The 72089-nt window shown below is 46.0% G+C and overlaps 2 protein-coding genes and 2 long non-coding RNA genes across 7 annotated transcripts; 2 read left to right on the top strand and 2 right to left on the bottom strand.

Moving 5' to 3' along the window:
• The first annotated feature begins 31184 nt into the window (after positions 1-31184).
• On the top strand, positions 31185-35614 carry LOC109735220 (phosphatidylinositol 4-kinase gamma 5). Of its 2 annotated transcripts, XM_020294426.4 has the most exons (3): positions 31198-31480; positions 33021-34825; positions 34901-35614. In XM_020294426.4, the coding sequence occupies exons 2-3, from the start codon at positions 33229-33231 to the stop codon at positions 35182-35184; spliced, it is 1881 nt and encodes a 626-aa protein (XP_020150015.1). In that variant the 5' UTR covers positions 31198-31480; positions 33021-33228; the 3' UTR covers positions 35185-35614. The 2 variants fall into 2 exon arrangements, with proteins under 2 accessions (XP_020150014.1, XP_020150015.1); XM_020294425.4 differs by having other exon boundaries at positions 31185-31480; positions 33021-35614.
• A 1067-nt stretch (positions 35615-36681) lies between these two features.
• On the bottom strand, positions 36682-38321 carry LOC109735207 (uncharacterized). 2 transcript variants are annotated; one of them, XR_012183691.1, is made up of 4 exons: positions 38096-38321; positions 37641-37960; positions 37268-37321; positions 36682-37125 (listed from the first exon to the last, which is right to left on the bottom strand). XR_012183691.1 is itself a non-coding variant. In XM_073498634.1 (4 exons), exons 1-4 carry the CDS (start codon positions 38171-38173, stop codon positions 36974-36976), a joined length of 411 nt encoding a protein of 136 aa, XP_073354735.1. In that variant the 5' UTR covers positions 38174-38311; the 3' UTR covers positions 36682-36973. The 2 variants fall into 2 exon arrangements, 1 of the variants encoding a protein (XP_073354735.1); XM_073498634.1 differs by having other exon boundaries at positions 37834-37960; positions 38096-38311.
• A 10510-nt stretch (positions 38322-48831) lies between these two features.
• On the bottom strand, positions 48832-51573 carry LOC109735206 (uncharacterized). Of its 2 annotated transcripts, XR_002226080.4 has the most exons (3): positions 50711-51573; positions 50429-50612; positions 48832-49600 (listed from the first exon to the last, which is right to left on the bottom strand). It is a non-coding gene; the product is annotated as an uncharacterized lncRNA (long non-coding RNA). The 2 variants fall into 2 exon arrangements; XR_005757544.3 differs by having other exon boundaries at positions 50429-51573.
• On the top strand, positions 49596-52175 carry LOC120965179 (uncharacterized). The gene is made up of 2 exons (XR_012184909.1): positions 49596-49892; positions 51580-52175. It is a non-coding gene; the product is annotated as an uncharacterized lncRNA (long non-coding RNA).
• Positions 52176-72089: the final 19914 nt, after the last annotated feature.

Genomic DNA, 72089 nt, shown 5'->3' with positions numbered 1-72089 from the left:
AAGATAGTCTCACATCAACTAGGCGTATCAACGGGCTATGGAGATGCCCATCAATAGATATCAATGTGAGTGAGTAGGGATTCCCATGCAACGGATGCACTAGAGCTATAAGTGTACGAAAGCTCAACAAAAGAAACTAAGTGGGTGTATGGAAGTTTCTGTCTTTTTCAGGAAGATCAAATAATTATCACCCAAGAAGATCCTATAGATTTTACTTGGCACAAACACTAATTAAAACATAAAACCACATATAACCAGAGGCTAGATCAATTATTTATTACTAAACAGAAACAAAAAGCAAGAAACAAAAATAAAATTGGGTTGCCTCCCAACAAGCGCTATCGTTTAACGCCCCTAGCTAGGCATAAAAACAAGAATAGATCTAGGTATCATCATCTTCGGTGTGCAATCCATAAGTGGCTCTCATAATAGATTCATAAGGTAATTTAATTTTCTTTCTAGGAAAGTGTTCCATGCCTTTCCTTAATGGAAATTGGAATCTAATATTCCCTTCCTTCATATCAATAATTGCACCAATCGTTCTAAGGAAAGGTCTACCAAGAATAATAGGACATGTAGGATTGCAATCTATATCAAGAACAATAAAATCTACGGGCACATAATTCCTATTTGCAACAATAAGAACATCATTAATCCTTCCCATAGGTTTCTTAATGGTGGAATCCGCAAGATGCAAGTTTAAAGAACAATCATCAAATTCACGAAAACCTAACACATCACATAAAGTTTTTGGAATCGTGGAAACACTAGCACCCAAATCACACAAAGCATAGCATTCATGATCTTTAATCTTTAGTAGGTTCCCACTCATCATAAAGTTTTCTAGGGATAGAAACTTCTAATTCAAGTTTTTCTTCATAAGATTGCATTAAAGCATCAACGATATGTTTGGTAAAAGCTTTATTTTGACTATAAGCATGAGGAGAATTTAACACGGATTGCAACAAGGAAATACAATCTATCAAAGAGCAATTATCATAATTAAATTCCTTGAAATCCAAAATAGTGGGTTCATTGCTATGTAAAGTTTTGACCTCTTCAATCCCACTTTTACCAATTTTTGCATCGAAATCTAAAAACTCCGAATTATTGGGACGCCTTTTAACTAAAGTTGACTCATCTCCAGTCCCATCATTATCAAGATTCATATTGCAAAACAAAGATTTAATAGGAGACACATCAATCACTTTTAGATCTTCATCCTTATTATCATGAAAACTAGAAGAACACGCTTTCATAAAGCAATCCTTTTTTGCACGCATCCTAGCGGTTCTTTCTTTGCACTCATCAATGGAAATTCTCATAGCTTTGAGAGACTCATTGATATCATGCTTAGGTGAAATAGATCTAAGTTTCAAAGCATCAACATCAAGAGAAATTCTATCCACGTTCATAGCCAACTCATCAATCTTAGGCAATTTTTCTTCAAGCAAAGCATTGAAATTCTTTTGCGAAATCATAAATTCTTTAACACTAGTCTCAAAATAAGAGGGTATCTTATTAAAAATTTCCATAAGAGTTGTTGTAGGAATTACCATAATTATTAGAGGAACTACTAGGAAATGGCCTAGGATTAAAGTTTCCTCTATACGCGTTGTTACCAAAATTATTCCTACCAACAAAATTCACATCCATAGATTCATTATTATTCTCAATTAAAGTAGACAAAGGCATATCATTACGATCATAAGAAACACTCTTATTAGCAAACAACTTCATAAGTTCATCCATCTTTCCACTCAAGACATTAATCTCTTCTATCGCGTGAACCTTTTTACTAGTAGATTTTTCGGTGTGCCATTGAGAATAATTAACCATAATATTATCTAGGAGTTTAGTAGCTTATCCTAAATTGATTTCCATAAAAGTGCTTCCCGCGGCCGAATCTAAAAGATTTCTAGAAGCAAAATTCAATCCGGCATAATTTTTTTGTATAATCATCCATAAATTCAAACCATGTGTAGGGCAATTACGTATCATTAATTTCATCCTCTCCCAAGCTTGTGCAACATGCTCATGATCAAGTTGCTTAAAATTCGTAATATCGTTTCTAAGAGAGATGATCTTAGTGGGAGGAAAGTACTTAGAGATAAAAGCATCTTTGCACTTATTCCATGAATCAATACTATTTTTAGACAAAGACGAAAACCAAGTTTTAGCACGATCTCTAAGCGAAAACGAAAATAGCTTCAATTTAACAATATCATTATCCACATCTTTCTTCTTTTGCATATAGCACAAATCAACAAAGTTGTTTATATGAGTAGCGGCATCTTCACTAGGAAGGCCAGAGAATTGATCTTTCATGACAAGATTCAACAAAGCAGCATTAATTTCACAACATTCAGCATCGGTAATAGGAGCAATCGGAGTGCAAAGAAAATCATTGTTGTTGCTTTGGAAAAGTCACACAATTTAGTATTGTCTTGAGCCATCGTAACAAACAATCCAACACACAAGCATACAAGAAGCAAGCGAAAAGAGACGAACGGAAAAAGAGGGTGAATAAAACGGCAAAGGTGAAATGGGGGAGAGGAAAACGAGAGGCAAATGAAAAATAATGTAATGTGAGGGACAAGAGTTTGTGATGGGTACTTGGTATGTCTTGACTTGTGCGTAGATCTGCCCGGCAACGGCGCCAGAAATGGCTAGTTGCTGGGAGATCAAATCTTGACTTGACTTGGCGTAAGCCTCCCCGGCAACGGCGCTAGAAATCCTTCTTGCTACCTCTTGAGCATGTGTTGGTTTTCCCTTGAAGAGGAAAGGGTGATGGAGCAAAGTAGCGTAAGTATTTCCTTCAGTTTTTGAGAACCAAGGTATCAATCCAGTAGGAGGTTACACGCAAGTCGCCTTGTACCTGCACAAACAAATAAGAACCTTGCAACCAACGCGATAAAGGGGTTGTCAATCCCTACACGGCCACTTGCAAAAGTGAGATCTGATAGAGATAATAAGATAAATATTTTTGGTATTTTTATGATATAGATTGGAAAGTAAAGATTGCAAAATAAAATAGATCGGAAACTTATATAATGGAAAATAGACCCGGGGGCCATAGATTTCACTAGTGGCTTCTCTCAAGATAGCATAATCCATGGTGGGTGAACAAATTACTGTCGAGCAATTGATAGAAAAGCGCATAGTTATGAGAATATCTAGGCATGATCATGTATATAGGCATCACGTCCGCGACAAGTAGACCGAAACGATTCTGCATCTACTACTATTACTCCACACATCGACCGCTATCCAGCATGCATCTAGAGTATGAAGTTCATAAGAACAGAGTAACGCATTAGGCAAGATGACATGATGTAGAGGGATAAACTCAAGCAATATGATATAAACCCCATCTTCTTATCCTCGATGGCAACAATACAATACGTGCCTTGCTGCCCCTGTTGTCACTGGGAAAGGACCCTGCAAGATTGAACCCAAAGCTAAGCACTTCTCCCATTGCAAGAAAGATCAATCTAGTAGGCCAAACCAAACTGATAATTCGAAGAGACTTGCAAAGATATCAAATCATACATATAAGAATTCAGAGAAGAACCAAATATTGTTCATAGATAATCTTGATCATAAACCCACAATTCATCGGATCTCGACAAACACACCGCAAAAAGAATTACATCGAATAGATCTCCAAGAGAATCGAGGAGAACTTTGTGTTGAGATTCCAAGAGAGAGAAGAAGCCATCTAGCTAATAACTATGGACCCGAAGGTCTGTGGTAAACTACTCACACATCATCGGAGAGGCTATGGTGTTGATGTAGAAGCCCTCCGTGATCGATTCCCCCTCCGGCGGAGCGCCGGAAAAGGCCCCAAGATGGGATCTCACGGGTACAGAAGGTTGCGGCGGTGGAAACAGGGTTTCGTGGTGCTCTCGGATGTTTTCAGGGTATATGAGTATATATAGGCGAAGGAAGTAGGTCGATGGAGCCATGATGGGGCCCACGAGGGTGGGGGGCGCGCCTACCCCCCTGGGCGCGCCTCCCTGCCTCGTGGCCGCCTCGTTGCTTCCTTGACATCCACTCCAAGTCTCCTGGATTGCGTTTGTTCCAAAAATAACTCTCCCGAAGGTTTCATTCCGTTTGATATTCCTTTTCTGCGAAACACTAAAATAGGCAAAAAAAAACAATAATTTGCACTAGGCCTTTGGTTAGTAGGTTTGTCCCAAAAATAATATAAAAGTGCATAATAAAGCCCATTAAACATCCAAAACAGATAATATAATAGCATGCAATCAAGAATTATAGATACGTTGGAGACATATCATATGTCCACCCTAAACTCCTCCTACCGGTCAAGGCGGAACGACTTGACAGAGAAAACCAGTTTTGTGGGTGATGAGGAGAGGAACTGTGAAGTAATTTTTGAGTGGTTAGTTTTTTTAGCCCGGTGCTAAGTGTGAACACATATTAGTTTGATTGGTGTGAACAGATTTGCAATTATACTTATTGCGTTGTAATCAGCAATGTGACGAGAAACAAGGTCAAAATTTATTGATGGCAGAAGGTTGACCACATGGTTGCTCGCCGTTGAGGCGGCCGCGGCGCAATCTGCTCTGGCGTCCCTGCGCGCGCTCTGCTCGCCGTTCAGGCAAAGTTACAATGGCAAATGTTAATAATTCTTAATAATTGTCCTACATATTCAGGATAATTGAAAATGCCAAATGCGGCAAGGCCCAGAACACTCATGACCTACATATGCATACAATTATAATAAAATATAAGCTAAAAGGCTGAGCTGGCGGCCTTACGACGATGGTCTTCTCGGACTCCATGATCAGCATAGCACCCTTGCGGCCGTTCACTCCGAGTGTCCGGACCCGCCTCCGCCTACGGAGCTGCTAGCGCTGGGAGGCTCTTAGGGTCGCTTGGCCTCTTCCAGAAGAGCTTGACAGCAGGCAATCGCGCGCATGACAACTCCGCAGAACCGCTCCATTTCCATGTCTTTGGCCTGGTAGCAAATTCCGTCGATCACCTGCATCCTCAAGATATCACGTTGGCGATGTTCTACTTCGTCGGGGACTCAACTCCGCCAAGGATGCGCTCGAGCCTGGCCACCACATCACCGGGATCGAGGTTTACATGGCCGCCGCGGCCAATGATGAAGCCGTAGGCTACCTTTATCTTGACTGAATCGCAGAGGTCCTCTGCCCATTCCTTGCGAGGCATCAGGCTCTCAATGAGCACTGGTGACGGCGGCTCTTCGGGTGGGTCGTCGATCATGCCGCCGAGCAGCTCTGGATCTTTTGCACAGTGGATCGCAAACTGCTCATCACACCTCCTCTGCAATATGTCGATTGTGCTCCCAAGGACCGTGACACCGATATCGCTGCCGATGGGCCATGGTGCCTGCACCGGCCGATGAAGCTCTTGCTCCCCGACCTGCTCCGGCTCGTTCTCCTCGCCGAAGATGTAATGCAGGTAGGCGTCGACGTCGAAGCTTTGGTTGTTGCCTGGCATGCTTGGAATAACTAATGGTAGATGGGTGAGGACTAGATCTTCGCAGAGTGTCGCGGCGGTGCGTTGCCGCCTGGGTTATATGCAGCAAGCCGTTAGCTGGTGGCGGGAAACCGGTGAGGGAATAGGCGTGGATTTTACAATTCATCCATGTGGAGCGCGGGAAGCATTCGGTGGAGCGCGGGAATCATTCGCTGGAGCGCGGGAAGACTAAGTGGAGCACACACACAACCCGAATACCGTATCCGGTGCCACGAGTTATTTATCACACAAGTGTTAACATAACGAAACGTATGTGTAACTTACTAATCATCGCACACGAGTACTCGCAGACGCATCGTGTGCGATATTCCTAGCCACCGCAAGCAACTAGTTTGCATATTTCAAAAAAATTTGTACACACAGAATCACACACGAACTAACTGTTTTAACCGTCTATGTTGTAATTTCTCATCACAAACAGTTCATCCGATTCGGCTGTTTGCCACGTATCACACACATCTTGTTAAGTTAAACTGTTTCTGTTGCGTTCGCTAATCGAAAATAGTTCGTCCAAGTGAACCGTATGCCCTATATCACACACACCTTGATCTGGCTAATCGTTTATGTTGCACTCCCTAATAGCAAACGGTTCATCGAAGCGAACTGTATGCCGTATATCGCACACACATTGATATGGTTGCCTATTTCTGTTGTTCTGCCTTATCGCAAACAGTTCGAACGGGTTAATTGTGTGGCCTGAATCGCACACACAACTAAAATCTGAACCGTGTTTGATGCATCCTCCATCGCAAACGTTTTGCATCATTTCTGACGGTTTTCATACAGCACGGTTTGCGACTATTGCATCACACACAGTTTCTCGAAGGGTCTCTGATCATAGTGTCGCGTTAGCAGCATCCTGCAGTACTGTAATAAGATTATTATCAAATTATAAATATTGCCAATTTCTCTCCATTAGCAACTACCGACACAAGAATAAAAAAGTGCACGCCACCCCGACTGACTCTACTATTTATTTTTTGGATCTTTACAATTAGTTGATGTTGATTAGTTTGCATTAATAATAACTAGAAAAATAGTGAATGGAATCAAAACTGGAGCAAGTGTAATATAAGAAGCAAAATTAACATAGTATACCTAGGATATTAAGTACTAGATCATGATGGCACGTGTTGCTGCGCCCGTTCATTTAAAAAAATTAAAATAATATATAAATATTTAAAAACATAAACTATCCTATATTAGACAATTATATGAATATAATATTTTACATAGACTATAGTAGTAAATAATTCTCTTCTAAATATACCTGATGTTGCTGCTAAGGGGCAAAACTTTTAGGCTTGTCCCGTTGCACGACATCGCATTGACGGGTCAAATGGCACATACACTAATAATGCTTGTATAAAATATAATTACCGACCCAAGCTTTAAAGGATCACCAACATAATTATTTTAGAAAAAAAAATCATAGACTGGAAACAAACACGTGGCTATTTTTACAAAAATATCATTTTCGTTCTTTCATAGGCAGACACAACAAGTGACAATTTTCATAGAGGGTAACATTCTTCTGGTGACATAACACATAAAATGTTTAAGCTTTGAAAAGAATTCTAAACAATAATTTTTTAGACATAATAATGAGTGACAATTTTCACAAAAAATATGGTTGTTCGAGATCCCTCTTTACACCTCATATCTGTTAGTTAATATGGTTATGGTATGGTTTACATAATGGGTGCTAGAGAATCTCTTAAGCCGTGTACTTTTCTTGACATCCACCTTTTCAGGGCTCAAAACCTTGGAGGTTTTCTAAATATCTAATACTTGAATAGCAAAATGTTCATCTATACCCTTTCGAAACATGTGTTTTCACTTTCGGAGAATATATATGAAAAGGATAGTTTTGCACATACCTGACTTAACCCCAAAAGGCGATGGGCAACTCCGCATGTGCAGCACACACGAGGCTAGAAAAAAGCACTTGACTCCAAAAATTACCACAATAATCAAGCATCTCACAGTTTAGCTCAATAGGTGGATATAAAATTGTTTCCCGGGACATATAAGTAAGAGCAATTCTGCCCAGCCTTTTTTTTACGGGAGCAATTATCTCCAGAATTCTTTTGAGAAATTATGTCCAGACTTAACAGCAGGATAATTGACTCAGTGTTGATGTTCAAATAAAAGTGGTTTGATTGGCCATGGCCGCTGGGATGATGAACGCACCCACCTACTCAGAGTACTTTTTCGTGCTATGACCACGTTTTACACTTCATCGGCCGAAGCGAGCCCAGCAGCCCGATCAATCACAGCTGGCCCAGATAACTCCACGGAGCAGCGGCCCTAGAGAAACATCAGGACATCCAGACAGCATGCGATCGACGTAATCGGACGGCCAGCGGAGGCAAAACGCTGTGGAGGCTCCTAGGTCGCTTAGTTATACGGTTTCTCAATGAGCACTCTAAAATATTTTTTCTGGAATTACCACATTTAATGTTCGCAGCACCATTAACATAAACATAAATACAACATCCATTACTATTTTTCTGTAATTATGACATAAATCATTGTTGGGCACTACAAAGAGGGGCGATTTTCAAAGCAATACTATATTTGTACATGATGCAAGATCGTTGGTTGCTTGGTTTTTTGTTTCTGAAAATACATGTACTATGGTCATCTCTTTTTCCTTTGAAGCAATAATTGTTTCTTATTCATTGGAAAGGGCATAAAATTCCAAGAAAGAACAATTTTCCAATTGAGTGGAAGAAAAATACCATTCTACACCGCAATCATGTTCTTTTGAATAATAGTTATGTTATACATAATAAGAAATGAACTCACTGAAATACAACGATCCCACAGGTTAATTCTGCCCAATAGTGTGGATACAAGGATGCAAGTAACAACCCGGAACATGTCATTTAGTGCGAAATTTGCACTAGATGGTACAAGGATGTGTGCTTTGCAGCGGAGTGTAATTTTGTAGCTAATTAGTTAGTGATGAAAACATAATAGGGTATCAGAAGTATGTGTCGAAGTTGTGAAATAAAGCAAATAATGACAAATTGGCCAACCACTAGTAGATTTAATAATGATTGCATGTTCCAACTTGTGTTTCATTTCTCTTGTCTCTCATTAGGTTACCATGTTAGGGTTAAACTTAAACTGGAAAAAGTCCAAAACAAACCTTGAATTTGTGGATGAAAACTAAATAGAAACCTGAACTTCTAATCTTTGAAATCAGCACAACAAATTTTCTGATCCCGGTCTATTTTGAACCTTGAGAGTGTTTAGCTAGGATTTGTTAACGTAACAAGTCAAATCGGATCGGCCAATTAGCGCAGTCACTCGCGCGCTCGCTCTGCTCTTTTTTTTCTATTTCGTTTTCTTTTATTTTCCCTTTGGTTTTTCTTTGTTTCTCATCGGATTTTTTGGCTTTCTTTTTTCCTTCATTATACGTTGTTTTTCATTGGTTTTCTTTGGTTTTTCCTTCTTTGTTACACTTTTGGTTTTATCTGGTTTCTTTCTTGATTTCCCACATTTTTTGTTTTTTTATTTTCCTTTTTTTGCTTTGCCATTTTAAACCATTTCTTTATTACACATGTCTAATTTTTCTCAGCACACAATGTACATTGGTAACGCACACATGTAACAATTTTTGATACACTTTGGATATTTTGTCAAATACAGGAAGTACATTTTTTATAGCTCACGAGGCTTGCGGCCTGATACGTACATTTTAAAGAAAAATACATGTTTTCTACACTTTTTTGAATACACAATAACATTTTTCCAAATACACATTTTACCTTTTCTAAAAGAAAATAAACATTGCATAAAGCTATATAAACATTTGTTTACATTGCTCTTACACATTTGTTCAGGTTTTTTTAGATGTCACATTTTTTTTTACAAAACTACTCCCTCCGTTCCTAAATATAAGTCTTTGAAGAGATTTCACTATGGACCACATACGGAGCAAAATGAGTGAATCTACACTCTAAAATGCACCTATATACATCCATATGTGGTCCATAGTGAAATCTGTACAAAGACTTATATTTAAGAACGGATGGAGTATATGACATTTTTTAGATGCCACAAAAAAATTTCTTACACATTTGTTCAGGTTAAAAAAATTCCCATTTTTAAAATTTTCAGAAAGTTTTCGCACTTTAAAATTTTATTCAGGTCTCAAAATTTGTTCCCATTTAAAAAAAATCAAAAAGTGTTCACACTTTAAAATTTTGTTCATTTTCAAAATTTATTCCCATTCTCTCAAAAAAATATGTTCAAAAAGTGTTTGCTTTTTCAAAATTGATATTGTTTTAAAATAATTGTTTGTTTTTCCAAAATGTATTCAGAAGTTTCAAAAAGTATTCGCACTTTAATTTTTTAGGAGGTTTCAAAAATGTTTTATGTTTTCAATATTGTTTGCCCTTAAAAAATGATATTTCTTCGCACTTTAACTCCTCATGTTTAAGTAGTTTGTCCAATTGAGCCTCTGACATCGTTTTGCCCTCTCTTTGGGATTCTTTAATTCCATATTCCTCAATGGGCAGATCCAGCTCTTTGTCACAAATATCATCTTGTTTTTCTTGTAGGCGACAATCACAATTTCATTTCACCCTTTCAATGTCCTGCTTAATTGTCTAAGCATCCACGACCACTTGTCCAAATTAGAAAAATGTCTTGGAGCAGAAGACCAGACACTAGAAATACTGTCCCTAACATGATCTATCCAAACCAGGCAAACTCAAATTTAAAAATATGATCTATTCTTGATTGAACCCTAAAGTCAATAAAGAGGCGAGCATGATGGATGAGATTCTATACAAAGCACTAACCAATGCATGATGGTAGAAATCTTTCGAATCAGGGCCTACCAAAATTCTGTCAAGCTTCCCAAAAGTAAAGCCCACATGCCATCAAGTGTCAACCCAATATGGGCCGACCCAAATACTGTAGTGGTGCACGACCTGTTTTCTATGATTTGTTTTTAACAGTTTTGCCTCGGTTTCTTTCGGGTTTCTTGCTTTTTCTTTTGCCTTTTCTTTTTGTTATTCGGTTTTCTTCAGTTTTCTTCGGATTTTTTCCTTTTTCTAACAATTGTCTACTTTTTCATGTGCATGGTACACTTTTTGTATACATCTGAAACATTTTTGTAGTTTAACATTTTTCAAATATATGTTTTATGTCTATTTTCACATACTACATTTTTGGTACACATATAAAAAACTTTTTATACAGGCTAAACATTTATAAAATACATACATTTGGATATTTTTTCGAGTGCATGTTAATTTTTTTTAAACTATGGAAAAAACTTATACATTGTATAATCATTTCATAAAATGTCAAATAAATAAATTTTTAAATGTGTGAACATGTTTTAAAATGAAACATACATTTTTTATTGGTCCAACACATTTTTTTCAAATTGCGCTTACATTTTTTTACATTGTACAACATTTTATGGAATTTTACTTGCTTTAGTTTGAAACAAGGGAACAGCTTATAAATGTCACGTGACTTTTTTTTTAATTCTATCAACATTTTTAAAAAATTACATCAACTCAAATTCTACATCATGTTTATATTTTTCAAATTTGCGATTTTTAGGCAATATTAAGTAAATATATTTTGTGGAATATATGTATTTACATTTTTTTCAAAAATATGGCGAATAGTGTAAAAGAATAAAAGACCCAGAAAATGGAACCAACCTGCATAGAGCTAGTTGGGCCGTACATAAGCCTAAAAGAACTTGTGTAGCAATCATAATTTTTTGCCATGGGCTGCAAGGCCTTACGTTTGTTCTTTTTCCCCTCTTACGTTAAGCACTGTATTTCCCAAGTAAACTCAACATGATTCTCAAAAGAAAAAAAAATCACAGTATTCTCTCTCTATAATACGTACTGCGTGTGATATCTGATACGTACATGGGCATATGCATCGCAGCATCGGGGGCACGGATTAGGAATTAGGCATTAGGAGTGCCACGATAATGCAGCTTATCGTTTGCATCATAAGATCACACTGCGTCGGCAAAAACCTAGCTGCAGGAGCACACAAAGTATTCGTGTCTCAAAAGTTCTATTTGCATTTCCATCCAAAGCGTTGCGAAACGAACGCTCACACGAGTTACCCTCGCCTTGATGCCTAACTGTACGTTCACAACACCGAAAATGCATGCCACCATTTTAGGCAGCAGGTCGTCCTCCAAGGGTGGCGACCCGACATTTTTCCCTTTGAGAAAAATAGCCAGGTCCCAAACGACCACTTTAATGCATGGCTTAATTATCGTCGCCGGCAACTGCCAGTCTTCATGATGGCAGGTCCACGGCCCCCATGTGAGCATGTCGCGTGCTACGTGCTCCGGCCCTCGCAACGGGGCACCTAACGCCCATATGCCACGCACACGCACGAACCCCTCCGGCGGGCCGGCTAGGTAGATCTTATCCCCAGCCACCCGCCGTCCGGGTATGGACCATGAGCTGTTGATGCGATTCATTAGCGTATCTCTTACATGCACTCGATCTCTCCTGTGAACCAAATAGACTTGTGGAATGGGAGTAGGATGTACCAGCCCATGTGGCTGATTGTGTTCTGGGTGATTTACCAGAGCACCGTTAAGTTATAAAGCATTTGCTTTGCCCTAAAAAACACTTTGTTGAGCACTATAGCATGTCGATCTCTCTGAGAAGCTAATTGAGCTTTGAGCTGTCGGAGAAGGACCGACCAGCGCATCAGGGCACGTCGGCAGCCATTCAGAACCTAGCCGGACCAGGAACACTATTGCATCACACGCAACATTTTTAGAGCGTTTTATTTCGTCTTAGTTTTTTTTTCAAGGGTAAAGGGAGTTTTATTGCAAATTCATAAATTTACAGTCGAGAGGCCATACATCCTCAATACAAGGAGGAACTGAGCGTAGCCAGACAGCGGTAGCTCGCTCCGTACGGCTATAGTTTGCCAGACGATCGGCGACTCTATTCTGAGAACGATTAAGTTTCTGAGGAACAAACTCCCTATTACCAGATAAGTACTTGATCTCCAATACTAAGTGTTCATAGGCAGAGCGCTGAAGAGCATCCGTAGACAGGCATGACAACGCTTCAGAAGAGTCCGATTGAAGTATCACCGGAGCATCGGAATGCTCAATAGCCAGCGCCATCCCTTGCATCATCGCATGTAGTTCCGCCTCCAGAGAATCATTGCAGTGAAAGACATATCTGTACGCTGCAAAAAAGAATCACCCCTTCGTGGTTCCTTAGGACCATCCCAGCCGCCGCAGTGCCGTCCTCCGGATGGAAAGAACCATCGACGGACAGGGCCACGGAACCTTGCGGTGGTGCCGGCCACGGCGTGGTAATCGCTGAAGCTTTTTGGCGCGGCGACACAAGGGCCACCGAGGGCATTTTGCCCTTAACAATCTCCTCCACTGTGAACTTGCCCGACAGGTTGATAGATTTATAGTAGCTATCCAAGAACTCCACCGAGGCCAGCACATGTGGGGCTTCCTTACCATGGTATATGTCATTACGGATCTGCCATATCCTCCAAATCAGCAAAATCACCATATCTGCGACCGCCTCAGAGCAAGAGTTGAGAAGGAACATGAGCCATTCCTTCCCGTTATCGATAAGAACATCATCATTAGGCAGCGGCCATCTTCTACGCATGTTAATCCACAAGAACCTCGCCTGCGTGCATGCAATTAGAGCATGAAAAGTAGTCTCCACCTCTACACCACAGAGAGGGCATAGAGAACGTGTAGCCAAGTGCCTCTGATTTTTGCACTGTTGAGTTGCCAATATGCCGGTTGCCACTCTCCAGGCATTGATTTTCATCTTCTGAGGCACATTGGCCAACCAAATACGGTTCCAAACTAAGCGGTCACCCTCCGGGTTTGTACTAGATGATCCATTAGCGAAGGTGACGTTATGATCGCATGTGGCCAACTTGTACGCGCTCCTTACCGTGAAAACTCGAGTCTTCTCTGGGAACCAGGATACAAAATCATCACGGTTGCGGGGAGAAGTTTTGATTTTTAGTGTGTAATCCACGTCCATAGGCCAAAAGAATTCCCGTACGCGATCCACACGCGAAGCACCGTTGTCATCGATAAAATCCGCCACCCGGTTCAGCCGACAATTGCCCTTAGGTGTGATAGGGCAAAACGTCGACAGCCGAGGGATCCAAGGATCTCTCCACGTGCGAATATCAGCTCCATTGCCAACCCTCCAAATAACACCTCTCTTCAGCAAATCGAGACCATGTAAAATGCCCTTCCAAGCTGAAGAACCGTTGCCTGAGAACGACGTGTCCAACAGTTTGTTGGGGAACGTAGTAATTTCAAAAAAATTCCTACGCACACATAGGATCATGGTGATGCATATCAACGAGAGAGGAGAGTGTGTCCACGTACCCTCGTAGACCGAAAGCGGAAGCGTTAGCACAACGCGGTTGATGTAGTCGTACGTCTTCACGATCGACCGATCCAAGTACCGAACGCACGGCACCTCCGAGTTCAGCACACGTTCAACTCGATGACGTCCCGCGAGCTCCGATCCAGCAAAGCTTCGCTGGAGAGTTTCATCAGCACGACGGCGTGATGACGGTGATGATGATGCTACCGACGCAGGGCTTCGCCTAAGCACCACTATGATATGATCGAGGTGGATTATGGTGGAAGGGGGCACCGCACACGGCTGGGAGAGATCAATAGATCAACTTGTGTGTCTAGAGGTGCCCCCCTTCCCCCGTATATAAAGGAGCAAGGGGGGAGGCCGGCCGGCCCCTGTAGGCGCGTCAGGAGGAGGAGTCCTCCTCCTAGTAGGAGTAGGACTCCCCTCTTTCCTACTCCTACTAGGAGGGGGGAAGGAAGGGGGAGAGGGAGAAGGAAAGGGGGGCGCCCCCCCCTCTCCTAGTCCAATTCGGACCAGAGGGGGTGGGGCGCGTGGCCTGCCCTAGGCCAGCCCTCTCTCTCTCTCCACTAAGGCCCATAAGGCCCACTATTTCTCCCGGGGGGTTCCGGTAACCCTCCGGCACTCCGGTTTTCTCCGAAACCACCCGAACACTTCCCGGTGTCTGAATATAGTCGTCCAATATATCGATCTTTACGTCTCGAACATTTCGAGACTCCTCGTCATGTCCGTGATCATATCCGGGACTCCGAACTACCTTCGGTACATCAAAACACAAAAACTCATAATACAGATCATCACCGAACTTTAAGCGTGCGGACCCTACGGGTTCGAGAACTATGTAGACATGACCGAGACACGTCTCCGGTCAATAACCAATAGCGGAACCTGGATGCTCATATTGGCTCCCACATATTCTACGAAGATCTTTATCGGTCAAACCGCATAACAACATACGTTGTTCCCTTTGTCATCGGTATGTTACTTGCCCGAGATTCGATCGTCGGTATCTCAATACCTAGCTCAATCTCATTACCGGCAAGTCTCTATACTCGTTACATAATGCATCATCCCGCAACTAACTCATTAGTCACATTGCTTGCAAGGCTTATTGTGATGTGCATTACCGAGAGGGCCCAGAGATACCTCTCCGACAGTCGGAGTGACAAATCCTAATCTCGATCTATGTCAACTCAACAAATATCATCGGAGACACCTGTAGAGCACCTTTATAATCACCCAGTTACGTTGTGACGTTTGGTAGCACACAAAGTGTTCCTCCGGTAATCGGGAGTTGCATAATCTCATAGTCATAGGAACATGTATAAGTCATGAAGAAAGCAATAGGAGTAAACTAAAATGATCAAGTGCTAAGCTAATGGAATGGGTCAAGTCAATCACATCATTCTTCTAATGATGTGATCCCGTTAATCAAATGACAACTCATGTCTATGGCTAGGAAACTCAACCATCTTTGATCAACGAGCTAGTCAAGTAGAGGCAAACTAGTGACACTATGTTTGTCTATGTATTCACACATGTATTATGTTTCCGGTTAATACAATTCTAGCATGAATAATAAAGATTTATCATTATATGAGGAAATAAATAATAACTTTATTATTGCCTCTAGGGCATATTTCCTTCAGTCTCCCACTTGCACTAGAGTCAATAATCTAGATTACACAGTAATGATTCTAACACCCATGGAGTCTTGGTGCTGATCATGTTTTGCTCGTGGAAGAGGCTTAGTCAACGGGTCTGCAACATTCAGATCCGTATGTATCTTGCAAATTTCTATGTCTCCCACCTGGACTTGATCCCGGATGGAATTAAAGCATCTCTTGATGTGCTTGGTTCTCTTGCGAAATCTGGATTCCTTTGCCAAGGCAATTGCACCAGTATTGTCACAAAAGATTTTCATTGGACCCGATGCACTAGGTATGACACCTAGATCGGATATGAACTCCATCATCCAGACTCCTTCATTTGCTGCTTCCGAAGCAGCTATGTACTCCGCTTCACACGTAGATCCCGCCACGATGCTTTGTTTAGAACTGCACCAACTGACAGCTCCACCGTTCAATGTAAACACGTATCCGGTTTGCGATTTAGAATCGTCCGGATCAGTGTTAAAGCTTGCATCGATGTAACCATTTACGACTAGCTCTTTGTCACCTCCGTAAACGAGAAACATATCCTTAGTCCTTTTCAGGTATTTCAGGATGTTCTTGACCGTTGTCCAGTGATCCACTCCTGGATTACTTTGGTACCTCCCTGCTAGGCTAATAGTAAGGCACACATCAGGTCTGGTACACAACATTACATACATGATAGAGCCTATGGCTGAAGCATAGGGAACATCTTTCATTTTCTCTCTATCTTCTGCAGTGGTCGGGCATTGAGTCTGACTCAACTTCACACCTTGTAACACAGGCAAGAACCCTTTCTTTGCTTGATCCATTTTGAACTTTTTCAAAACTTTGTCAAGGTATGTGCTTTGTGAAAGTCCTATCAAGCGTCTTGATCTATCTCTATAGATCTTGATGCCCAATATGTAAGCAGCTTCACCGAGGTCTTTCATTGAAAATTTTTTATTCAAGTATCCTTTTATGCTATCCAGAAATTATATATCATTTCCAATCAGCAATATGTCATCCACATATAATATCAGAAATGCTACAGAGCTCCCACTCACTTTCTTGTAAATACAGGCTTCTCCAAAAGTCTGTATAAATCCATATGCTTTGATCACACTATCAAAATGTTTAATCCAACTCTGAGAGGCTTGCACTAGTCCATAAATGGATCACCGGAGCTTGCACACTTTGTTAGCTCCCTTTGGATCGACAAAACCTTCCGGTTGCATCATATACAACTCTTCTTCCAGAAATCCATTCAGGAATGCAGTTTTGACATCCATTTGCCAAATTTCATAATCATAAAATGCGGCAATTGCTAACATGATTCGGACAGACTTAAGCATCGCTACGGGTGAGAAAGTCTCATCGTAGTCAACCCCTTGAACTTGTCGAAAACCTTTATTCTCTATGGCTTGCCGATCATCGGGCAAGTCAACCAAAGTCCACACTTTGTTCTCATACATGGATCCCATCTCAGATTTCATGGCCTCAAGCCATTTTGCGAAATCTGGGCTCACCATCGCTTCTCCATAGTTCGTAGGTTCGCCTTGGTCAAGTAACATGACCTCCAGAATAGGATTAGCGTACCACTCTGGTGCGGATCTTACTCTGGTTGACCTACGAGGTTCAGTAGTAACTTGATCTGAAGTTACATGATCATCATCATTAGCTTCCTCACTAATTGGTGTAGGAGTCAGAGGAACATATTTCTGTGATTAAATACTTTCCAATAAGAGAGCAGGTACAGTTACCTCATCAAGTTCTACTTTCCTCCCACTCACTTCTTTCGAGAGAAACTCCTTCTCTAGGAAGGATCCATTCTTAGCAACGAATGTCTTGCCTTCGGATCTGTGATAGAAGGTGTACCCAACAGTTTCCTTTGGGTATCCTATGAAGACACATTTCTCCGATTTGGGTTCGAGCTTATCAGGTTGAAGCTTTTTCACATAAGCATCGCAGCCCCAAACTTTAAGAAACGACAACTTTGGTTTCTTGCCAAACCACAGTTCATAAAGCGTCGTCTCAACGGATTTCGATGGTGCCCTATTTAACGTGAATGCAGCCGTCTCTAAAGCACACCCCCAAAACGATAGCGGTAAATTAGTAAGAGACCTCATAGATCGCACCATATCTAGTAAAGTATGATTACGACGTTCGGACACACCATTACGTTGTGGTGTTCCGGGTGGCGTGAGTTGCGAAACTATTCCGCATTGTTTCAAATGTAGACCAAACTCGTAACTCAAATATTCTCCTCCACGATCAGATCATAGAAACTTTATTTTCTTGTTACGATGATTTTCCACTTCACTCTGAAATTCTTTGAACTTTTCAAATGTTTCAGACTTATGCTTCATTAAGTAGATATACCCATATCTTCTCAAATCATCTGTGAAGGTGAGAATATAACGATACCCGCCGCGAGCCTCAATATTCATCGGACCACATACATCAGTATGTATGATTTCCAACGAATCTGTTGCTCGCTCCATTGTTCTGGAGAACGGCGTTTTAGTCATCTTGCCTATGAGGCATGGTTCGCAAGTACCAAGTGATTCATAATCAAGTGATTCCAAAAGTCCATCAGTATGGAGTTTCTTCATGCGCTTTACACCAATATGACCCAAACGGCAGTGCCACAAATAAGTTGCACTATCATTATCAACTCTGCATCTTTTGGCTTCAACATTATGAATATGTGTATCACTACTATCGAGATTCATCACAAATAGACCGCTCTTCAAGGGTGCATGACCATAAAAGATATTACTCATATAAATAGAACAACCATTATTCCCAGATTTAAATGAATAACCGTCTCGCATCAAACAAGATCCAGATATAATGTTCATGTTTAACGCTGGCACCAAATAACAATTATTTAGGTCTAAAACTAATCCCGAAGGTAGATAGAGAGGTAGCGTGTCGACGGCTATCACATCGGCTTTGGAACCATTTCCCACGCGCATCGTCACCTCATCCTTAGCCAGTCTTCGCTTAATCTGTAGTCTCTGTTTCGAGTTGCAAATATTAGCAACAGAACCAGTATCAAATACCCAGGTGCTACTGCGAGCTCTATTAAGGTACACATCAATAACATGTATATCACATGTACCTTTGTTCACTTTGCCATCCTTCTTATCCGCCAAATACTTGGGGCAGTTCCACTTCCAGTGACCAGTCTGTTTGCAATAGAAGCACTCAGTCTCAGGCTTAGGTCCAGACTTGGGTTTCTTCTCTTGAGCAGCAACTTGTTTGCTGTTCTTCCTGAAGTTCCCCTTCTTCTTCTTCCCTTTACCCTTTTTCTTGAAACTGGTGGTCTTGTTGACCATCAACACTTGATGCTCCTTCTTGATTTCTACCTCCGCAGCCTTTAGCATTGCGAAGAGCTCGGGAATTGTCTTATCCATCCCTTGCATACTATAGTTCATCACGAAGCTCTTTGTAGCTTGGTGGCAGTGATTAAAGAATTCTGTCAATGACACTATCATCCGGAAGATTAACTCCCAGTTGAATCAAGTGATTGTTATACCCAGACATTTTGAGTATATGTTCACTGACAGAACTATTCTCCTCCATTTTGCAGCAGTGGAACTTATTGGAGACTTCATATCTCTCAATCCGGGCATTTGCTTAAAATATTAGCTTTAACTCCTGGAACATCTCATATGCTCCATGACGTTCAAAACGTCGTTGAAGCCCCGGTTCTAAGCCGTAAAGCATGGCACACTGAACTATCGAGTAGTCATCAGCTTTGCTCTGGCAGACGTTCTTAACGTCGTCAGTTGCATCTGCAGCAGGCCTGGCACCTAACAGTGCTTCCAGGACGTAATTCTTCTGTGCAGCAATGAGGATAATCCTCAAGTTACGGACCCAGTCCGTGAAATTGCTACCATCATCTGTCAACTTTGCTTTCTCAAGGAACGCATTAAAATTCAACGAAACAACAACACGGGCCATCTATCTACAACAACATAGACAAGCAAAATACTATCATGTGCTAAGTTCATGATAAATTTAAGTTCAATTAATCATATTACTTAAGAACTCCCACTTAGATAGACATCCCTCTAATCATCTAAGTGATCACGTGATCCATATCAACTAAACCATAACCGATCATCACGTGAAATGGAGTAGTTTTCAATGGTGAACATCACTATGTTGATCATATATACTATATGATTCACGCTCGACCTTTCGGTCTCAGTGTTCCGAGGCCATATCTGCATATGCTAGGCTCATCAAGTTTAACCCGAGTATTCTGCGTGTGTAAAACTGTCTTACACCCGTTGTAGATGAACCTTGAGCTTATCACACCCGATCATCATGTGGTGTCTCGGCACGACAAACTTTGGCAACGGTGCATACTCAGGGAGAACACTTTTACCTTGAAATTCAGTGAGAGATCATCTTATAATGCTACCGTCAAACAAAGCACAATAAGATGCATAAAGGATAAATATCACATGCAATCAATATAAGTGATATGATATGGCCATCATCATCTTGTGCCTTTGATCTCCATCTCCAAAGCACCGTATGTTCACCATCGTCACCGGCGCGACACCTTGATCTCCATCGTAGCATCGTTGTCATCTCGCCAACTATTGCTTCTACGACTATCGCTACCGCTTAGTGATAAAGTAAAGCAATTACAGGGCGATTGCATTGCATACAATAAAGCGACAACCATATGGCTCTTGCCAGTTGCAGATAACTCCGTTACAAAACATGATCATCTCATACAATAAATATAGCATCATGTCTTGACCATATCACATCACAAGATGCCCTGCAAAAACAAGTTAGACGTCCTCTACTTTGTTGTTGCAAGTTTTACGTGGCTGCTACGGGCTGAGCAAGAACCGTTCTTACCTACGCATCAAAACCACAACGATAGTTCGTCAAGTTAGTGCTGTTTTAACCTTCTCAAGGACCGGGCGTAGCCACACTGGGTTCAACTAAAGTTGGATAAACTGACACCCGCCAGCCACCTATGTGCAAAGCACGTCGGTAGGACCAGTCTCGCGTAAGCGTACGCGTAATGTCGGTCCGGGCCGCTTCATCCAACAATACCGCCGAACCAAAGTATGACATGCTGGTAAGCAGTATGACTTGTATCGCCCACAACTCACTTGTGTTCTACTCGTGCATATAACATCTACGCATAAACCTCTCCAGGAATCCCCACTTAGAAAGAGCCCTCTCCAGGAAGTTCCAATCAACACGGTCATAAGCCTTTGACAAATCCTGTTTGTACGCACACAACGATGGTGAATTTGCTTTGCCGGTTTGGATGTGATGAATGCACTCAAACGCGATGATGGAGTTATCAGAGATAAGCCTCCCAGGGATGAAGGCACTTTGATTTTCAGAAATAAGCTCAGTTAAGAGAGGCTGAAGCCTATTTACCATGCACTTTGACACGATCTTATACACCACATTGCACAAGCTAATGGGCCGGAAATCCTTCAGCTCTCTCGGGTGTGGCACTTTAGGAATTAGCACAATGGACGTGTCGTTAACTCCATCCGGCATGACACTAGTGGTAAAAAACTCCTGCACAGCTGCCACTATCTCATCCTTGAGAACAGCCCAATTCCGTTGATAAAACCTGGCCAGAAACCCATCACATCCCGGTGCTTTCAACGGACCGATTTGAAACAACGCGTTGGATATCTCCTCCTCTGTGTATTCTTGACACAAGGCCTCATTCATCTCCGCGGAGACTTTAGGGGCGATACTATCCAGCACCACGTTCGGATCCAAGGTCGGGTCTTTAGTAAAAACCTCCTTGAAGTATGAGTTGGCCATCCGTTCCATCTCCGATGGAGCCACACACCATGAACCATCAGCTTTCATAAGTCTCTGTATAGAGTTTCGCCACGCCCGCTAAACTACCCGACGGTGTAGGTATTTAGTATTGCGTTCCCCCTCTTTCAACCAAGTAATACGAGACCGTTGAAGCCAAAGAATCTCTTCTCTATACAATAGTTCATCTAGCTCATTCATCTTTGCCCGGATTTGTGCGCGGTCCGCACCTGACAGTTGGAGATCTGCTAGCTGACCCCGCAACCTTTCAATCTCTTTCAAAACATTCCCAAAAGTAGCTTTGCTCCATTGCTTCAAATCTTTCATAACTTCTTTCAATGAGATGGCCACTGAACCCAAGTTGCCACCGGGGCGGTGCTTCGCCCAGGCCTCCGAGATGATCGTGGGGAGTTTGACGTCCTACTCCCACATGATCTCATACCGTGATGTAGGTAGCATGCGCCTCTGCTCCTGCACCCCTTCTAGGTTAACCAAAAGCGGGCTGTGATCTGAGCATGAAGTAGCCAAGTGTACAACCCGAGCCGCGGGGAAGAGATCCCGCAGCGCCTCGTCCGCACACGCCCTGTCTAATCGCACCTGAACATTGTGATTCCCATCTTGACCATTATTGTATGTGTAGGGGAGGCCAGAAAACCCTAAATCCTGTAGCTCGCAAGTCACCAGGCAGTCCCTGAACACTTCCATTTGAGACTCCGATCTACTCGTCCTTGAGAGATGCTCGTGCTGCTAGAGAGCTTCGTTGAAGTCGCCACACACCACCCAAGGTTCTTGCGAGACTGCCCTCAAACGACATAGATGATCCCACATACGCTGACGATTTTCCACACGTGGTTCGGCATAAACAAAGGTTCCTCTCCATGAAATACCGGAACCACCATCAAGAACTCGAACATCAATGAATCTGTTACATGATTCGAGCACTGTCACTGTGAGCGTCTCCTCCCAGAACAGTGCCAGACCGCCACTTCGACCATCGCTACTAACACCATGAAAGCCCTTTAGGCCCAATCTCCACTTCAACTTCTCCACTTTAGTTGCATCTTGTCTAGTCTCACAGAGAAAGACTAGCTTGGGGTTATTGGCTTTTGAGAGGGCCAAAACCTCACGAACTGTCCGGCGCCCCCCCCCCCCGGCAGTTCCACGACAGGATATTCATTGCGTTCGGCGGTCCTCCTCGTGGGAGGCCGCCGATATCTCATTATTGCCGCTATCCATGGTTACTTTCAACCTCTTGCTGCTTGAACTACTGTTTGTGGGTGAGGCACCATCTACGGGATCATTGTCCTTGCCATCAGTTATAGCCAACAACGCCTTTGGGGCACCAGGAACATCTCGCTGGTTAACCCCGGCCTCATCCATGCTCAGTCTCCTCTTGGGGACAGTATCAACTTCTAATCTTTCACCAGATTTCTTGACCGGGCTCGAAGCCGTATCCATGACCTCGGGATCATGTGGAACATGTTCCGAATCAGATCTTCCATCCTTCCGGGTTTCGGTCTGCTTAGACTCATTGCCTGTCGCCTTAGTGGGACGTCCTTCTGGCTGAGGCTTATTGGGTGCATCTGCATATATCCAGTCCCCAAACTTGACAGTCTTCTCATCATGGATGCCCAGGCCGCATTCTTTGTGTTCATGACCAATAAGGCCACAAAACTTACAAAACCTAGCAAGTTTTTCATATCGAACCAGGTAAACTTGGCGCTCCTTAGCCCGAACAATACTGACGTACTTTGTAAGGGGCCTTCGGATATCATGTTTCACCCTAACCCTAACATAATCACCTCGGGTATTTCCGTTCAAACGCATCTCCATAATCTCTCCTGCATCTTTCAACAGCTTCTCCACAATATTTTGCTTGCAGTATGGGTCTGGTAGCTTATGAATCTGCAGCCAAATTGGAATATGAAAGAATTCCACCTCCTCCGCCTTACTGAAGCCGTCATACGGGCACAAGAGCACAGCCATATTGCAGAATAGCCAATGTCCTTGCTTCATTATGCGTTCCCAATCCCCCAAGCAAGATGCTTGGGGCGACAAAACGATTAGGGCCAACTGGCCGAAATCTCACGTCCTGCACAGGATTCCATGCGGCCCTCATATCTTTGTAGAAGGCAGACGGGCTGAAGTTCCTGCTTGTATGGACCCTGGCTAGGGCAAGCCAGCGTACGCTTTCTTGAATCGCATGATCATCCTCATCGATCTCCACATCTGCAAAGTCATCATCGTTCAGATCCAACTGTTCGAGGAAATCACCCAGATCCGATCGTGCAGCCGCGGCGTCGCCGCCGCCACCCGTGGCGGAGTGGGCGTCGGAAAGAGTCGACATCACCGGTCCTGTCGCGTTGCGGGAACAACAGGGACAAGATTGGCGAGGGCGGATGTAACTCAGGGACGATCGGGGGGAGAGTTTGCGTGAAAGATTCAGAGGCGATCGAGATCGCCTAAGAGGAGAAAAACCCTAGCCGCTAGGCGTAGGGGACGACTATGACATGGTGGCTGAGACGTGGAGTATTTTTTTTATTTCGTCTTAGTGATACACATAGGTTGTTAAACTTGGTGTTTGATCCTTGTTTAGCTAGAGATACGACAACTAGTTTAACCATCCTACAGCAGATGGGTCCTCGCCGACTTGCTTCTGTTGGTACCAAGGAATCTCAGACACACACGAGCTTCAGCCTGCGCTTGCGGTTGGCTACCAAGAAAACCTCAGTACCCATCTAACACGGGCCCTCTTGCTAACGTAACCGATGAAGGTTATACTACTGGACCAAGGTCGCGCGTCCCCCTCGCTCGGCACATGCAGCCAGCCACACCCTCGGTCGCTTTCCGTGGCCTCGGAGCAAAGCATAGCTGCATGCACTTGCGCATATGTAATTCATCATTTCACCAAAAACACTCGTCCAACGGATAACGAACCGCACCAAACGACGACGACGCAGGAGATGGAGGCCCCGCGGAGGTATCGTTGTTTACTGAACCCGCCCGGGTCAGCCTAATCCATCCACGCCAGCGGTAGTTAGCCAAAGTAACAGAGCAGCTAGCACAGGATCCTCCCAGACGCACGCACTGTTGCCGGTCAAACAAGGAACGTGCGTGCGTGCCCGTGATCAATCGCCTCATCTCTCCAGAGTTAAAGTTTTTTAGTTGGCGGTGCACGTGACAGCTCGGGACGTGGCGGTGAGCGCGCGGTCGGGGCTTGATCAGGCCGGCCAGGTACCACGGGCACGGGGTGTGGTGCCTCTGACGGCACGGTGCGATCGACTTCAATTCTTTGCCTCCTTGGGCTTGTCACGATCCCTTGCCTCCCGGCCAGGCCTCACGATACCTACCTGCAGACGTGCGTGCGACTACTCGTACAGCGGCACTCACTTCCCCTCACTGCATGCACCTGCTATTCTTTGGCACGGCCGGCAGTTTTTCCTCCCTTTTTCGGAAGATCATATCAGGTAGGCTAGATACTCGTCGACGAAGCGGAGCTACAAGATCGTCAGAGCCTCATTTGGCACGCGCGATGCCACAAAAGAAGTGGTACGTACTATTTGATTTCTTTCTGAAAGTGTAGATACTCGTGGCGCTTCTTCTTGTTTGCACCGCCATGGCGGTGACTCTTTTTCCTAAAAGGATGTGCTAGCTAGTGAGCTAGTCCCATCGTAGCGTCTCCTAACGGACATCCATAACCACATTTCCCGGCCGAAATAACGTTTGTAATTGCCTCGGGCGGGGCCATGGAGACGGAAAATCACGCTTGCCGTTGTTAGTGATACGCTCGCTAGTGCCCGGCGGCCAGCGATGTAATCCTTTACCACCAAGTGATTCGCCTGGCGCTATAAAAAATGATGGATCGATCGATCGATCGAGCAGGTCGATCTGTCTCGTCTTTGCCGGACAGGTTTGCACGTTCCTGGTCCAATCAACGCTCGTAGGACAAGACCCTTTCTTTAGCTAGGGTTTCTAATAAATCGCATAAATATCTCACTGCCTTCTTTTTCAGCAAGTAATACTACAGTGGATGTGCACGGTGCACGTACCTGTGGATTAATTGGTTCCATTAGTGCAGCCGTGGCGACAGTGCTCCGCAGTACGTATGCCGTACCAGCTTTCGTTTTCTCCTTCCCAGATCAGTCGAGCAGGTTCCATGGACTCTGCCTCCATATACATGCATGCGTACACACGCATCGATGAGAGATGGACAGCTGAGATCAACCGACCGATCGACCAGAACAGCAATAAACAAGTACAAATGTCATTATACTGGTTTTTACTACATCTGATTTGACGTAGAACGGACCAATTAAGAAGGTGCAGACATGTTCAGAGTGCAGTAAATTGGTTAATGAGGCCGAATTAATAGGTGCGCACACAAACAGTTGTCTCAATTAAATTGGGCACTAGCTCATGTCTACGTCTTGGAATTATTGCAAATTATATATTTTGTAATGCTAACAGACAATAGAACACACGAGACACCAAGGTTTACAACACATCATAGGGTTCTTATTTTTATTTTTTGGGCAACCGAAGGCATTCCATTCATTACGGAACAAGTTGTTTACAATAATCTAGAAGACCAAGCTAAAAAATACTCTCTCCGTCACGCAACGTTGGACGTTTTTGCGAAATGTCGTACATTGTGGGACGTAGAGAGTAAAAGGTGGTGCGTCGAGGATCCTAATGGATCTGTTGGCACTCCTAGCGGCTACCTATGCAAGTGTGGGAGCAACTCTGCTGGCCCCTCGAGGAGTATGTTGAAACTTGACATCTTCAAAAATATTCCATACATCCCCGTAGACTAGTCATCCCCTCTTTCATGCAGATTTCAGATGTTATTGGCATCTGCAACATGTTGCTTGGCGTTTAACCAATGTTATCCTATTATCCGGTGTTGTGTTTTGTGGTAAATGTACCTTTTTTCTAACCATGCAGAACAATTGCACTTGATTTTTTTACGGAAAGAACTTTCAATCAATTCATGAAACATCATGGCAATGCAAAGAACATGAGAAGTAACGGAAACTACATCCATGCATGTGACCACCTAGTAACGACTACAAGCACTAGGGCGAGCTGAAGGCGCGCCGCCATCATCGTCTCTACCTCACATGAGTCGGGCAAACCTTGTTTGTAGTAGACAACCAGGAAGTTGTCGTGCTAACGCCTAAAGGACCATCGCACCAGAACAACAACTGTCGTTGACGAAAAGAAGCGTAGGTCGAAAGGATCCAACCTGTAGGCACATGAACGCGGACGAATGAAGACCGGATCCACGCAGATCCACTGAAGACAGACGCCGACCAAACCCCGCGAGATCCGTCGGTTACACACCTCCACACGCCCTCCCATGACACGAGACACACCGCCAGGACGAGGGCCAGGTGGTGACAGTGTCCTGGACTAAGGGGTCTAACCTATACGGCCCGCAGTTCATGGGCCGGGCTTATGTCGCGCCGATCACTAAAAGGAAGGACTACCGAAGCTAAGAACCTCCGCGTAACCAAGATGGAAACCTCTGAAGACTTGGCGTGTACTTTAAGGATTGCTCTATAGCCGGCGTGTTGGCGCCCGACCATGTGTGTAACCTAGGTACCCCCAGCGCATATATAAGCCGAGGGGTTTAGTCTTTAGAAGCACGATTACCAGCCTTAGGGTTTAGAACACAATCATATGATCTTGAGATAGATCAACTTGTACCCAGTACTCCATCATCGCAATATAATCAAAGCAGGAGTAGGGATTTTACTTCTTGGGGAGGGCCCGAACCTGGGTAAACACCGTGTCCCTTCTACCCCCGTTACCATTGTTCCTAGACCTACAGCTCGGGACTCCCTACCCGAGATCCGTTGGTTTTACCACTGATGGGTGGGGAGAACCTTATTTCATCTTCACGGAGCCGCCTCACCTTCTGTATAATTTTTTATAATAGCTAGTGCCTGCTCTTGAGTTGCTCTTTCGGTCGGAATAGCTGCATATGAATTTATTAAGGAAGAAATTGATTCTCCACCAAAGAAAAGGACGACCCCCATACAAGAGACACGACACAAACTAAAACGACCTAAGGATTACCAACTCAAGAATTGACGATCCACGACCAAACCTTTCATGATAGTACATCACAAGGAATGAAAAGCAAGAATCTTCCATCATAAGAGCCTAGACACCCGTAAGCTACAATGTGACCCCCAATGTGATTATCATGATGACAACAATCATAATAACAGAAGCACAACACATAGAAAGGGACGAAGGATCCTAAGCCTTGAAAATCATGCCACATGCACAAGACTAGCGCAACATCGCCAAACAAGGATGCCTGTCAACCCAACGCCGCTAGACCGGCTATCAACAAAAGCCGTAGAACAATGGTCGTGAGGGAGGGGTGAGTACCAACCGAAGGGAATAGGAGGAAGCACGCGAGCATCAAGGACGAAGTCCACCACGACGAAGACTAGGAAAAGTAGATACAACACAAGCGGAGCCACCCAAAGACCATGCGCATATCATGACCCAGCCAAACTGCTAAGAAAAAACAAATAGCGAAGCCTCTCATCAGTCGAAGACGGATCGAGGGGAGGCGTATGGTCCACATCCAGCGGATCTACTGTTAGATCTGTCTGAGGATCCGACCAACTGGAGGGGAGAGGTAGACGATGAGATAGGCGGGGAGAGGCCAGAGGCCTGACAAGAGGTAACAAAGCAGCTGTCGTCGACACCAAAACAAGCACAGACCATGGACGATCAGCTAGGAACGATGTCGCCACAACCAACTGCCGCAAGTACAATGAGAGGTGATAGTGAGAGGTTGGGAGACACTGCAGATGAGGGATCCATAGGAACATGGCAACAACATGTCAGACTTGGAGGGGGGATGGGTAACGGCGGGCCGCAACAACCTTGTCGTCATTGTCAATGCAATGGCCTCACGTGGTGGCGCTAAAAAAAGGGATGGATGCAATGGAGGCTAAGGTTATGGGATGGAGGTTTGTGGATGCCCGTTTGTGACTTATGAGTTTGTTTATCTGAATTATATATTGATTAGTTAAGATAATGATTTGGCCAATACTTACTCCCTCGTGTTAGTTGTGGAAGGTGACTATATAAGGCTTAATCGACCTAGATAGCTATTTTCGTTCAAATATTTTTTCTTTTGTGCTTACACGAATCCTAAGGTTGATTGTATTCTTCATTGAGTTTGCTTATTACAAGTAGTTATGTTTTTTCATGTTCAAACTTTTTTTCCGCGAATACGTAAAAGACTTGCGTATCATTGCACTGATAGAAAGAATAGATTATAGTAATTGCAGACGTGAGCTCGCAAGCACAAACACGACGGACGGGTGAGTGAGACAAACAAGCATAAACAAGATAAGGGGTGCGCGGTCCTAGAGAACTGCCCTAAATCTCACCAATGAGGTTGCCAAGTCCCTTGCCCCCCGCGCGAGCCCATGCTCGTCTTCCTTGATCTGCTCGACAAACCGCGTAAGTGAGGGTCGGTCGATGATGAGCACATGTCTGTTGCGGTGTTTCCAGAGCCTCCAAAGCAGTGAGGATGAAGATGATAGCAAGGCCACGTCGTAAGGCTGTCGAGGGATCTCGAATGGATGTGGCGAACCAGACGTGGAATTCCGAGTCCGAAAATGGCAGGTTGGCGGCGGAGCGGCACCACGCTAAGATCTCACGCCAAACTTACTAGGTGAAGGAGCAACAAGCGAGCATGCGGCATACCACGGCGTGCCAGCCTATCTGCCGTCCATCATCGTCCCTGGTAGGCGAGCCATAATGTTCAAACATTACATTATTAGCTGCGATAATGGTTACATCATCCACCAATGTTCAAGGAAGAAGATTGGCAGTACATCAAGCTTGCAAAAATGTTGATTGAGGAGTGGACGCATCTAATTGCAAAATTTCTAGTTTGTTGTCAGAGTTCTCTGGATGGACAGATAATGGTCCCTCGCGTTTCCGTGAGACAGGAGGAAGCTGCCGATCGCATGCCTGCCGCGCAGCTCCACGCACCGGGAGGGGGTCACCGGAGATTCGCCTGCCTCCCACCCCCACGGGCCACGATCCCGCGCCACCGCCGCGGTGCCGCCCCCGCGCCGGCAGCGTAGCGGCTCGCGCGGACGCGCCACCCACGCACGCTTCCACGCGGGGCCCAGGCCCCCGGCCCCACCCCCACGGGCACGCACCGCGGTGCGCTCACCGCCTCCAGTCGCGCCGCGCCAGGTGGTGCCCGGGCATCGGGCCGGCCCGGTCAGAACAGAGCGCCCGGGGTGCCATGTGCGGACCGGACCTGCCGTGCCGTTCTAGAGGCTTCTTCCGATCCCGAAGCAACAGACTCGCACGACGTGACGGCTCGCTAATTAATCCCCCACGTCGCTTTCCTCCGCTCTTCCCGTTTTGCCCCTCTCGGCCCGTGAAATATTGTTTGCCGGACCGGGAACCCGAGGAAAGGAAAGTATCGGGGGCTCCTTTTTTGCATGAAAGGACGCGTGCGACCCTCTTTTTGCGGACACGCACTTGGCGGTGTCCACTTCTCCAGTTTTGGGTAATACCACTGCGGTCTGCTCTTGTTTTAAGCTTTTTATAATTAATACAGGGTATAATCTTTGCCCAGAAGAGAGGAGCAGGGGCAGTAATTGAAAAATGTTCCCTGCAGTTGTTGTGATTAATTAACAAAAGCAGTGCACGTCATGTATGGTAGTTGAACATATTCCCATGGAAGAAGTCCAGTTTTGTTGCAGCCATGTTGCACTAGCACATATCTATGGCTGGGAATGGATACCAGCACATGGCTTGGTTAAGATAGTTCAATTCTAAACTTTGAAAAAAGATAGTTAATTCCACGCCAAAAAAAGGCTGAACCAACTCAATTTATTTTAAATTAAGTTTAATAAATTGATTTTTAGAAAGAGACCGAGCTAGAAACAACACATAAACACGACAATGACTTGATGAAGATGCATATTCAGAGACCATCTGGAAGGAATGTGGTACATAAATATGTTGGCGTCTGTTGTTCCGCATGTCACTCTCTCAATAAAACCGAGGGTTGTAAAATATAATGCAGCATTTCATGATGCTGCAGTACTCAATAATGAATCCCAATCCAAAGAACCACACTATCCATTAAACTTGACTTGTCAAAAATATAGACATGCTTACTTCAGAAATGGGTTCAAAGAAGCATCAAAATAATACACTAATTAATTGGTGTGTAAAATGCTAATATGTCAGTAGAACACGAGGTTGTACCGTTTTGGAACACACTATTTTTTCAATTTTAAAAACATAGAGACGCAGATGCTCACCTACACAAATGAACACTCACCCATATATGCACTGCACACCCCATCCATATAAGCAACTTTGAGAGAATGGACTAGCAGATATTTGGATTGACGAAGTCATTATAGACGTCTCATAGTTGACGAACACACCATACTGTTGAAAGAATATTGGCAGAAAGCCTAAAATAATTTTAAAAAATAGGACCACATATAAATTTTTATGACACAATACACAAAAATGGATCGTACTAGTTCAGATGACCACACGAGCCAGCGCATACACACTCCCAACAAACTCATAAATACGTACATCACAGGCCTCTTTCACCCCATGAATGATCCAAAGCGACGACGTAGTACAACAATGTGCAAGTGGCAAAATTTCTTGTCGTGACCCCAGGAGGCAAGACCCCCAGGAGAGCCATTCCAGGAAATACCTCCATTTTGGAGGGGCCAAATCGCAAATCCGGCCGGCTATAAGAGAGGCGCGAAGGGGGTCGGCTTAACCACGGGAGTATTAGATTAACCCGTCCCTCTGGTCTACCTCGAGTTAAGCCACACCCTCACCCACTGAGCAAGGCGGAGGAGGAGGAGGAGGAAAAATAATTATACCCGGAAAAGGACAAAGGAATCGCGCCACCGCGGGGAGGAGGAGGAGGAGGCCGTACGGCGCGGCCGCCCGCCGTCGGATCTGCGCCGGCGACTGGTCCGGCCGCCCGAGGAGGAGGTGGCGGTGTCGCTCCGTCCCGCTCCCCGCCTTCGAGCGCCCAGATCCGCCGTCCCGCCGGTGAGTCCTGCAACCTCGCCTCGCGCTGGGACAGTGGGATGGACGCTGTAGTCCGACGGGGATAGTGCGGACTCGAGACGTCTCTCGGACGAACTGGAGCTATGCGTGCAGCTCCTGCGGAAATGCGCATCGGCTAGAGATTTCGCCTTTGTTTTGCCCTCGTGTGCGGTTTAGCGCGCGATTTCTCGGGCCATCGTCCGAGGGTTTCAGTCTCTTAGGTTCTGAGCTGTGGAGGATTTGAGAATGGTTGTGATGCGTGCGTGGTGCTGCGTCCTCTGTTACTTTTGTTGGTTTTGCTCAGTCGAAATGCGTGGGATTTGGGGGTTCGTCTAATCGATTGGGAACACGCAGGATCCATGCGCGGGTTCGTACTTTTAAGCCGTTTACTCACGAATTTTATCGTGTCGAATTGGTGGGAGTGAGTGTGGTACTGCGGGGTTCTATCCGAGCTCCTGCTTTGTCGTTTCCCTAGTATTCTCAAACCATCTAGGTGATCTGAACAATTTGATACATGCAGCGAAGAGGACCTTTTTCTGGTGTAATTCTGACAAACTTGTTTTAATCTGGGTACGACCGATTGTTTTGCTGTGTATGTTTTGGTGAGGGATAGTTGTGAGTTCAGTAAGAATCTCTGAAATTTTAGATCTACCTATGGCTAGTGAACTATACCGACTGAGATCAGTTTAGGAACAACTATTTGCTCTCTACCACTGCCTGCAGATCTACTACTGTTTATTCCTCTATCTGAGTGATGGTTATGGTGATTTTTTATTAGTTCAGGATAAGGCGATATCCTCTCTTATATGAACTAAAAAAAAGTTTATCATATACAGCCATGAATCATGATCATAAGGATTGTTTGTTGTCATGAGAAGCTGTTTTCAGTTTTGATTGTTCTATTCCTGCCAAGAGTGGGAGCTAACCTTCTATTTGTGAGTTGTATGCATGCTTATGTCTGAAATTCTAGATATTTGTATCAAATGATGATACTGTATGAATGAAGTTGAGATCTAAAGCCTACTGTCACCATGGGACCGAAATATATTTATTCCTGTCTGGGGTTTATGGTTATTGATTAAGTGAAGATGTGGAATCTAGATGTAAGGGTGGAAGAATTGTCAAGTGTATTTAAACTTTAATATGCTTAACAACTACCCTGGGTGTATTATCTTAGTACTATTAAGAATTTTATGAAGCCATGCTATCGGCTATTGCTTGCTATGGTGCAAGACTTGCTAAAAAAACAGAAATACTGAAATGAGCAAACAAGAAGATCCAAAGAGGCTTTGTCTTGTGGCAGCAACTTCAGGCTATTTCATGGTCTGCTAGACTGTTTAACTCGAAAATTTGTAGAAACTCATGCCATTACCGTATAATAAGATGTCCTTCTGTTTTGCTTCTACGTCCTTCTCATCAGGATATATGTCTGCCATACTTCCAAAAAATTTCCTGGTTCTACATGTCTAAAAATTTATATCTAGAAAGCTTATCTTGTGCAAAACCTACGTTATTCATGGTTCATTTTTTCTTTCTTATGCAGGGTATCTACCACTGAACTGTGAGATAAAGTGCTTTCAGTTGATGCAAGAGGGTGTGCACACATCTTCATCTATGGCCTACTATTGATTGCTCTGCAGTGATCAGTTTGAAGTCTTCTTTCTTCCTCTTGCTACGAGTTTTCTTGCTTCTCTGGTGGGCTACAGGAGAGGTGGAAGCAGATAAAGGCAGACAGGCAGCTCAGCCATTCTATGTCCAGGGACTTGGATTGTCCTGTTCAGACACAGATGGCTGTTGCAGTCCTGGATCGGAGTTTCAGCAGTGACTATCCTGCAAGTAGCAAAACTGAGGGGAGACCTTTGAGCTGGAAGAGAGTTTTTGTTCAAACTGATAATGGTTCTGTCCTGGGCATTGAACTGGAGAGGGGAGAAAATGCGCACTCTGTGAAAAAAAAGCTGCAGATAGCTTTGAATGTTTCCACAGAGGAGAGCTCACTGACCTTTGGTGATCTTGTTCTGAACAATGATCTCAGCAATGTCCGCAATGACTCGCCGTTGCTCCTCACAAGGAATCAGATGCACCGGAGCAGCTCAACACCTTGTCTCTCTCCTACTGGAAACGGCGTGCAACAGCGAGACCGTAGTGGACCCATTGCTATCCTTGGATGTTCAAGCCCTTCCCCTCAGATGAAACAGCTTGCTAAGGATATTGTCAAAGCCATAAGGAATGATGTTGACCCAGTAGCTGTTAACAGTGGGATGGGTGGTGCCTACTACTTCAAGAACATTTGGGGTGATCATGTTGCAATTGTAAAGCCAACTGATGAGGAACCATTTGCTCCAAATAATCCTAAAGGCTTTGTAGGGAAGACCCTTGGACAGCCAGGCCTCAAAAGGTCTGTACGAGTTGGTGAGACAGGGTTCAGAGAGGTTGCTGCTTACCTCCTTGACCATGGCAACTTTGCAAATGTTCCTCCAACCATGCTGGTCAAGATCACACACACTGTGTTCAATGTGAATGCCACTGTTGGCTGCAATCATAAGATGTTCCACAACAAATCACAGGCTGTGAGCAAGATTGCATCATTGCAGCAGTTCATCCCTCATGATTTTGATGCCAGCGACCATGGGACATCAAGCTTCCCTGTATCTGCTGTGCACCGGATCGGCATTCTTGACATCAGAATCTTCAACACGGACAGGCATTCGGGTAATCTTCTGGTCAGGAAAGTTGGTCCTGGGTCTGACAATTTTGGTGTGCAGACCGAACTCATTCCTATTGATCATGGTCTTTGTCTGCCCGAGTGTCTAGAAGACCCTTACTTCGAATGGATTCACTGGCCACAAGCATCCATCCCTTTCTCTGAGGAGGAACTTGAATACATTGCAAAATTGGATCCTTTAAAAGATGCTGAGATGCTACGGATGGAGCTTCCCATGATCCGCAAGGCATGTCTGCGGGTGCTGGTGCTGTCAACAATATTTCTCAAGGAAGGTGCAGCATTTGGCCTCTGCTTGTCCGAAATTGGAGAGATGATGAGCAGGCAGTTTACTGGGAGGAAAGAAGAAGAGCCAAGTGAGCTTGAGCTTCTTTGCATGGAGGCAAGGAAGTGGGTCGAGGACAGAGAGCTATTTCTTCCAGAAGCCGGAGTTGAAGACGACGATGATGACTTCACCCAGTTCTCTCTTGACGGCGAGGATGATTCAGATGCATTTGAATCACCCTCATTCAGCAGGTTTGGTCCCATGAAGGCAAGCCACAGGAATCCACTGTCAAAGCTAGCCGAGTGTGATGAGGAGGATGATGATGAGAAGGAGATGGTCAAGGATGACTCCGACCCCTTGAACGGTATGTTTCCTAAGCTGGTCCCTCCCGTCTCAAAGCTGTCCGCGTTGCTGAAGGGGTTTGGTTTCCATGGGAAAGCTAAGCCCTACCACGGAGGCATTCCGAAGACGAAGAGCAAGGTGGCTGCTAAAACTAACTATAGTGGCGAAGGTAGTATGTATCAGTCTGGAAGCAGGAGCGCGAATGAGATGCTCCCTCCCAGCGCCAGTTTTGTGAAGCTGTCGGACATGGGCTCCGAGGAGTGGACTGCGTTCCTCGACAAGTTCCAGGAGCTCCTCCCGAGCGCCTTCCAGGCACGGAAGCACGCGGCTGGCGCCGGCCCGCGCCCGCTGCAGAGGCTGGGAACTTCTTGCCAGTTTTGAAGGTAGCAGTTCGTACCCAAAGGTAATGTAGATGCAACCCAGGTGTGCAGGTGTTTTCTTCGCGGCAGCCGGAAGCAGCCCTATGCTATGCGCCTGTAGGTGTGTGTTTGGACTACGGATCGTGGAGAGGAGAAGATAGAGGTGGTTCGATAAAAATAAAGACCGTCCCCTTGACATGCGATCTTCCCGCAGAGTGATGTGTCTTCGTGTCTGTGCATAGCTTTAGTTTTTGACATATGGAATGGTTTGTTCTTTCTTTCGTCTGTATATATACGAAGTACTCCTCCTACCTCGCAACGCCGGGCTCCATCACGGCTGGTGGTGCCCGGCGGTGGTCGTGTTGAGTGTTGTCGGCGCCGCCGCTGTTTCGGCTTTGCCACTGTACCATTTCCGAGACGCTTACCATAATAATAATATAGTATTATGAATATGCACCTGGATGTTGCTACGCATGTGCACATATATTGTCACCTGTTTACATCTGCGTGTCTACTTCTCTGCTTTGGCGCTTTTGATGCGTGAGTCGTTATGAGAACGTGGGATAGTACGTTGATGTGATACGAGCGAATGGTCTGGAACTTGGTTCGGGTAGTGTCAAGGGGCCCCGTGCCATGTGCCGTAGAAACTTGCGGGTTGGCTGGTTCCACCGTCAGTGCGGACTGACGACTTCCCTCAGATGACCAGATGTCGACATGTCTGGTAACGGAAGCACAAATCTATTGACCCTGTACCCTGCCCGCGACGTATGCACTAGGGAAGTTTGGACTGGACCCTGGGAGTGTCGTCAGTCTGGTGTTTTCTACACCTGAAGTGACTTCTCCGAGTCCTTCTTTTCTCGTCAGGTTAGGTGGCCGGTCCGTGTCACACGGCAGAGTGAGACCGTCCTCTTCAGTGGAGGTCGCTTTCCTGCATCTGGACTGTGAACTACAGATAAAAACTAGACGGAAGAAGTCCAAGCCCATCACGTACTGGATCAGAAAACTTCAAGCGAGCATGGTCGTGCGTGCAGTCGTGCAGAAGACGACGTCCGTCGCTCGGTCCAGGTATACAGGATAACAGCAACAGGTGTCCCGGCGTCTCGCTCTCACCACCCTGATGTGGCTGCCTCCCAATGCTTCGCTGCCGTGCGATCGTCTACTCCGATCGCCCCGTTCCTCTATTATTGGCCGGCCCTGTCGCTGTCACGGCGCGGCGGCGGCATGGGGGGTTGGCGTGGTCCGGTTCGCCACGGCTGCTATTGGCCGGCCGAGAGCGCAGATGCGGGCACGCTGGCTGGCTGCTACGGCAAGGCAAGGCAGGCAGGCATGCTAGCTTCCTCTTTTCGTTGGGTCTGGAAGGATCTGAGCCCTGAGATGGAAGCAACTATGATGATCGGAGCTCGGATACGTGTAACAGCTGCGATGGGCTGACCACCTTGGTCTCAACTCTGAACCCGCAAAGCATTTATTTCTTTACGGCGAGGAAGGAGAGCGCATACTGCTTGCCACAGCCACGTGCTGAAACCTGAAGTAGCATCATGAGTTCTATTCTCTGCAGCTTCAGAGATGCTGCTGCTGACAGATTACATACGTCACTACCCCTCCAAGCACGGCGCAACCAAAACTGCTCATCCAACTCACCTCGATCGATCCGTTCCATTGATCGATCGAGGTTCAGAAATGGGCTCTACGTGCGGCCCGGAGGGTCCCTCCCTACTTAGCTAAGCTAACCATGTGCTAGCTAGCCTAACACCATCTGTGTCTATATCAATAGGAGTCGCATCTTCTCACGCGTGTGGACCGGCATCTAGCTAAGGCTTCTCGTCCGCGAGCTCATACAACGGAGCGTCGTTGTTGATGGGCCGCCGGCTGTGCACGTCCACGGAGACGGAGTAGTCCATCCTCAGCATGTCTGACGCCATGGCGGCCGCGTCGCCGCCGTGGTTATGACGATGGCCGGTTGCTCCCTGGAAATGAAAGCGCGACCATCAGTACATGGTAGGAATCGAAGTTGTATGTCGATTGTGATGTGGCCAGCGGCCAGCCATGTGCCGTGCAAATAATGCCTGTGATGCTGAATCATGTAAAGCGTGCGGCTGCTGCACTTGCCTCATCATGTACAAATTCAGCAGACCCATGACCTGCTTCTTGATTTGCTCCTGCAACAACAGAAATGGCACGTATCAGTTCATCATTCAGGGTCCAGTGGTTCACTGTCAGACAAAAAACAGTACAGCTAACTAATTGCCCTTCTCTACGCGGCCCATTTGCAGTACACTAATTACAGGTTCAAGTTTGGGTGCTGGAGTGGCAGATTTGACAAGAATCTTAACAGCACAAGTAAAGAACACCAGCTTGTTTAACTGACGAGGAGCACTGGCACTGTACTTTTTACTTCAGGAGTGAAAAAATAGAACTACCACTACTGTACCACTAGCAGCAATCAATCAGTGGCAAGAACCAAGAAGAAGCCTTTGCCTTTTTGCCGCGCCTCAGTTATTCTTTGGCGGATGAACTCTGGGAGTGCGGTAATCGGAATGGAGCGGCACTTGGCCGTCAAATTCGCGCCTGCCGCCGCCACTCCTCCTTTGCCCGGCACGTTCACCGCCTAACCCGACAACGGTGACCTCTACGGTTTTCTTCCCTCCGCGGGCACGGGCAGGGTTTGCACCTGTGTTCCTGGCTCCCACGGCCTCATCCCTCCTCGCCTCTCCGTGCCCTCGGTCCGCCATTGCCCGCCGTCCTCTCAGGTGCCATCTCCGGCCGGTCAAGGGTGCCGCGTCGTCGCCGAAGCTCCCCTGCATTTTCACGACCGAGAAGCAAGGTATCAGCACTACTCCGCCATTGCTGGCATTCACTGCCACTGACAGCGCCACCTGCACGCGGTGTGAGCGTGCCGTGGACAAGAAGTTACTGCGAAATTGTATACCGACCTTGTTGTTTGCTTCGGCGGTGGAGGCAGACAGGGAGAGCAGAAGCAGCAGGAGAAGAAGGCTCCCTGCGCGCCTCATGGTCTCCTCTACTTGGCAACAAAGAGCTACCTGCTGGCACCTCTGAACCGGACGAGCAGAGGGGAAAGGAGAGGTTTAGGTGACAGTGCAGGGGTTTTATATATGCCAAGGAGGCAGATTAGATCCATCCACACCACACTGATCAGCTCAGCTCCACCGCACACAGCTAGCGATGCTGGTCAAAGGGAGCTGCCGCATATTCAAACCCGGCACCGTCTGACGCGCCCAATATCAAACTGCTGTGTGTGCGCTTTCCCGTTTCTTAATCCGCGGCCTGTCGCCCCCCCGCGCGCGCTTGCACCGATGCCCTGGTCCCGGCCATGGAGGACGTACAGAAAACCTCGGGCGATCTCCGGTGCGCGCACGCACCGGCCATGCGGACAGGGGAGGGGTACGTGCCTCCCCCGCCGCCTCGGCGCGGCCGATGCAGACGGAATTGGAAGGCGGGGGGCTTGTTCTTTTCTGTCCCTGGGAATGCGCCGTCGTGCGCGCGCGCCACGGCGAGGCGTGTTTCTCTCTGCAGTAGCGTGTCTTCGGATCGAAGGAGCTTGCGTGCGTGCGTGGGGTGTGACTGAGAAAACAATCGTGTGTGGGATTCGGGTTCCGATGGCGCTGTTTTGGTGCTTGCAGGGAGATCTCTAGCTGCGGTCTCGGATTCCTTCGAATCACACGTCTGGCGTGTTGCTACCAGTAGGCAACCAACGTACGTTCGCATTCGCTAGTTTCAGCATTTCTTTTAGTTGGCTTAGTTTCAGCCTGGCGGAGCAATATACTCCCTCTGTCCGAAAAAGCTTGTCCCTCATTTGTGCTAGATACATCTATTTGAGGGACAAGTTTTTTCGGACGGAGGGAGTACAAGTTAGAGCATCTACGACCAGAGTTGCCTAATTCGATGCCGGCCCAATATACGTCGCGTCTACTGACAGTGACCGACCGAACCTTAAATGAGCCTAACCACAACCTCTACTTTCGAAACATCAAATACATACAAACACTTGAACGTGGATCGTAGTTAAGAATGCATAATCGTAATATAGTGCAAACGTAAAAATTGTTCATAGTGCATAATTGAAAAACTAAAAGCAAAACTTACTGATTTTTCAATGTTTTAAATAGCGGGCTATGAAAAATAGCCGCGGGCCTCCAAATCAGCTATAGTGGGCTATTTGTGAAGGCGACCATTTAGCGGCACCCTGCTGAAAATGCTATAGTTGAGTTATAGCCGGCTATTTAAAACTATGATTTTTAGCATGGATCCATAAGATCATTCAGAAGTTGCATATGCACTTGTTGATATCGTTGTTGTCGATGCATCTCCAGAAAGTTTGTAATATGCTCCGCCTTTTGTTCCGGGAGGCGGATCTAATTACCGGGCTTCTCAAAATCATGTGTGCTGGCTGCCCCTTCACCTCATCCTCGACAATCATGTTCTGCAAGATTACACAACATGTCATGAGCTGCCAAAGTGTCTCCGCTTAGCACAACATTGCAGCTCCACAAACAATAACCCGATAAGCTTGAAGCATTCTGAATGCCTCTCCACATCATTCTTAGTTGTCTCTTGCATTGTTGCAAAGTGGCATTGTTTGTTTCCATGGGATCCGATATGGTCTTCATAAACGGCGCTTATTGAGAATAGATACCATCAACAAGGTAGTATCCCATGTTCTGGTTGTGCCTGTTGACAGTGTAGTTGCACGCCGGAGCTTCTCCATCACAAAGTCTCTTGAACAAAGGAGATCGTTGGAGCACATTGATGTCACTGCACAAACCAGCATGAAAAAGAAATCATGCCAATTCCACAAGTCCTTCAATGCCACCTATTCAGTTATGATGGTGGCTTCTTTGACGTGACCTTGGTATTGCCCACACAAATCTTTTTGGGCAGTTCTTCCATTGCCAGTACATGCAGTCAACTGAACCCAACATAACTGGGAATCATGCTCCAATTGCCAACAATTTTTTTTGTGTCCTCCACAGTTGGCTCTCTCAGGTACTATGGTGCAAACACCTTCACCACATTGCGTGTAAATTGCACTGTGGTGTTCAGGACCGTGGTCTCTCCCATCCAGAATTTAGTATCAATTTGCAGCCTTAGCGTAAGCAAGCATCCTGAGAGTAGCCGTGCATTCCTACAGAGAAGAGAAAGAAAGTTGTCCACAACAATCCCTCCCTAGCTTGAAGTTGTCATCAACCTTCTCCACGACAGTCACTACGCGCAACAGCAAATCTCTGCTCATCTGGAAGGGAAGTCAAAAGAAACCTTCGTGGTATGTTGGTTCCATTTTGAAGTAGTCCTGCACCGACAATCCTATCCCAGGAATAACTCTCCGACCCTTTATGAAACCCTTAGTTTAGTATGTGCTCCTTTGCCTTCTCCACTTTCTCCTGGATGCTCATCAACATCAGCATTTTAGCATCTTCATCGTCCGATTCCAACGAATCTATGAACTCGTTGAATATGAATTCGTCGAGGTCCGTGTTTTCATAGCCATCATTCCACGATGAATCCATCGGTGACCTAGAAATGGCCAAAAGAATAAAAAAACGCTCAGACATTTCATCAAACACATAGACCGCGAGGTGTATATCCGGGGGAGTTGGACGTACCGGGCGGCGTTCGGTGGCGGCGACCTTGACTAGTTGCAGCACGGTCGGTGGCAATGTGGGTTGGATCCTTCGGTGATGAACAAGCTGTGGGTTGGAGACGACAGTGGAGCAACGGTGGTGGTAGAACTCCGGTGGCGGCTATGCGGACGAGGGCGAAAGAGAGAAGGAACAGGACTGGCCGGACAAGGAGGAGGGACATCTTCAAGCGAATGGGTGCTGGCCCTTGCAGTCAGTCCTACATGGCGAGCACGTCTAGGCGTCCCCATATCCGCCTCAGATATGGGTCGGGTATGGGGAGTGCCGGCAGCCCGGGCATTTGGGTCGGATTTGCCAGGTCCGGTTGGGTGGTTGTTTTTTGTTTGGACAGTGACCGAATAGGCCGCCCGGACGTTTGGGACGGATATGAAGGCTCCGGTTGTAGATGCTCTTACGCAACCAATTTTGTCATGTCGGTGCCAATGTGCGCTACCAATTGTGTATAATGGACAAAAAATGCCTGTATTTGGATAATACTTCAAGTAATTATTGGCATGAATATGCCCCTTCATCTACTCCCATTCATTTTTCTTGAAAGCAAAATGTCAACAATTATTGGGCGGAGTTTTTTTTTTCTTAGCGACAAACCCATGGGACATGAGGCGGATCTCAGTACTTGCAAAGTTGCAATGCATCATCGTGTATTCATGGAGCGTGATCGGACTCAAACAAAACATACTCCGTATCTCCGAACCACAACATTTCGAGAAGAAACTACGATTTGTCGTGCTCGGGTTCCACTGGTTGAGATCATTGCTCGGCCATCGACATATTTTTCTTGCAGTGCGATCTGCATCTGCATGTTCCGGTGGCGAGGCTGATTGATTAGAGTAGAGTACGTGCCTGATTAACTAAAACTAACGTAAAGCTTTGTAGTTACCCAGGCAGGGGCCATGTTACTTAACAGTCAAGATTCTTGGCCTAGTAGGCAGTAAATTATGCCCTAATGTCCGTTTGTTTTTCTCTCAGCTACTCTAGACGATATCCCCCGGTCAAAGATATGTCCATGCACCATCGTGCTGGCCGGATTAACAATGGGCGCGTTGGATCAAGCGAGGGTTAGCGCATGAGATGGCCCGAGATTGTCGTGCACTGGGTGTGGAGCCTGTTAGCACGCGCGTCCCTACTTGGAAGTGTCCTGAATCCTGATGGACGTCGATGGGTCCATAGCTACCATGGTTGTTGGCCTTTTGCTGCGCCTGTCAGAGCCTGAACCCGGCCGGCCGGCTATGGCGACTCTCTCGGCCACACGAGCATGAATTCGCTGGCTGCATCGGTAGTGAATATTTTTCTGATGTATGGGGTCCAGCTCCTCTCTCTGTAAGCAAACATGCATACTATGTAAGCTTCATTGATGATTTTAGCAAGTTTACCTGGATTTATTTACTTAAGAAACCCTCTGAAGTGTATCAAGTTTTTCTTGATTTTCAACAGTATGTTGAGCGCCAATTTGGTCGCAAAATTTTCACCATGCAAACTGACTGGGGTGATGAATATGAAAAATTGAACAGTTTCTTTCAACGTATAGGCATTGTTCATCATGTGTCATGTCCCCATGCTCATCAACAAAACGGTTCTGCTGAACGCAAACACCGTCACATTGTTGAAGTAGGCCTTGCTCTACTTGCCAACGCTTCTATGCCTCTCAAGTTTTGGGATGATGCCTTCATCACAGCTACCTTTCTTATAAACATGCTTCCTACCAAAGTCCTCAATTTTGACACTCCCAGTGAAAAACTTCTCCAAATCACACCCAATTATGAGCCTCTCCGTATCTTTGGTTGTGCTTGCTGGCCCAACCTTCGTCCATATAACAAACATAAACTCTCTTTCCGATCCAAACGGTGTGTTTTTCTTGGATATAGTCCTCGTCACAAAGGTGTTAAATGCCTTGATGTGACCACCGGTCGTGTCTATGTTTCTCGAGATGCTGTCTTTGATGAGAATGTTTTCCCATTTGCTTCTCTTAATCCTAATGCTGGTCGACGTCTCCGTGAAGAAATTCTTCTTCTTCCACAGGATAACTCATCTTCGGCATGTATGGATAGGGGTGTGCATACTAATGATCATTATTTGCGTCTTGTTCCTGCTGTTAATCCTCCTCAGGTTGCTGTCAACGAAACCCCGGTTGTTTCAGCTCAAGCATCTGGTCAAAATTCTGAGGAAAATGCATCACATAGCACATCAAATAACGCTACACAGCAGGAGAACAGGACAACATGCGTAACAGGAGATATGAGCAATCCCGAGGCTGATTTTGGTTCAGATTCTCCTCTGGGATCCGTGCAGGCAGATTGCAGCAACAACACTCCCCTCGTCAGTACGTCAGGCGCGCAATCCCAGGAGGATCTCGGCGCGTTGCATGCGCCAGCAGCCGACAGCCCCATCAGCGTGGGTGTTGGAAATATGCCCTAGAGGCAATAATAAAATGGTTATTATTATATTTCCTTGTTCATGATAATTGTCTATTGTTCATGCTATAATTGTGTTATCCGGAAATCGTAATGCATGTGTGAATACATAGACCACAACATGTCCCTAGTGAGCCTCTAGTTGACTAGCTCGTTGATCAACAGATAGTCATGGTTTCCTGACTATGGACATTGGATGCCATTGATAACGGGATCACATCATTAGGAGAATGATGTGATGGACAAGACCCAATCCTAAGCATAGCACAAAGATCATGTAGTTCGTTTGCTAGAGCTTTTCCAATGTCAAGTATCATTTCCTTAGACCACGAGATCGTGTAACTCCCGGATGCCGTAGGAGTGCTTTGGGTGTACCAAACGTCACAACGTAACTGGGTGACTATAAAGGTACACTACATGTATCTCTGAAAGTGTCTGTTGGGTTGACACGGATCGAGACTGGGATTTGTCACTCCGTATGACGGAGAGGTATCTCTGGGCCCACTCGGTAATGCATCATCATAATGAGCTCAAAGTGACCAAGTGGTTGGTCACGGGATCATGCATTACGGTACGAGTAAAGTGACTTGCCGGTAACGAGATTGAACAAGGTATTGGGATACCGACGATCGAATCTCGGGCAAGTAACGTACCGATTGAGAAAGGGAATTATATACGGGATTGATTGAATCCTCGACATCGTGGTTCATCCGATGAGATCATCGAGGAACATGTGGGAGCCAACATGGGTATCCAGATCCCGCTGTTGGTTATTGACCGGAGAGTCGTCTCGGTCATGTCTGCATGTCTCCCGAACCCATAGGGTCTACACACTTAAGGTTCGGTGACGCTAGGGTTGTAGAGATATTAGTATGCGGTAACCCGAAAGTTGTTCGGAGTCCCGGATGAGATCCCGGACGTCACGAGGAGTTCCGGAATGGTCCGGAGGTGAAGAATTATATATAGGAAGTTCAGTTTCGGCCACCGGGAAAGTTTCGGGGGTCACCGGTATTGTACCGGGACCACCGGAAGGGTCCCGGGGGTCCACCGGGTGGGGCCACCTATCCCGGAGGGCCCCATGGGCTGAAGTGGGAGGGGAACCAGCCCCTGGTGGGCTGGTGCACCCCCCTTGGGCCTCCCCCTGCGCCTAGGGTTGGAAACCCTAGGGATGGGGGGCGCCCCACTTGGCTTGGGGGGGAAGCCACCCCCCTTGGCCGCCGCCCCCCTTGGAGATTGCATCTCCCAGGGCCGGCGCCCCCCAGGGGCCCTATATATAGTGGGGGGGGGGAGGGAGGGCAGCCGCACCACAGCCCCTAGCGCATCCCTCTCCTTCCCGTGACACATCTCCCTCCTCCCGTAGCGCTTGGCGAAGCCCTGTCGGAATCCCGCTACTTCCACCACCACGCCGTCGTGCTGCTGGATCTCCATCAACCTCTCCTTCCCCCTTGCTGGATCAAGAAGGAGGAGGCGTCGCTGCTCCGTACGTGTGTTGAACGCGGAGGTGCCGTCCGTTCGGCGCTCGGTCATCGGTGATTTGGATCACGACGAGTACGACTCCATCAACCCCGTTCACTTGAACGCTTCCGCTCGCGATCTACAAGGGTATGTAGATGCACTCCTCTCCCTCGTTGCTAGATGACTCCATAGATTGATCTTGGTGATGCGTAGAAAATTTTAAATTTCTGCTACGATCCCCAACAGTGGGGCCCTCCAGCCGCGCCACCACGGCCCGGTGCGTCTCACCGAGCGCCACGCGCGCGATGGATGGGCCGGTGGCCGACCAGACGACAGGGGAGGGACCCAGCTTGAACGCCCCGCCCCGCGCGACAGAGCGGGCGGCCAACAAGGGCGCTGGAGCACCGACCGCGAGGGAGATCTCTCGGATCTGGAGCGATGGGGTGCAGCGGATCCGGCTAGATCTTCTGTGAATAGGGATTCTGCTGACTCTTCAGGATCTTTTGTGCCTTCCACTCCTGCACCACCTCCTGTTGTTGGAGTTCAAACTAGGCTGCAAAAAGGTATTCGAAAACCGAAACTATATACCGATGGTACTGTTAGGTATGCCCTTCTAACAGCTACAGGAGAACCCAAGAATCTTTCTGAGGCTCTTACTGATCCAAACTGGAAACATGCTATGCAAGATGAATATGATGCTCTTGTTGCTAACAAAACCTGGCATTTAGTGCCTCCTAGTTCCACTAAAAATATCATTGATTGCAAATGGGTTTATCGCATCAAGAAACATGCTGATGGCACTTTGGACAGGTACAAAGCACGTCTTGTTGCAAAAGGATTCAAACAGAGATATGGTATTGACTACGAGGATACTTTCAGTCCTGTTGTTAAGGCTGCCACTATCAGGATTGTTCTTGCAATATCAGTTTCTCGAGGCTGGAGTTTAAGGCAACTAGATGTGAAGAACGCGTTTTTACATGGTGTTCTGGAAGAGGAGGTTTACATGAAACAACCACCAGGTTTTCAGTCTTCCGCTAATCCAAATTATATTTGCAGACTTGATAAAGCATTATATGGTCTGAAACAAGCTCCTCGAGCTTGGTACTCTCGCCTGAGTTCCAAGTTACACACACTGGGTTTTCTTCCATCCAAAGCTGATACTTCATTGTTCCTTTTTGATAAGCCAGGACTCACTATGTTCCTCTTAATTTATGTTGATGACATCATTGTTGCAAGCTCCTCTGATTCGGCTATATCAGCTCTCCTTCATCACTTAAGTTCGGATTTTGCTCTCAAGGATCTTGGCGATCTTCATTATTTTCTAGGTATTGAGGTTCACAAACAGTCCAATGGGCTGCTTTTAAGTCAGAAAAATATGCTACAGACTTACTGGCTCGTGTTGGTATGCGTTCTTGCACGCCATGTCCAACACCCCTCTCCACTACAGAAACATTACGCTTGACAGATGGATCTCCTCTTGGATCTGAGTATGTTACACATTATAGAAGCATTGTTGGGGGACTCCAGTATCTGACACTGACTCGCCCTGATCTTTCTTTTTCAGTTAATAAGGTCTGTCAGTTTCTTCATGCTCCTACTACTGCACATTGGACTGCTGTTAAACGCATTTTGAGGTATATTCAGGGCACAAGTAAGGTTGGTCTTACTTTCCAGCGGTCCAGCTCCACCCTTCTCAGTGCCTATTTCGATGCAGATTGGGCAGGTGATCTGGATGATAGACGCTCTACTGGTGGATTTGCTATATTTTTTGGGCCCAATCTTGTTTCTTGGAGTGCCAGAAAACAGCCTACTGTGTCCAGGTCAAGTACAGAGGCTGAATATAAAGCTCTTGCAAATGCCACTGCTGAGCTTATTTGGGTTGAAGCACTAGTTCGTGAACTTGGTGTTTCCCTTCAGGTGAAACCATGCCTATGGTGTGATAATCTTGGTGCTACCTACCTGTCTGCCAATCCAGTTTTTCATGCCCGTACAAAACACATTGAGATAGACTTCTGCTTTGTTCGCGAACGGGTTGCTCGCAAGCAACTTGATGTCAGGTTCATATCAAGCAAGGATCAGATTGCAGATGGTTTCACAAAAACATTATGTGTAAAAAAATTAGATGAGTTTAAACGTAATCTGAACCTCTCCCAGGTCTAGATTAGGGGGGGGGGGGGTATTAGAGTTATTGTACTATATGTATTGGGTATAGAGTAGTACTCTACCCCAATACGTATCCTCTTTGTATACTCCACCACGGGGGCTCTTCCCGTATATATAAACACGTAACCGGCTACCCCAAAGGGTACGTCTGTTCACCCCAAAATCAACAGTGAACTCACATGATGTGGATCTGATTGAGAGGTTTGCACGGTTGGAATTACTCGCAGTGTCATATATGGTCTCCAATTATGTTTTCGTTTTTCACTAAGAATCAGGTTCGGCAAAGACTCTTTCTGTTTCACCATTTCAAGCTCCCCTGACTGCAGCACATGTATTTTCTGCGCCCACGGCTACGACTATGGGCTCAGCCCGCAAGCCGCAACCTTCGAACAACATGGCGACTCAGCCCAACATAGCACACGGCCCACCCGTGTATTTTCTTTTCTTCCACAAGCCATGGAAAAAGCGCTAAAAAGCCAAAAGCCATGAAAAAGAGTCATTTCTTATTCGGCACTTGAAAAATGCAAGTACTTCTGTCCCATGGGTTATTAGATGCGAAAATGCTATTCTGAGCTCGAGCTCAGATGAGCTCTGTATCTTAGCCATCAGCTCCCGCTAAGATTCGCACCGTCCAATGTATATTCATTTGTATTCGAAGTTGTATATGCGCCTCCCATGGCCCACTCACCTACCTCCTTTAATGCGACATTCGTCATCCCTCCGCGAGGCAGCTCACGGTGCGCCCGTCGTGGGCCACGGCTCAGCGGTTACGCCACAAACGGCGGTCAACCGACCGGCTCATTCATTGCGCACTCCAGCCAACGGATCCATCCCTTCGCCGGAAGTCTCGTTCCCCTCCCAATCCCTACACTTATCTTTCTTCAATCTCGCCGGTAAGAACCAGATCCGGAGACGATAACTACCTCCTCTTCGTCGTCGCAGCCCGACGATAAACTGCCACTGATTCCTTGCCCCACCTGCGGCGACAAGGTGGTCACCTTCACTACCGAGCCGAGGTACGCTTCTACAAGTACCTGCCGGGGCTGAGTCGCCATGGCTTGTCCCAGCCATAGGTACTGCACCAGCCTCTAGCCGTGCACACATCCACTTCCCTTCACCAGAGATCCAGGCGCGAACACAATCTCTTGGACGGCAGCCGGGCGGGGATTCAACCAGCTCATGTACGTGCCCAACCACAGCTTCAGCAGCCGCGCCCCCTTGCGCGGCACCTCACTGCTGCTCCACGGGCAGCCAACACGGTGCTGCTTGCCGGCACCAACGTGATCCTTTTCATCGCTGTGCTGTTCTTAATTTTCCTACAGCGCAGCAGTTAGTACCGTGTACAACGGTCCTGCACTAGGGAGAGTCGTCTACTGCTTAATTATCTAATTCCAGTTTGTTGCACGGACCTGTGTAAGCCGTCATGCCCTGTACCAAGCAGCAATGACCTGTTTTGCGTCATCCCCACTGCTATTTCGTCAGGTCACTGTATGTAAGCATGGTTATCTCTGAATAATATTCAGCTGTTCCTTTTATGACAGTGGTTGGGGCATTGCATTAAACAGTGTGTGAAGCCAAAGCGAATCCACATGGGTCAGGTCGGCACCCAGGCCATCAGCGAGCCCTTTGTCGCAAGGGTGTGCGCTGCCTGATTACATATTCTAGAGCAGTGCACAATCTTGCCACTCAATGAAATTACACATGATAAAAGTTTTTAAGCGGTCCGCCACAACACCAAGGCACGAGAGATGAATGCCAGTATCATCTAGCGCTTCCTTCAGCAACAGAGCATCAGTTTCCATGTAGACCTTGCCCATTCCTAAATCTGACGCCAAGTGAAGTGCAGCTTCAGCAGCCAGCATCTCTGAATGTAATGGGTTCAGCGCCCTCCCGAGACACGACTGTGCGGTGCCTGTTTGCCACCGCTAATTCAGTTGGCTTGTTTGGTCTCTGTTCTGTACGTGAGCATTTCTAGGAAGCTTAGGCATGTGTTACAGAGAAATTATAAGTTCAGATCTACTCATACATTTGTATTTATAGTACTACAAGAAAGAAGAAAAACAAAGATACAGCCTGATGGCATGGGAAATGCATTACAGACAACTCTCCGCTGCCCCCAACTGTTATTACTGTCCGCGCCCTCCGCTGCCCCCACTGAGTAGACCCACGCCTTCATCATCACCTGCTTGATCAGCTGATCATCAGCGCCATCGTGGGCTCGCCATCCTAGTAATCCTTTACGTAGACCACGACCCTTTACTGTTAATAGGCTGCATCTCAACCATGCTTTCTAAACCAAATTAAATTATAAATCATGAAAAAGTGAAAACAAAATTTGCAAAGACATGGGAATTGACCAGTCCTGAAGTACATGGATCCTGTCAGTGAAGCTCCCAGATAAAAGGTTCAATCAACTTATAAGTAAGCTATAAGCATAACAGCTGGTTCAAGCAAACGATTGGTGCTGGCTAACCTCAGTAACAAGTTTTGCGTTATCAACAATGGATAGAAGACAAACAACAAACTGGAGGAAAAAAATACATGTTAATTCAGTTGATGATTAATTGCATCCAAAGTTTGTGTGCACTGGAAGAATGTTTGTATAGGTGAGAGTATAGAATTCACACAGTACGATCCTATTTAAACACTAAAATATATTACATATATAGACATCACTTACAAGGCATACATACTCACTGAGAGTGATCTTCATACTCTTCCCCTTCAAGCTTTTGATAATCTTCTTCCTATCCTGAAATGCATTACCGTGTTAAATGGCAAAAGCACATTGGAAATAAGCAAGAAGGAAAATACTACTGAAAATGCACCGTGAGGAGGCTCCAATGTGCTTTTGCCATTTAACACGGTAAGCAAGAAGGAAATAAGCAAACTTAGTCAGATTTACACATAGTTTGAGAGGATGAGCATTGTGCACATTGGAAATAAGCAAGGAAAATACTACTGAATACGCAGCAAGCTCTAGATCCACGGAGTAGGGAACCGCTGGACCGTTCTTGCCGGACCAGCTATCGCTGGCTTTCCAGGTGCGTCGTGTGTACCTACATTTACATTGCGTCTGCTGCATTCTGTTTCGCAAATTCATAGATTCAGTCTTTCAGTTCATATATTCCTAGGTTCATAGATTCGAAGATTCAATCTTTACAATCAGCGGTACTTCTAGATTCACATATTCGAAGATTCAATCTCTACAATCAGCAGCACTTCTAGATTCACATTTCAACGGATTTTCTAGGGAACTATCTATCCACCGGGTTCCATTTTTGCCCACATCCATACTTTGGCAGACTGTATTTCTTACTCCAGTCAGTACAGCAGCAGAAGCATACTAAGATAATCGCATGATCTTGCTGAAAGTCAGTACAGCTTTCCAGTTTACTCAGTGGCTGGCCTTCCTGCTAGTTACTGCAGTAAGGCACTCCTAGCATGACCTCTCTGAATTGAGCAAGCAGACTGCGAATGAATCCTACAGGCTCTAACTGTACTATTTCTTCAGTCATGCCAACTATTTTATTCAGAAATCGCTGCATGTTCGATGGGGTAAAGTTGTTTGTTCACTAACCTCTGGTTCCATCCGGGCGCCTGAGGATCCATCCTCTCTGTTGACAGCTCCGATGTCGGCGGTGACCTCTCCCTTCCCTCCGCCGCGAAGATCTGCTCTTCACCGCTGTCTGCCGCGGCGCCGTTGGCCCTGCCACAACTTGGCCTTTCGCACGCACAGGGGCGGGGACCAAACTCTTCCCCACCTCCTCAAGCAATGCGGGAGAAAGGGATCCTCTCAGTCAACCAAGCCGACCCTCTACAAATGGAGATGCGCCCGTCCAAAACCAAAAGATCAACGTACCAGCCAATCGGTTGCATCAGAAGCTTCACGGTGCCCCGCCGCCGGCGGTCCAGACCACTATCCCGCACTCCTCATCAGCTACCAAATGACCCTTGGGGAAGAAGACTCTCGCCCCTGCATTCAATTCGTCTCAGACGGAAAGCGAACGGATCAGACGGGGAGCCGCGATTCTGATCCACGGCTCACCTCGCCGCCGTTCACCTTTGTGTTAAAACTAGCCATTCTATTCCATCTCCATGGCCCACCACCTACCCCTGTGGTGTACATATTTGCAAACAGTGCCCAATTTCTGGCAGCCCACGACCACGCAAATAAAGAAATGGCCCAGATCCAGAAGCACTGACCGACTCTGCAGATATCGAGCGCATATGTGCTCGGGACTAGTTACTCCACGTTCTATTAGATGCCACTTCATTCCAGATATGTTCCAGTATTTTAGATCGCTCTGGTACATTCTGGATAGTCATGTTCCAAGGTAGAAAGTTCCTTATAATTTCATTGCTGAGTTTTTTTCTCTCTCGATGGTTCCTTGCGAGAATGAAAAACAATTTGCACAAGTTACACATATCATGTACACAGAAGAGATCGTGCATGACAACCTATAATGCAAGATGGGTAACTGCTAAACTTCCGTGTAAACCTCCCCATGTCACTGTCATTGTTTGAAATGCTCTGTAGTTCTTTATGTTTATTGTCAGAACAAACAACAATTTGAACAAGTGGAACTGTTAGCGTATGTTTTTTTGCAGCTTCACATGTTATCAAATCTTTTTTAACATATTTTTTGAAAGCTTTGATCTTCCTCAGTTCATCACAAGTTGTGAAATTAAAGAATTGCATTCAAGAAAAACCTCTTTTCGATGGTGCAGACAATGTCCATGGAAGGAGACATGGAGGGAAGGATGACATGGAGCGAAGTTGCTAAAACATTCAAGCTCTACACCGGCTGAAGCGCAACACCTCTAGCGCCAGCGGCGCCACCACCACCACCACCTGCTGCTGTGAGGCAGGGCAGTATGAAGGCCAAGAATTGAAAAATTGCAGAGAAAACCTCAACTACAAATGCCCAGACGGCGAGGTGGCCTCTTGTAGGTCCGGCGCCGCCTCCTCCGGCCCCGGCCCCCTGCTCTAGATCTTGCTGATGTTTGCGACAACATCAGTTGCGGCATAGCACTCCCAAGACAAAGCCAACGCCCCCGCCAATGCAATGGCGGAGCTAGACGTAATCTATCAGGGGTGGGCCATACCTGCTCTGAAGATGGTTAGGTGGATAAAGACTACGGACGCCGGATGGAAATATCTCGACATACTCTGCCTGCTCTCTTGTTGCATTCCGTAGCCAGCAAAATGAGCTTGTAGTATTCAAGATTTTTCTTTCAAGTGCTAGTAATATTTTGGTAAATTAGTGCTGCTCGTATTTTGACCAAGCCAGCGTGACATGATTATAAATTTATAATCTTGACGACCACTTGTGTGATTTGCATGGACATGGCGTGCAGCTGTGCTTTCAGATGAGGCATCTTCCTCCACTGTCTAACGAACTTCCGTGCCTAAATGACTAAGGGCGACTCCAACCGGCCGACTCATTTCGTCAGTATGTCCGTTTGGGTCCACGAGGATAAAAATCACGGCCCTACGCGCAAACACAAACACATATTTTGTTCGTTACGTGTCCGCGTAGACATAGATCCGCCCTAAAATTATGTCGAATTTGCATTCACACGGACACAAAACAAACACGCCGTGTGTCCGCTTCGCGTCCGGCTCGGGTCTGCACGTTGGTCACCCAACCACCCTCCACTGGTCCTCCTTAATTCCACGTGTGCGAGTGGGCCTGCACGTCAACCACCCAACCCCCTCCCCGCACGTCCTTTTTAACGCCATGCCTGCGGTGGGGGGCCGCCCGGTCCACTTCCTTTAACTAATCCTCTTCTTCCCCTTGTCCCCCAGTCGTCCGATATCCAGTCCTAGCCACTGCCCACCGGTGAAACAATGTCGTGGAAGTGGATCCTCGGGAAGGCCGGGAAGCACGATGACGAGGCCGGCTCCTCCTCACCCTAACGCCACCTGTGGCCCCACAACAACGGCCACAACTAGATTTAGGTTTTATACATGTCTTTTTTAGTTTAATTAATGTAAAATCTGTGGGACTTTTGATGGCAATGTAAATACTTTAATTTGAAAATGTTGCTAAATCCGAGATGCGTCCGCCGCATTTGGCACACTTACGGGCCGCCGGACAAGATCGGACGGTGGTGTCCGTCTAGCTGACCCAAACGGATAAAAAACCCAACACATTGTGTGTCTATTTGGATCGGCCGGTTGGAGTTGCCCCAATATCATTGCACAGTTCAAACAACTTTGTGGTACGTTAATATGTAATGAAAAATGCAAGCACTTCTCTCCCATGGGTTATTAGATGCCACTTCATTCCAGATATGTTCCAGTATTTTAGATCGCTCTGGTACATTCTGGATTGTCATGTTCCAGGGTAGAAAGTTACTTATGTTTCCTTGCTGAGTTTTTCTCTCTGGATGGTTCCTTGCGAGGATGAAAAACAATTTGTACAAGTTACACAGATCATGTACACAGAAGAGATCCTGCGTGGCAACCTATAATGCAAGACATCTCATTGCTAAACTTCGGTGTAAATTAAAACCTCCCCATGTCACTGTCATTGTTTGAAATGCTCTGTAGTTCTTTATGCTTATTGTTGGAACAAACAACAATTTGAATAAGTGGATCTGTTGGCATGTGTTTTTTTTTGCAGCTTCACATGTTATCAAGTCTTTTTCCCCATATTTTTTGAAAGCTTTGATCTGCCTCAGTTCATCACGAGTTGCGAAAAGAATTCCATTCAAGAAAAACCTCTTTTCGATGGTGCAGACAATCAGTGGCATAGCTGCAGGGTGAATAGGGTGGTCCATGGACCATCCTGTAAATCAGATTAGTATTTCACTATATTTGTAAAATAAAACTACTAAGCCGTAGTGCATGCTCAAGGCTCAAGCCCCAAATGCACCATTGCACGATCTGACTACTAGCTTCTTCGTTTCCTTCATACGTTCTACATACACGCCCCCTGTCCTTGTATGCTAAAGGATGGTCTTGATGAATCGAAGTCTACAACCCACACATAGCAACGGCGAACCCTAGCATACAACGAGACAGAAGCTAGTGACGCACGACAACTGGTAGCCATAGGACAGAGGAGTGCGCCAGCTGGCAACGCGCCCATGGGGAAGGTCAAGCCACCGAGGGAGGAACTCCACCGACTTCTCATCTCTCCAACTCAAAGTATGATTGCCATCTTCTTCAATTTAAATTATGAATTTTCCTTTAAGGCTTGAATAAGTTTAACCGTGAGTGCAAACTGAAACTTGGAATTGATAAATTAAGCCGATTGATTAATGTTTATTATGGTTTTTATTCGAATCGGCAATTGACAAAACTTTTTATAATGTAGAATTATTGCAAAAATAACTTATTGATATGTTGTTATGATAAATTATATACTAGTGTGCAGAGGAAGAGCTAGACGAAATCTGCCAACGATGGCCAAATATAGAATATAAGTTGTAAAATCGAACTTATTCATATGTTTTCTTGATAAAGTATATACTAGTATGCAGTGGCGGAGCTAGATGCAATCTATAAGGGGAGGGCCAAAGACAGAATATGAGTGTTGGGAGTAGGGAAAAAAAGCTCATTCCCATAAAAATTATTCATAAATAAGTTCAAACCGGGCGGGCGGGGGCACTGGCCCCCTCAGCTTAACACGTAGCTCCACCTTTGCTAGTATGTTGGTATGTTGTATTTGTGGTGTAAATATTTTTTAATATTAATTGGACCACCCTAACCCGAAATCTTGACTACGACACTGCAAACAATGCCCATGAAAGGAGATATAAAGGGAAGGATGACATGGAGCGAAGTTGCTAAAACATTCAAGTTATACACCGGCTAAAGCGCAACAACTCCAGCGCCACCGCCACCGCCACCACCTGCTGTCGCGAGGCAGGGCAGTATGAAGGCCAAGAATTGAACAATTGCAGAGAAAACCTCAACTACAGATGCACAGACGACGAGGTGGCCTCATGCAGCTCCGGCGCCGCCTCCTCCAGTCCTGGCCCCGATGCAATGCTTTAGATCTTGCTGATGTCTGCAATGGCAGCAGTAGCAACATAGCAGTCCCAAGACAAAGCCAACACCCCCACCAGTGTCGAGGTTGACCCAGATAGCTTGTGTCTTATTCTTCGGTCTCGGCGATGGCATTGCTGTATCCGGAAAGGTCGGCGGCGGTGGTGCGAAGGCGCCCGACAAGCTTGGAGGCGGGGCGGGGCGACATAGGTGGTCCTCCGAGGCGGTGGTGGGACGGAGACGGCCACACTCGGAGGCGGTGGGGGCAGTGGCGTACCTGCGGGGTGGATAGGTGGTCCATGGAATAAGTTCAAACCGGGAGGGGGGGCATTGGTCCCCTCAGCTTAACACATAGCTCCGCCTCTGCTAGTATGTTGGTATGCTGTATTTGTGGTGTAAATATTTTTTTAATATTAATTGGACCACCCTGACACGAAATATTGGCTACACCATTGGCGGGGGGCGGAGACGGCCATGCCCGGAGGCGCAACCACCATGGGGATCGCCCTCGCCGACGGCGGCGGTGGGACCAGCTGGGCCCTAGCTGGCCCGGCGAGGAGGAAGAGGGTGACGAGGAGGAGATCCTTCATGGTGGTGGTGGTGGGGGCAGTGGCGTAGCTGCGGGGTGGATAGGGTGGTCCATGGAATACGTTCAAACCGGGCGGGGGGGGGGGGGTGGGGGGGCATTGGTCCCCTCAGCTTAACACATAGCTCCACCTCTGCTAGTATGTTGGTATGCTGTATTTGTGGTGTAAATATTTTTTAAATATTAATTGGACCACCCGGACACGAAATATTGGCTACACCACTGGCGGGGGGCAGAGACGGCCATGCCCGGAGGAGGTGGAGGCGCAGCCACCATGGGGATCTCCCTCGCCGACGGCGGCGGTGGGACCAGCTGCGCCCTAGCTGGCCCGGCGAAGAGGAAGAGGGTGACGAGGAGGAGATCCTTCATGGTGGTGGTGGTGGTGGAAGAGAGACAGTGAATGGGAAGAGCGAGACGGAACTAGGGAACCTGCTACTCCTATATACAAGTCCTGGTCTCTGCGGCTCAAAAAAAGTCCTGGTTTCAGGGGTAGGCTGGCAAACGTACCCTAGCGTAACTTTCACTTAGACAGTTTGGTGTTATGGAAAGCGCCGTTTATTCATTCGCAGTACACATTGCAATACATATATCAATATATCAAGCTCTTTCTTGCAATATAACCCCCCTCCCCACAGTTTATCTGCTATATAACCTCATAGGTGGTTTCCTGCTTTTCTTGTGTTATTGAATGTTCCAACATCACTAGTGTAGTTTTCATCATTGCTGAGCCATGATGCATCTCCATCATGAAGCGTATGGAATTATGTAGGACACAACATGTCATTGATATGTCAACTTGTTTGTCGGGAGAATAGTGTATAACAACTCTCAGAACTGGAAATCTCTTTTTCACCATGCCAATAATTCTCTCTACATGATTCCGTAGTTGTGCATGGCGAAGGTTAAATAGTTCCCTACGATTACGTGGCCTTTGACGTACTTGTACTTGTTCTTGCAAATGGTATCTAGTTCCATGGTATGGGGCAAGAAATTGTGGTGTGTTTGCATAACCCGCATCTACAAGATCATATTTACCATGAGGTACTTGAAATCCATGGTTAAGTGCATCTTGGAGAACCCTTGTATCTGTGGCTGATCCCTCCCAGCCAGGATGTACATGCACAAACCTTAAATCAAAGTCACATGCAACCATAACATTTTGTGTGTGATTGTTTGCTTTCTGTTTCGATATGGCTCTTGTTCATGCGGTGAGAGAGTCACTGGAATATGTGTACCATCAATAGTACCAATAAAGTTCTGTATTCATATGATATTCATGAGATTTTATTTTGAATAAAACTTCAAACAATCATATTACATTTTACCAATACAAAGTCAGAAAAGATATGAAAATCTATTATTACATTGAAGTAGGATAGAAGTCTGATCTCCTCAAGACTGGATGTGGTCGAACAGAAGGTGGACGTATATAGATGGTTGTAAGCTTTCTAATTGCGTTTAGTACATCTCCAAAGTGTCGACTGATGGTTTGTCCACCGTGTTGGAGCCGATCTTGCAAGGTTTCGTTACTAGCATTTTTTTGCTATTGCATATAAAAATATTGCAACCTTTTCTTCAGGGAGACTATTGTTGAATCCTCAAGTATTTCATTCTCACGCGGCTTCTCAACTAGAACATGAAAAATGTACGCCTCCACTTTGAAATGCCTTTTACATAAGCTTTCATGCCCAGTTAAGATTTCCTGGACATCAGCAGCTCCTGTAAGACTAGATGTATGCATTGGTTTTTTCTCTCTTCCTTCTTCCATGGTAGGGAGGACAAATAGCATGAATTCGTCTTCCATTTGTGACCCCCGTGATAGCTTGGATCCATTGAAGTGTGTGGAAATCGGCAAGAAATGCTGAAAGTATATGTATGTGAAAGCTGAATAAAACTGTTGCTTATTGATGATTTGGTGCGGCATACAAGAGTATATAAGAGGGTACAAACCGACTTGGGGTAGGGGTACAAAACTGACTTGGACTAGAAGTCGTATACCATAATGACTACTCTAACATCCCCCCCGCAGTATCAACGGCAGGCTCGACGACGTTGAGACTGAAACAGATATCTTGAAACGACTTAGTAGGCAGTGCCTTGGTGAAAATGTCAGCAAACTGAGCCGTAGAGGGAACATGAAGCACCCGAACCTGACCAAGAGCAACCTTTTCACGAACAAAATGAATATCAATCTCAATATGCTTTGTGCGTCGGTGTTGAACTGGATTGCTGGTCATGTAGACTGCTGATATGTTGTCACAGTAGACAATAGTGGCCTGCTCAATAGGCCTGTGTAGCTCGGAGAGTAACTGCCGAATCCAGATTGTATCTGCAACGGCATGTGCCACAGCGCGATACTCAGCCTCGGCCGACGAACGTGAGACTGTAACCTGTCTTTTCGAAGACCAAGAAATCAAATTGTTACCAAGAAAAACACAAAAACCGGAAGTGGACCTTCGAGTGTCAGGACAACCAGCCCAGTCTGCATCAGAGTATGCGGTAAGCGAGTTTGGAGAAGAATTATTGAGGTGGAGACCATGATTGAGAGTTCCTTTTAAATACCGAAGAATGCGTTTAACATGATTATAGTGAGGAACCCGGGGATCATGCATATAGAGACATGCTTGTTGAACAGCAAAAGAGATTTCAGGACGAGTAATGGTGAGATATTGGAGAGCACCTGTTAGGCTACGATAGAGAGTAGGATCGGAAAAGGGTTCACCGGTAGCCGAAAGTTTAAAACTAGTATCGACAGGAGTGCGAGATGATTGACAGTCAAGCATACCAGCACGATTAAGAAGATCAAGAATATACTGGTGTTGGGAAAGAAAAAGGCTGGAGGAATCTCGAACAACAGCAATGCCTAAGAAATGATGAAGGAGTCCTAGGCCAGTCATAGAAAATTCAGATCTAAGAAGAGAGACAATATGATCTAAGAACTTTTGAGAGGAGGCGGTAAGAATGATATCATCTACATAGAGAAGTAAATAGGCAGTGTCAGAAGTTTGATGATACACAAAAAGAGAGGTGTCGGAGAGAGATGGAGTGAAGCCTATTGTTTGAATGAAGGAGGAGAAGCGTTGAAACCAAGCTCGTGGGGCCTGTTTAAGACCGTAGAGGGATTTCTGAAGAAGACATACATGAGTTGGAAAGGATGGATTTTCAAAACCCAGAGGTTGCTGGCAGTAGACAGTTTCTTGAAGGGAACCATGGAGGAAAGCATTTTTAACATCAAGTTAGTGAATGGGCCATGAAGAGGAGACAGCAACACTAAGAACGGTGCGAATGGTGCTAGGTTTAACAACAGGAGAGAAGGTTTCTTCGTAATCAATTCCTTGTTGCTGAGAAAAGCCACGACAAACCCACCTGGCTTTATATCGTGAGAGGCTCCCATCGGAGTGGAACTTTAGGCGAAAAATCCATTTGCCAGAAACAATATTTGTATTGGGAGGACGAGGAACAAGTTGCCAGGTGTTGTTTTGAAGTAAAGCATTATATTCTTCTTGCATGGCAGCGGCCCAATTGGGATCAAGTAGAGCAGTTTTGTAATTCTTTGAAAGAGAAGTGAGAGATACGAAGGTATGAAGGTTTAGGCGGTCTTGGGGTTGATGAAATCCTGATTTGGCCCTAGTACGCATGCGATGATCATTAATCGGGGCTGCTGTAGGAATAGCACGGGGGGGGGGGGGGGGGGTAAGGTGGGTACTGGTGAGTCCGGCGCAGCGGAAGAGTCGGACAAAGGAGTAGGGCTGGGTGGTGGAGTGGGAGCAGGGCTGGGTGGTGGAGTGGGAGTAGGGGCCGGGGGTGTTGGGGAGGGAGCAGGGGTCAGGGGTGTTGGGGACGTCTCGGGTGGGGTGAGTGTATGGTTGGGATTGGCTATGGTGGGTGTTAATGGTGGTGGTGATAAGTTGTGTTCGGCAGGTAGGGGAGTATATAGTTGGAAAGGACGGGGAGAGGGGGTGTTTGCGGAGTTAGTGGTGTTGGATGGTGTAGTAGTGCGTTGTGAGAAAGGAAAAATGTGCTCAGCAAAAGTGACATGACGAGAGACATGAACGTGTCCGGTGTGAAGGTCGAGACAGCGATAGCCTTTGTGCTCGTCAGAGAAGCCGAGAAAAGCACATGGGATAGAGCGTGGTGACAATTTATTTGCAGAAGTGGCGTAGGCATTGGGAAAACAGAGACAGCCGAAAACACGAACCGCGGAGTAGTCGGGGTGGGAAAGAAAGAGGGAATAATAGGGAGTAGTGTTGGGTTTAGTTTTAGAAGGTCGAATATTTAGAAGGAAGGTGGTCATGTGTAGGGCTTCAGCCCAAAACTTGGGAGGCATAGATGATTGAATGAGGAGAGTGCGAACTATATCATTGAGGGTGCGAAGAGAGCGTTCTGCTTTACCATTTTGAGGGGAGGTGTAGGGACATGAGAACCTAAGCAGGATGCCATGTTGTAAGAAGAAAGTACGATTTTTAATGTTATCAAACTCGCGACCATTGCCACATTGGATAAAGCGAATTGGGAGGAAGAAGTGAACAGACACATAGCGTTGAAAATTAAGGAAAAGAGAATGGACCTCGGATTTGTTGCATAGAGGAAAAGTCCAGACAAAGTGGGTGAAATCATCTAGGATAACAAGGTAGTATTTAAAACCCGAAACACTTGCAATGGGAGAGGTCCATAAATCACAATGTATTAATTCAAAGGGATAAGTGCTACAAGAACTAGAGGAACTAAAGGGAAGACACACATGTTTGCCTAATTGACAAGACTCGCAAAACACAGAATTATGAGAGTCCCTATTACATGGTATGGTAAATTCACTAAGCATAGAAGCTAAGACGGCGGGGTTGGGATGGCCCAGGCGACGATGCCAGAGATCGACGGAGGCCAGCATGGATGTTGGAGGGGTGGCGGCAGGAACTCCATTAAGATAATAAAGATCACCGGAGCTATTGAAGCGAGCGATCTCGGCCTTGGTCAGGTAATCCTTCACAGATAAACCAAAAGGGTCAAATTCAGCCGAAACTAGATTGTCGCAAGTAAATTGGCGAATAGAGATAAGATTTTTAATGAGGGCGGGTGCAACTAGAACATCGCGAAGTAAAAGAGGTTTGGTGGAAGAGGGAAGTTGAGCCTGACCAACACAATATATAGGAATAGATGATCCATCTCCAAGGATAATGGAAGGGAAAGGAGATTTAGTGCAAGAAGATAACCAATTACTAGATGCAGACATAGGACTAGAGGCCCCTGAATCAAAGATCCAATCCGTACCTGAGTTTCCTTGTGCAGCAAAGTTATTCATGGCCTGGAGAAAGGCAGCTTGATCCCAGCTCGGCGTCGCAGGTGAGGGTGGCGTCGGAAGCAGTGCCGGCGGATACGATGGTGAAGGTAGTAGGGCCGGCTGGGGAGTGTAGTAGGCATTGGCCGGCTGTGGTGGGGTTGGCGTCGGGAGCAGGGCCGGCTGAGGTGTGTAGTAGGCGCCGCCGTCGGTGGTGTAATGACCATAAGGAGCATACGTCGGGCGGCGTGATAGGCATTGGCCGGCTGTCGGGGGTTGAGAACCCCGGGAGCACCAGTAGGCGGCCGAAGGCCGGGTTGCCAGGCACCTGAGTATGCCGGCGGAGCACCGAGAGTGGACGGAGCGGACCAGGGCATGGGCCATGCTTGAACAAGCCCCGTCCAAGGATCATGAGGAGGCCGCCATGCAACCACAGATGGAGCACTGGTGGGTGGTGCAGGACTCGGTGCTGGTGATGTCGTAGGCGGAACCGAACGAGTCGACGACGGCCTGTAGATAGGGTTTTTGCCGCGGTAGTTCGGACTAGGACGCCAGCCTGGGGGCGGTTGAACAGATGACGATGCGGACAGCCCGGCGGCAGGAGCCGGCATGGAAGGCGGCGCTGGTGTAGACGACAGAGGAGGACGAGCCGCAGCATGAAAGACCTTGGGGCAAGAGTCCTTGCGAGCTTGTGTTTCCGCCGCGAGTTGTAGCAAGGAACGAACTTCAGCGAAGGTAGGAGGGGGCCGTATCATCGGTATGAACGAGGCTTGCTTGTCAAAGTCTTCGCTGAGGCCGACGACGACCATATTGATTAGCTGTGAGTCGCTAACTGTATCGCCGAGTTCGCGGAGCTCATCACCAATGGTCTTAACGCGCTGGCAGAACAGGTTCACCGGGGCATCTCCTTGCACCATATTGCGAAGCTCGGTGTGGAGAGCGTTTTTCCGAGCGTCGGTGTTGCTTTGCAAGAGCTGACGGAGGGAGTGCCAGATGTTGGCAGCGGTGGCGCTGTCGTGATCGAGCATGTTGAAGATCTCGGTGGTGATGCGGGTGTAGAACCACTGGACGATCGCGAGATCGTCTTTCAACCATTGTGGATCGTCGGGGCGGGGAAGACAGTTGGCGGCGACATGCGAGCGCAGGTTGCAGCGGCCGAGGTGGAGATCGAAGAGATGTCTCCAATGGTAGTAGTTGTGGGCAGCGAGATCAAGAACTATGGGGATGTAGGGGCTGACGTCGGAGATTGTGTCAGCAAGAGATATTGGTGCGGCGAGGATGGGTGCAGGGTAGTTTTGTGGAGCTATGGTGAGGGCCGAGAGAGAAGCGGCCGCGGCGTTGGCAGCCTTGGCGATGAGTGCGGCCCGGCGCTCGAAGTAGCCGGGCGGCGGCGGCGGCGGCGGCGGCGGCGTTGGCGGAGCCATACCCTAAACCCTGGGACCGGTATCTGATACCATGAAAACTGAATAAAACTGTTGCTTATTGATAATTTGGTGCGGCATATAAGAGTATATAAGAGGGTACAAACCGACTTGGGGTAGGGGTACAAAACTGACTTGGATTAGAAGTCGTATACCATGATGACTACTCTAATAGTATGTTCTATCCGTGAGATGTGTCAACAAAGGAAATATGGAGCTATATGATATTGTCAATGCATATGTACTAACCTGTTGTTTATGTCCCTTAAAAAAAACTGTTGTTTATGTTATCCCGGCTGTTGTTGTCCGTGCTAGAAGCTGCTGGAGGGGGCCCTTCTTTGGTTAGCTAACCACAAACTGAAGATGAGCTGTGTGTATTTTGAACTTCATAATCAGGTGATATATAAGGAGAGATGCCTACAAGCGTGAGTGTAATGGCTAGTTGCTTCAAGGCAATCAACGGCTAGTTGCTTCAAATTAGAAAACTATTTTTTTATGTTTCCTATGTGTGTTTCTATCCTGAGAACCAAAGGGCATTTAATTTCCTATTCCAGTGATTTAAGCACTCACAGGATTTACGATGCATGCACCTCATTTCTTATACTTTTTCTATCATATGAACCAAAGAGGGTTGGTGATTGAGGACGCGGTCGTTGATGCGAGCATGCGACGGGAGAGGACAGAGGAGCGCAGGAGAAGAATGGACGGGAGGGTCGGGAGTTCGCGACGGCGACCTGTGCACCTCGCCACCTCCCGTCGAGCACCAACGGGAGAGCGCGAGAGAGAGGCGACACGGCGGAGCACGACAGCTGCGGCCCTGCTCCAGTCAGGAGTCGTTTTTCGCCAAGAGACGCCCCCCGAGCGCCTGCGGTCCGCGTCACTTGGCTCTGGCCCGTCTAGAACTGAGAAAAATCTGATGCGCCGTATATCTGAACTTCTTTCTCGCGTGGAGACAATGGCGAGACAGAGATCGAGGATTACGGGGCTAGCCCAAGGAGACTGTAATACTGTGTTCTTTCACGCCAAAGCGAGGGAGCGACATCTCGGACTAATAAAATCAGATTACTAAGAAAATAGGATGGATCGACTGTAACCACAGAGTAGGTGATGGAGACACTGGCAATCGAGTTTTATAAGAACTTGTTTACTGCACAGGAAATGACATGGCCTGACAGATGGGTGCCACGAAAAATAGCTGATGATATGAATGCAGCTTATGTGCACCGGTAACTGATATGGCGATCCAACAGGCCTCTTTCATGATGCATCCACATAAATCGCCGGGTCCTGATGGCTCTACAGCGGGGTTCTATGTGAAGCATTGGAGCTTACTCAAAATTTGGTGTGCGCAGGTGGGAAAATGTCAAAAAACAAACCTTGAACTTATAGACAAAAACTAAATCAAATCTTGAAATTGTAATTTCGAAAATCAGCACACCAAACTCTCTGATCCTGATCTATTTTAAACCCCGAGGGCATTTAGCTGGTACTTACTGACGTGGTAATGGTCGTTGACTGGTTGACTGACAGTAGGACGAACCAGGCCGGCCCATTAGCGCAGTTGCGAGCGCTCTAGCTATGCTATGTTTTTCTTTTCTTTTTTCATTTTCTTCTTTTCCTTTTTCCTTGCGAGTGAAAAATAGTTTTATTCTATCATAATAGGGTTACAATCGAGAGGCATAAGATCCTCTATACATAGTGATGCTCTATGTAGCCACACCACGGTTCTACTTTCTATAAGACTATACGACATCAATCGATCTGCCATCCTATTTTGTTCATGCTTAATTTCATGGGAATAGACTCTCTTCCTTTCACAAGAAACTTGATCTCCACTACCAAATGACCATATGCCGATCTCGATTTTTTGTATGAGGCATGGAAGCTGGTTTACATTTTTCGTATTTTGTAAACTAGACGAACCTATTAGGAGCGACAAAAAATACTAGCAGCAAACAGTGATATTGAGAGGACACAGCTGCCGCACCTAGCCAATCGTCCTGAAGGCTACCAGTGATTACTAGTCAATGTGTACGTTAATTTGGAAGTATATTAAGTGCATGTGGATATTATTTGCTTGTTATTATGTGATTAGCACTATATTTGGCATGAAATTAACTGCACGCTAAACATGTTGAGCGCTCGACATTGAAGCAGTCTAGGTCGTTGGATTGACATGATTGGATGGACGAGATTAATTGGATCTGCCCCGTTTGGTCATTTTAATTGGTATAGATATATCGCGTGTCCTATAAAAGAACATAAGGAGTGTTTACATATGAAAACATTTTTTATACTTTCAAAACATTTCTTGAAAAAAAGTGTGAACAATTTTGAAATACCAAATATTTTTTAAAATGCAAATAATTTACGAAATTCCATTTTTTTAAATGTGAGACATTTAACATTTTGCCAAATACACGTTTTACATTTTGTAAAACTATACAGGCATTTTTTTGTTTAAACATTTTAGAAATTTTGTTCAGGTTTCAATATTTTTTCCCATATTTTCAAAAAATATTTATGTTTCAAATAATGTTCACATTTCCAAAATTGATACTGTTTAAAAAAATCATTTTTCAAAAGTATTCCGAATTTTTAAAAAGTATTCGCACTTTAGAAGAAATAGGAGATTTAAAAAAAAAATCAGTCCGGGCCTGTACGTTTTCAATATTTTTTTGCCATTTAAAAAATAGTTTCAAATCTCGACGCTCTAGTGAGTTTAAATTGTTTGGTCCTCTCTCATAGCAATAAGAGCTAATGGTTTCTAGGGGCTAACGGGAGGTGTTTAGCAGGTCCAGATCACAAGTTCCATTCCTCCATTGCTTCTCTTTTTTTTTTTGGTATTTTTAGTTCTGTGTTACGGGAAAAAAATTGCTTCATGTCTGTTGGGCCAGCCCAACCGCGCCCGCAATCAACAATCCCGGATTGGACCTGCCACGCCAACAATTCCTATTTGGGAACACTTTAAGATTCAAAATAAATCGGGATCAAAGAGTTCGGTGTGCTGATTTCCGGGATAGAAAGTTTAGGGTTTGATTTAGCTTTCGTAAGTTCAAGGTTCGTTTTGGATTTTTTTTTCGTGTAGCCATGAGAGAATTTCTAAATGGGCGAGAGATGTCGGCCCTCGCCCTGACGTAGGCCTGTGCATGGAGCCCGACAGCTGGGTCAGGTTTGGGCTCCATTTTCTCGCCTGAAGCCTTGCCCGAAAAACACCCAAAATGGTCATATATATTTATTCAAAATATAGGTATAATAAATTGATATAATATAATATGATTATGGGTAATTTAATTAAAAATGTCACGGTTCATGTGCTTCGGGCCTGGCCGGGTTCGGTTTGATATTTTTTTCTTCGGGTTTTGCCAAGCCTGACCCGAACCCGACCCGTCCTGTGAAATGGTCAGGTTTACCCTGACGCCGCCTTGCTCCACCACACCGGGAGGCGCAGCAGCCGGGACGGCCTGGACCTGACGTACGACGCCACGGCCCCGAACCTCGCGGACACGACGCCACTGCATCAGACCTCGCGGGACACCACGTCCTGGGACAGCAGCTCGATACAGCAAATCTGGTAATGCAAATCTTCAGGGCTTTTAGGCTAGCGCATCGACAATGACATGCATGAGGGAATCAAGGAATTGAGGACGTCAATTAGCCAATCTTCCTCTTCCTATTATCCTGAGACATGCATACACTAACATCCAGCCTCTTTGTGTTAATTTTTTCTCAAGTCGTATACTGTACTTGTGCTTGTCCAGAATTATGTTAACATGGCATATGATCAAACCGCTCAAAACTGAGCACGTTACTTGCCAAATAATCACTTTGAACAGATAATTGTTGACCCTCAATCCCAAAAACATATATGCTCATCCTGTATCGAGAATCTTGCAAGCAGATCGGATCATAATATCTCTGTACCATCATACTACTAAAATCTCAGTTCCAGTGTTCATTTTCCAGCAAACCAGTGACATCATTGTACTAGAAAGACCACAAAAATCTATTTGCATCCTTTGCCATGTGTATAACTATATGTGGTGTCTATCATATTTATGAAGGAAGTTGATCTGCTGAATCTTGTCGGGGATACCGTGGTGAAATGCAACAACAACGATAATTGTTTGCTTTTTCAGGTTCGTTTTTTTTGCTTTGCTGCAACTGCAAGCTTATGTTATGGATATAGTTGATCATGGATTTGTCACACAGTTTGGTAGTGGTATAGGTGTCATTTTCTTCAGTTCCACAATATCCTTCAGTGTTCAGAGTTTAGTGTTCAGTCAATCCTGGTGGGTTTTTTCTTGTCTTTGTGAGACGGTAACGGGTTTGCAAGCGGCCTGTTAGGGACAGGCTGAGTGCAAACAATCTCTTAAAGGTCCAAGAGGGAGAGTTAGGATTCAACCTGAAACTGCAATGAAAACATACGTTTTTAAGCCTGAGAACGGACTGAAATTACAACAAGTACATGTGTCAAAAACTGATAGGACAGAAAAAACGACCTGAGCCAAATGGAAGAACATACGTCTTTTTCTCGAATACGCACGAGAGTGCGTACTATATATATTGAAGAAGAGGATGAGGTAAAGAACCCCTCCACGTTGGAGATTACAATTTACATAACCCCAACTCCACCCACACAAGGATTACACTCCTATGGCTAACTCCTCTCACTCACCCACCTTTCTACCGCCGAGAAGAACATACGTCTGATAAATAGATACTGATTGCACATAAAGAATGCGTGCTTGTAAGTTTGCCTTTCAGCCGTTCTTTGGTGGATGAACTCTCGGAGTGCGGTAAGTTCGCCTCCGTGTGCCGCCATGTACTTGGACAACAATTTCTTTACTTAAATCGACAATGCTAACCTCTGAAGCTACCTTGCTTCCCACAAACTCATCCTTCTTGTGTACACCTTCATTTACCGGAGCGGCAATTTCCCTCCTCCCTCCCAACCATTTCCTACCCATTAGCGACATCGGGTTGTCGCTCAAGTGCTCGTACATTCGTGAATATCAAATAATAAGACATCTGCTACTGTTTCTAGTCTACTCTAGTTTCACGAATGGAAATGGGTGCAAGAAAACTGTACAATCTGCTGCTATTGTACTAACCATGTTTATTATTGCAGCATTGGAGACGGCCAGAGAAGAAAACGAGAGCACAATCACCAGAAGAATGCTTCCAACACACCTCATCCTGCCAACACCAACCTCTCTCTCCCACAAATCGTGCAACAGGAACCACTGCAAATCTAAATCTGAGGAGCAAAAGTGGAAGGAGATTAGATGGCGGTGTGGGGATTGATTTATAGGGAAACGTCAAGTCGTAACCTCAGCTCAACCGCACGTCGGTAGTGATCAGACAGAGCCACCGCATATTCAAATGAGTACCATCTGTCACGCTGAATACCAAACTGCCAATTGCCTTGTGCTTTCCAGATTCTTGTGATAAGTCAATTCAGCATCTTAAGTTCTTTCCATGTGCTTTCCATGTACTTAAACTGCCACATGTTGCCGGAGCAGAACAACGACACTTGGTATCTCCCAAATCAATGTTGTGATCGTATCCCTAGCCTATATATATTTACCATTACGTCAAATCTGATCTTCAAGTTTAATTCACACACTCGAACAAAGGACAGGTCCAACCATGAGTAGCAGAAATTATTATGTGACATGAAAAATATTTCCGTGTATAAAGGCAAAAGGAGGACCATGCAACAAAGATCCCCCAAACCACTAATATATCTCTACTCATATAAAATATAGTTGACGATGATGGTGTATCTGACACTATGACACCCGTCATATCTGACCATCTAGTCTGCATCTAACGCATGCAAGGTAAGCTGCGACATTTTGCAAAAGACCCCACCACTCTGCACCATATCCTAGAAATTCCGTAGTCTCTCCGTACCAGCCTCATCCAAAATAGAAATATTTTTTGTGTGAAATGTAAGATATTTTTAGCGATATATATTCCAAACTAGGGTAAAATTCTCAAATTTGTGAACATGTATTAGTCTATTTTGTATCCATTGCCAGTTTAGCCCATTGCAAAATGGTCACTCGAAGCTCTCCAATCAGTGAGCGCCACATAAAGAACAAGAGCCATTCTAAAAACAATCCTAAAGAACAACGGAAAAGATAACTCCTGAACGTCAGGTTTTTATCATCTCGTTCTGAACGCCCTTGTTGTCGTTGGTTTGTGCGCATGAATCTCGGCGCGCGGTTATGTTCCACGTCAACTTGTGAAAGTGTTCGGGCTGTTAGGAATTCGTCGCGAATGAGATCAGCCCGAGAGAGCCTTATCCTTCTCTTTCCCTCTTCCCCACCCTGCACCCCACTCTTCTCCTATCTCCATTCCCTCCCGCAACTCTCCCTCGGTGGCGAGTTTCCCGGTGAGCTGCAGCGGCAACGCGAGGAACCCGAGCAATCTCTGGCATGGGTGGGGTGAGTGCGCAACATGGTGGGCTCCGGGGACGCACATTGCACGGGTCAGAAGCATGCGTGCATCTCGACGAGCAGTGCTCGATGTCTGGCGTCCATGGAGAGGGGTATCGGCTGCCGACGGTCACGTCATGCCACTCTTGGGCTCGATGTGCGGCGGCCCTAGAGGGAGGCAGCTGCTGCCGATGGTCCCGGTGACGCCGCTCCAGGGCTCGATGTGCAGTGGACATGGAGGGGTTATCGGCTGCTGATGCCGCGACGTGCCGCTCTCGAGCTTGATGTGCACAGGCTGCCAATGGTTGCGGCAGCGCCGCTCACGCGCCAGTCCTGGATGGGACAACAAGTATTCGGAGGACCAGCAGCCGCGGCCACGGCCGCATCACCTATGTTGTGGCACTGCAACTAAGGCCGTGGCGGGGCCGAGTAGGAGCGGCGCTGCAGGCCAAGACACCCAACATGGCCGCCGTCTATCGTTGCGGCCGTGCACCACGAGCTTAGGTGTCGTTTTTACGAGCCTCTTCTTCGTGCATTTTTCAGTATGCGTTTCGACGTGAAAATTTTGTGTGGAAGATGGTAATTTAGATAGTTGCGATTTCAGTATGCAATCAAATTTAGATAGTTCATTTGTTCACATGGCATTTTTGTTGTTCATTTGTGTGCAAGCCGTGGAAGATGAACACACTAGGATTTTTATGTGTCATGGAAACATGACAATTGTAGTAATATAAACAACAATGATGAGTTCACTTCCACATAGCAATTTTTGTTGTGTTCACTTTTGTGCAAGCTCTGAAGATGAATCCCTTAGAATTTTTTATGTATCATGACAATCTAAGTTCACGGAAGAATGGGAATTGCAGTTTATGGATAATGCAATGACGCAGTAGAGGCACAATAGATTTTGTGATTGCAGTCTCACTGTATTTATAGAGGAGCAACATTTCCAGTTTTAGAGTAGAGAAAGCAGATATCCATGAAGATTATCTCCAGATGCATTGGCTAGACAAGCACGCAAAACACCATGGCAACTTTCTTAATAAGATACCAATTTTTTCTATGGACGCGGTTGGCTAATTTTGGAGGGGTGAGGCGGTAGTTTTAGTGCGAGAAACACGACATTTTTTCAGTACACAATCGTGATCATGGGAAACATAGTTATGGTATTAATACTTAGTTTAGGGCATTGCAGCTTCATAAAATTTTAGCACTATTGTTGGGACAAGTACTATTTAATGTTACATTCCGACGGCCTATCAGGCTAGTCATAGTGGAGAGTAACTTACACTAGTAACATGCATATGTTACTAGTCTATGTTACTACCTTCATAGTGGGTAGTGTCATATATGTGGTAACATAGATGCCTTCATTTATTACTTTGTAGACTCATTTTGCATTGGAAAATGCTATGTGAGGGTAACATATTAGGCCCCTCCCAATGCTCCACCTTGTACGGGTGCTAAGCATGCCATGTAGACGAAAAATCTGATGTGGCAAGGCAATTAAGAGGAGAGAGATGGGTTTGGTGACCCCAGGAAGAACCAATGCCAAGCGCGTGAACCTAGGCAAAACATTTAAATGAAGCAAACTCACCAATGCATGAGAGAGTTTAGTAGCTAAATCATTAAATGAAGGGAGCTTGGCTACAAGAAGCTAATCACCTATGCATTGGGGAGTTTGGTTGCTAAGCTATTTAATATGCTTAGCACCCCATCTAAGCACCGGTCCATTGGGAGCAGCCTAATGTTACTCTATTTGCATCTCTCCTCATTAACTACTTGTCACCTCATCATTTTTGCTTACGTGCCATCTATGTTACTACCTATGTTACTCACACTATGACCAGCCTCACTGGGCTAAGTAGATGAACTGGTTGTACCTCATCAATAAGTTGATGATAGTCAACCTCATGGACGACCCAAACCCTTCCCACTAGAAGTTGAATTCCTATGGTATGTTCCCTATTAAATCCCTCATCAATGATAACCTGCCTTTTCATCATCAATATATATGGAAACTTAAAGTCCCTTTAAAGATCATAATTTTCTTATGGGACCTGGGTTCTATGGGTGCCATGGATGCCAAACTATTGTGGTATACCATTCATATAGGGTTAGATCTAGTGGGGGTTCCATGGATGCCATGGCACCCCCTTAAAAAAATGCAAAACCATTTGTACCACATATTTAACATTAAATATTTAGAACTTGAAGCTTATGTTAGTTATATTTCTTGGAATGGTGATGATATGGAAACCAAATTATACTAATTTTAGTGTGATATCTTTAACAAATTTGAACAATTATATTAAAATTGTGTTATGCATACATTGCACATGTAAATTGTGGCACCCTCATTTCTACCATCCTACATCCTCTACTGCAGTCATGAACTATTCAATCTGGCACCACCTACAGGTAGTTAGAATATGTTCTGCAAAATGGTTGGCGGGTATTCATCCTAGCATTAAAGCTCAGATTTGTGTTGAAGCTTTTGTTTTACTTTGAGCTATATCTAACTGCGGCGATGATTTTGTGTTTAACGGATCAGAAGCTCGAACAAATTTGCAGGTCATTTACAAGCCTATCAATTGGAACCATACATGGTCATTTCTCTTCACTGAAGAGGACCATGTGTCTGTTGGGGAACGTAGTATTTCAAAAAAAATCTTACGATCACGCGAGATCTATCTAGTAGAAGCATAGCAATGAGCGGGGAGAGTGTGTCCACGTACCCTCGTAGACCGAAAGCAGAAGCGTTTAGTAACGCGGTTGATGTAGTCGAACATCTTCGCGATCCAACCGATCAAGTACCGAACGCACGACACCTCCGAGATCTGCACACGTTCAGCTCGGTGACGTCCCTCGAACTCTTGATCCTGCTGAGGCCGAGGGAGAGTTCCGTCAGCACGACGGCGTGGTGACGGTGATGATGAAGTTACCGGCGCAGGGCTTCGCCTAAGCACTACGACGATATGACCGAGGTGTAAAAATGTGGAGGGGGGCACCGCACACGGCTAAGAGATTGTCTGTTGTGCCTTTGGGTGCCCCCCACGTATATAAAGGAGGGAGGGAGGAGGAGGCCGGCCAGAAGGAGGCGCGCCCAAGGGAAGGAGTCCTACTCCAAGTAGGATCCCCCCTTCCTACTTCCACAAGGAGAAGGGGGGAAGGAGAGGGAGGAGAGAAGGAAAGGGGGGTCGGCGCCCTAGCCCTAGTCCAATTCGGCTTGGGCTAGGGGGGCGCGCGCCACACCTTGGCCTACCTCCTCTCTTCCACCACTAGGCCCATAAGGACCAATAACTTCCCAGGGGGGGTTCCGGTAACCCCCGGTACTCCGAAACTTATCCGAAACGACCCGAACCATTCCGGTGTCCGAATGTAGCCTTCCAATATATGAATCTTTATGTCTCGACCATTTTGAGACTCCTCGTCATGTCCGTGTTCATATCCGGGACTCCGAACAACCTTCGGTACATCAAATCACATAAACTCATAATACGAATCGTCA

The sequence above is a fragment of the Aegilops tauschii genome, chromosome 5, assembly GCF_002575655.3.
Source record: "Aegilops tauschii subsp. strangulata cultivar AL8/78 chromosome 5, Aet v6.0, whole genome shotgun sequence".
NCBI classification, from domain to species: Eukaryota; Viridiplantae; Streptophyta; class Magnoliopsida; order Poales; family Poaceae; genus Aegilops; species Aegilops tauschii.
The sequence above is the reverse complement of the archived record's forward strand: the minus strand, read 5'-3'. Positions and strand labels throughout refer to the sequence as shown.

Excerpts from the sequence above, each read along its gene's own strand:
- LOC109735220 (XM_020294425.4), top strand. The coding sequence starts at position 33,229 with ATGTCCAGGGACTTGGATTGTCCTGTTCAGACACAGATGGCTGTTGCA.
- LOC109735207 (XM_073498634.1), bottom strand. The coding sequence starts at position 38,173 with ATGAGGCGCGCAGGGAGCCTTCTTCTCCTGCTGCTTCTGCTCTCCCTG. Across the intron at positions 37,322-37,833 it reads CGTGGGAGCCAGGAACACAG|GAGCAAATCAAGAAGCAGGT; the intron begins GTGCAAACCCTG and ends CTGTTGTTGCAG. Across the intron at positions 37,126-37,267 it reads ATTTGTACATGATGAGGCAA|CAACCGGCCATCGTCATAAC; the intron begins GTGCAGCAGCCG and ends ATTTCCAGGGAG.